The 69616-nt window shown below is 41.0% G+C and overlaps 4 protein-coding genes and 16 non-coding genes across 20 annotated transcripts in view; 18 read left to right on the top strand and 2 right to left on the bottom strand.

Annotated features, from left to right (window-relative positions):
• The first annotated feature begins 3177 nt into the window (after positions 1-3177).
• trnaq-uug (transfer RNA glutamine (anticodon UUG)) lies at positions 3178-3249 on the top strand. Its single transcript has one exon. It is a non-coding gene; the product is annotated as a tRNA-Gln (tRNA).
• Positions 3250-4825: 1576 nt separating this feature from the next.
• trnaf-gaa (transfer RNA phenylalanine (anticodon GAA)) lies at positions 4826-4898 on the top strand. Its single transcript has one exon. It is a non-coding gene; the product is annotated as a tRNA-Phe (tRNA).
• A 138-nt stretch (positions 4899-5036) lies between these two features.
• On the top strand, positions 5037-5108 carry trnaq-uug (transfer RNA glutamine (anticodon UUG)). Its single transcript has one exon. It is a non-coding gene; the product is annotated as a tRNA-Gln (tRNA).
• Positions 5109-6028: 920 nt separating this feature from the next.
• On the top strand, positions 6029-6101 carry trnaf-gaa (transfer RNA phenylalanine (anticodon GAA)). Its single transcript has one exon. It is a non-coding gene; the product is annotated as a tRNA-Phe (tRNA).
• A 137-nt stretch (positions 6102-6238) lies between these two features.
• trnaq-uug (transfer RNA glutamine (anticodon UUG)) lies at positions 6239-6310 on the top strand. The gene has a single exon. It is a non-coding gene; the product is annotated as a tRNA-Gln (tRNA).
• A 1248-nt stretch (positions 6311-7558) lies between these two features.
• trnaf-gaa (transfer RNA phenylalanine (anticodon GAA)) lies at positions 7559-7631 on the top strand. Its single transcript has one exon. It is a non-coding gene; the product is annotated as a tRNA-Phe (tRNA).
• A 137-nt stretch (positions 7632-7768) lies between these two features.
• trnaq-uug (transfer RNA glutamine (anticodon UUG)) lies at positions 7769-7840 on the top strand. The gene has a single exon. It is a non-coding gene; the product is annotated as a tRNA-Gln (tRNA).
• Positions 7841-9088: 1248 nt separating this feature from the next.
• On the top strand, positions 9089-9161 carry trnaf-gaa (transfer RNA phenylalanine (anticodon GAA)). The gene has a single exon. It is a non-coding gene; the product is annotated as a tRNA-Phe (tRNA).
• A 137-nt stretch (positions 9162-9298) lies between these two features.
• trnaq-uug (transfer RNA glutamine (anticodon UUG)) lies at positions 9299-9370 on the top strand. The gene has a single exon. It is a non-coding gene; the product is annotated as a tRNA-Gln (tRNA).
• A 920-nt stretch (positions 9371-10290) lies between these two features.
• trnaf-gaa (transfer RNA phenylalanine (anticodon GAA)) lies at positions 10291-10363 on the top strand. Its single transcript has one exon. It is a non-coding gene; the product is annotated as a tRNA-Phe (tRNA).
• A 137-nt stretch (positions 10364-10500) lies between these two features.
• On the top strand, positions 10501-10572 carry trnaq-uug (transfer RNA glutamine (anticodon UUG)). Its single transcript has one exon. It is a non-coding gene; the product is annotated as a tRNA-Gln (tRNA).
• Positions 10573-11492: 920 nt separating this feature from the next.
• Positions 11493-11565, top strand: trnaf-gaa (transfer RNA phenylalanine (anticodon GAA)). Its single transcript has one exon. It is a non-coding gene; the product is annotated as a tRNA-Phe (tRNA).
• A 137-nt stretch (positions 11566-11702) lies between these two features.
• On the top strand, positions 11703-11774 carry trnaq-uug (transfer RNA glutamine (anticodon UUG)). Its single transcript has one exon. It is a non-coding gene; the product is annotated as a tRNA-Gln (tRNA).
• A 1576-nt stretch (positions 11775-13350) lies between these two features.
• trnaf-gaa (transfer RNA phenylalanine (anticodon GAA)) lies at positions 13351-13423 on the top strand. The gene has a single exon. It is a non-coding gene; the product is annotated as a tRNA-Phe (tRNA).
• A 137-nt stretch (positions 13424-13560) lies between these two features.
• On the top strand, positions 13561-13632 carry trnaq-uug (transfer RNA glutamine (anticodon UUG)). Its single transcript has one exon. It is a non-coding gene; the product is annotated as a tRNA-Gln (tRNA).
• A 920-nt stretch (positions 13633-14552) lies between these two features.
• On the top strand, positions 14553-14625 carry trnaf-gaa (transfer RNA phenylalanine (anticodon GAA)). The gene has a single exon. It is a non-coding gene; the product is annotated as a tRNA-Phe (tRNA).
• A 4149-nt stretch (positions 14626-18774) lies between these two features.
• Positions 18775-34405, bottom strand: tmem59l (transmembrane protein 59-like). The gene is made up of 8 exons (XM_053634434.1): positions 33913-34405; positions 26687-26792; positions 26416-26510; positions 26160-26312; positions 20845-20953; positions 20559-20673; positions 20302-20419; positions 18775-19597 (listed from the first exon to the last, which is right to left on the bottom strand). Exons 1-8 carry the CDS (start codon positions 34306-34308, stop codon positions 19439-19441), a joined length of 1251 nt encoding a protein of 416 aa, XP_053490409.1. The 5' UTR covers positions 34309-34405; the 3' UTR covers positions 18775-19438.
• A 2053-nt stretch (positions 34406-36458) lies between these two features.
• rrp36 (ribosomal RNA processing 36) lies at positions 36459-41171 on the bottom strand. Its single transcript, XM_053634436.1, has 8 exons — positions 41086-41171; positions 40341-40720; positions 38480-38615; positions 38329-38395; positions 38124-38228; positions 37963-38037; positions 37711-37828; positions 36459-37338 (listed from the first exon to the last, which is right to left on the bottom strand). Exons 1-8 carry the CDS (start codon positions 41127-41129, stop codon positions 37214-37216), a joined length of 1050 nt encoding a protein of 349 aa, XP_053490411.1. The 5' UTR covers positions 41130-41171; the 3' UTR covers positions 36459-37213.
• Positions 41172-41773: 602 nt separating this feature from the next.
• On the top strand, positions 41774-55479 carry fkbp8 (FKBP prolyl isomerase 8). The gene is made up of 9 exons (XM_053634435.1): positions 41774-41985; positions 44196-44448; positions 44566-44732; positions 44878-44966; positions 46786-47009; positions 48044-48216; positions 48432-48509; positions 50471-50608; positions 54639-55479. The coding sequence occupies exons 2-9, from the start codon at positions 44196-44198 to the stop codon at positions 54723-54725; spliced, it is 1209 nt and encodes a 402-aa protein (XP_053490410.1). The 5' UTR covers positions 41774-41985; the 3' UTR covers positions 54726-55479.
• Positions 55480-57594: 2115 nt separating this feature from the next.
• ell (elongation factor RNA polymerase II) overlaps positions 57595-69616 on the top strand; it is a 33659-nt gene continuing 21637 nt past the window's right edge. Inside the window, exons 1-2 of the mRNA XM_053634433.1 lie at positions 57595-57774; positions 68339-68383. Coding sequence (XP_053490408.1) covers positions 57640-57774; positions 68339-68383 — 180 coding nt within the window. The 5' untranslated portion in view covers positions 57595-57639. The remainder of the gene's footprint in view (positions 57775-68338; positions 68384-69616) is intronic.

The following is a 69616-nucleotide window of genomic DNA, read 5'->3' on the forward strand; positions in this document are numbered from 1 at the left end:
AACCACCCCAGACGACGGTGGGTGGTAGGGAATATGAAATTTCCAGTCTATAGCCAAATAGTCACATAGACAAAGGTACTGCTTTTACTTCACAAGTCACACAACATATGAGTCAATTTGCAAAAGCACACCGAAACGTGGGATGATTTCTTTTGCTAAGACGCGTACAACCATTTTTCTCGTTCTCAGTAGCATATGGAAACACTTCTACCCATTTAGAGAAACGATCAACAACAACTAACAACATTTTATGTGGACCTACTTGAGGTGTGAAGTCAATTTGCAGACTTTCAAAGGGCACCTGTGGGGGCGGAAGAGCATCATAACGCACGGGCAAATCTTGCACATTGTTTTGCAGACAGATTTAAACAGCAAGAGAGATGTAGTTTAATCTGATGTCTCAAATCTTTAATACAAAATTTAGATGTCATGTCAGACATTACGCCAGTGAAACCTCGATGCGAAACACTATGAAACTCACGGATTAAAAATGGGGCGCTGGCTTTTGGAACGCATAGGCAATCTACTTGATCAAACCAGATGACATCAGAGTCTGGGACCGCTCCTTGAGCCTGCCAGAAGTCAGCATCTTCTGGGGATGAATGTGATTGCATCAATGAAAAATCTACCCCGGGTAAAAGAGTGCTAGTGTAAAAATGTATAGCAGACACTAAAAAAGAGCAAGAGTTTTATGATTTAGCAACTAGTTTCGCATGTCGGTCAGCTAAAGCATTCTGTTAATTTCTACAGTGCTACCTACAAGATGCGCCTTGGTTTTGACAATGGCGAGGAAATGAGGAAGTGAACAGGCAGCAATAAGATTCTCCACTAATGTGGAATGTGAAATGTGTTTCCCATCTGCAGACCTGAAAACCACGTTGTTGCCAAATCCATCCAAAACCATGTGCTACACCAAAAGCATAACGAGAATCAGTGAAAATTTTCACTCTCTGTCCTTTATGTAAAATGCAGGCACGGGTTGAGAGCGAATATCAGATAAATCACTTCTTATACTACACGAAGATACGATTTCTTTTAAACAATCATTATTATTTTTTACAGGCTCAGTGTTATCCTGTAAATTTAGAACCAATAAAGAGCATGCATGATGGTATCCTGTACTGTTGAACACTTTATAGTTAAATTTGTAGTAGAACAAAGAATTGTTTCATAACCACTTCTACGTTGAGCAGTCATGTGTTGTGTTTCAATATTTGAGAGAACTTGTTTTATCTGATGTGTAGTATGTAAAACCAAAGGATGAGACAATACCAATCGTTCGGCATCCATGACGAGAAGAGCGCTGGCAGCCACTGCACGCAGACACGCAGGGAGTCCAGCAGCTACGGTGTCCAATGTTTAGGCCACACCTGAGTGTTCATGGGTGTAGAGACAGAAATGTTTGTTGTAATCAGGCAGCCCCAATGCGGGAGCAGAAAACAATGCTGTTTTGAGATGTTCGAAGGCCGCCACAGTCTCGGGTGTGTATGACAGGTGACAACAGAGAATCAGAATGTTCCACCACGGCCTTCAGCTGCTTGTCATAATAAGAGCAATCAGGAGCTAGAACTGCTTGTTTGGTTGCAGGTAGCTGAGATGTTTTGACCACAGTTATACGATCATCAGAGAGCCGTCGTTGTCCTTTAGAAAGAAGGAAGTCTAGATACTTGACTTCAGTTTTACCGAGCTGTAGTTTGGTTCTGGACACCTTGAAACCCTTCACAGCCAACTGCTGTAAGAGATGACAGGTTACAGTTCATCAGCCCTCTTCTGTTTCCAAGATGAGTAGATCGTCTGCATACTGCAGGACACAGGAGTCATCCGCTATCTTTAGATCTTGTAATGAGTCTCTGACCACTTGTGAGAAGACAGCTAGTGAGTCGATGTAGCTGGCATCCCCGATGTGTGAAAGCAAGCAGCTACTGCGTCTCTTCTGCCATGGAACAAATAAAAAAATGCAGAACTCCACCACGCTGAACCATGCATGGTGTGATTGAATTAGAGTGATAGTAGATACATCAGGTGAAACAAAGATGACAATCTCATTAATCCTAAATAAGTCCTGCGTGAATCTCCAAGTTCCATCTGGTTTTGGAACAGGATGAACAGGTATACACCTGTAAGGACTGACACAGGGTTTTAATACGCCTTGTTGGAATAATGAATTTACAATAACATCAATACCATAGGCTTTAGATTCAGAGAGTGGATATTGTTTTACATAAACAGGATTAGAATGTTTCAATTTAGCCTGATATGGAATACAAAGCACAGATAGACCAGGTCCTTGTGGTCAGCCCAAAGAGAATCTGGCAGGCAACTCAGCCTCGGACCTGGTGACTTATAATGAGAAAACAAAGAGAGTGAAACACATTATACAGATGATTTTGGGTGGTTAACTGCGGTTTCAGAAAGCAGAGATGTAGAAACCACTAATTTAGAGCCAGAGAAAGCGAGAGTGAGATGCAACTTACTCATAAGGTCTCTGCCTAAGAGATTGAAAGGACACTCTGGCATGTTAACAAATTGATGTTGAAAAACTAATTCCGGATCCAAACATGGATGTACAAACTACGGTGGTGTTACATACTGCTCAGTCACTATCCCTCAATACCCACAGAGCTCACAAAAGACAGGGTTAAAGGCCCAGTGTAGTCTTTTCCAATTGATAACATAGTAGCACCAGTATCCAGCAAAATGGCATAAACAACATTTGACACGTTTAATTCAATCATAGGTAATTTCTTTATTTGTGGCAATTTAAAGGCTATACTCACTATTACTAGACGAAACAGAGTCAAAGTCCGTGTTCTCACGAGAGCATATAGTGGCAGCAGCGAGAACAGGAAGAGAGATAAATTTTTCTTCCTGGTTGTGGGTTTGTCTTTTAAAGTGCGAGGCTATGTGTGTGTGCGCATCTCTACTCGCACAGGTGCGGAAGTGCGCCGAAGGAACATAGAGAGGGGGCTTTCAGTTTTTCGTGTAAGTGCGCGCAGAGTTTTTCATTAACAATAAATGAACCCAATCTCGGGTTTCGGCATTCGAGTTGATATCTTGATGACACCGGCCTACTCTCTGACCTTTCGGGGTAGTTTCTTAATGCCAGAGGCTGTAATTGCTGGTCGGCCAATACATGGCAGTAATTGGCTGGGAAAATCACAGCAGTTAAGATTGTATGGTTCCATGGTGTAATGGTTAGCACTTTGGACTTTGAATCCAGTGATCCGAGTTCAAATATCGGTGGAACCTGCTCTGAGTTTGTGGAGGTTTCTGTAATAAAACAGGCAAGTTGCCCCATCTGAAATCTAAGTTTGCACCAAGTTAATTTTAACATCCCAGACAACTCAAAATGTGCAGATGGTATAATTACTTTGCAAGAAGAATATTGGCTGAAATATCAATTGTGGGGCAACATTAGACTAAGGTTTGTGCTTCCCTGCTTGTTCTATGCAGGATGTAGTCCACCAAAATGATAACGTACATTGATCGTTTCATTTTGTTGTTTTACAGTACTGCGTTTGTGTGCACTGGCCAAAATAACTTTGGGGATTCCAACTTTGGAGACTTTGAATTCAGTGATCGCATTTCAGATCTCTTGTAAAGATGACTCTGGGGCCAATTCTGTTGAATATAAACATGGGCCAAGGCTGAATTCTTTGGTCCATGTAGTTGAGACCATGTGCACTTTTCCTGAAGTAACATGGCTGCGGGAACGTTAGACTGGAACACTGATGGTGACAGGTTCCTGCTTGCTCTAAGTACAAAATTCCAGTCCAGATGTACATGGACCGTTTCCGATTTTTGTTTGATACAGTGCTGATTTTGTGTGCCTTGCCCAAAACAACTCAGCTGGGAGACACGGAATCCATCGATCCGATTTCAAATCTCGGTGGAACCTGCAAAGACTTTCAGGTTCCGAACAATTGTAAAACCGACGAGGGAACCAATTCTTTAGAAGATGAATGCCGGCCAAGGCTGAAACTTGTGCTTCATGCAGTTAAGCCCATGTGCTCACTGGCTGAAATATCGTGGCTGGGGTAAGGTTAGACTGGAACACTGATGGTGACAGGTTCCTGCTTGCTCTAAGTACAAAATTCCAGTCCAGATGTACATGGACCGTTTCCGATTTTTGTTTGATACAGTGCTGATTTTGTGTGCCTTGCCCAAAACAACTCAGCTGGGAGACACGGAATCCATCGATCCGATTTCAAATCTCGGTGGAACCTGCAAAGACTTTCAGGTTCCGAACAATTGTAAAACCGACGAGGGAACCAATTCTTTAGAAGATGAATGCCGGCCAAGGCTGAAACTTGTGCTTCATGCAGTTAAGCCCATGTGCTCACTGGCTGAAATATCGTGGCTGGGGTAAGGTTAGACTGGAACACTGATGGTGACAGGTTCCTGCTTGCTCTAAGTACAAAATTCCAGTCCAGATGTACATGGACCGTTTCCGATTTTTGTTTGATACAGTGCTGATTTTGTGTGCCTTGCCCAAAACAACTCAGCTGGGAGACACGGAATCCATCGATCCGATTTCAAATCTCGGTGGAACCTGCAAAGACTTTCAGGTTCCGAACAATTGTAAAACCGACGAGGGAACCAATTCTTTAGAAGATGAATGCCGGCCAAGGCTGAAACTTGTGCTTCATGCAGTTAAGCCCATGTGCTCACTGGCTGAAATATCGTGGCTGGGGTAAGGTTAGACCTGAGTTCTGATTGTGGCGGCTTCCTGCTTGCTCTATGTAGGATGTAGCCGAGAAAAACCTCATCAAGAGAGATTTATCCAAATTTGTGCATGAAAACGTAAGCTCCTTCAGAAGAGCCAGCCGAAGTAGCTCAGTTGGGAGAGCGTTAGACTGAAGATCTAAAGGTCCCTGGTTCAATCCCGGGTTTCGGCATTCGAGTTGAAACTTTTGATGACAACGGCCTACTCTCTGACCTGTCGGGGTAGTTTCTTAATGCCAGAGGCTGTAATTGCTGGTCGGCCAATACATGGCAGTAATTGGCTGGGAAAATCACAGCAGCTAAGCTCGTCTGGTTCCATGGTGTAATGGTTAGCACTTTGGACTTTGAATCCAGTGATCCGAGTTCAAATCTCGGTGGAACCTGCTCTGAGTTTGTGGAGGTTTCCGTAATAAAACAGGCAAGTTGCCCCATCTGAAATCTAAGTTTGCACCAAGTTAATTTTAACATCCCAGACAACTCAAAATGTGCAGATGGTATAATTACTTTGCAAGAAGAATATTGGCTGAAATATCAATTGTGGGGCAACATTAGACTAAGGTTTGTGCTTCCCTGCTTGTTCTATGCAGGATGTAGTCCACCAAAATGATAACGTACATTGATCGTTTCATTTTGTTGTTTTACAGTACTGCGTTTGTGTGCACTGGCCAAAATAACTTTGGAGATTCCAACTTTGGAGACTTTGAATCCAGTGATCGCATTTCAGATCTCTTGTAAAGATGACTCTGGGGCCAATTCTGTTGAATATAAACATGGGCCAAGGCTGAATTCTTTGGTCCATGTAGTTGAGACCATGTGCACTTTTCCTGAAGTAACATGGCTGCGGGAACGTTAGACTGGAACACTGATGGTGACAGGTTCCTGCTTGCTCTAAGTACAAAATTCCAGTCCAGATGTACATGGACCGTTTCCGATTTTTGTTTGATACAGTGCTGATTTTGTGTGCCTTGCCCAAAACAACTCAGCTGGGAGACACTGAATCCATCGATCCGATTTCAAATCTCGGTGGAACCTGCAAAGACTTTAAGGTTCCGATCAATTGTAAAACCGACGAGGGAACCAATTCTTTAGAAGATGAATGCCGGCCAAGGCTGAAACTTGTGCTTCATGCAGTTAAGCCCATGTGCTCACTGGCTGAAATATCGTGGCTGGGGTAAGGTTAGACCTGAGTTCTGATTGTGGCGGCTTCCTGCTTGCTCTATGTAGGATGTAGCCGAGAAAAACCTCATCAAGAGAGATTTATCCAAATTTGTGCATGAAAACGTAAGCTCCTTCAGAAGGGCCAGCCGAAGTAGCTCAGTTGGGAGAGCGTTAGACTGAAGATCTAAAGGTCCCTGGTTCAATCCCGGGTTTCGGCATTCGAGTTGATATTTTGATGACAACGGCCTACTCTCTGACCTTTCGGGGTAGTTTCTTAATGCCAGAGGCTGTAATTGCTGGTCGGCCAATACATGGCAGTAATTGGCTGGGAAAATCACAGCAGCTAAGATCGTCTGGTTCCATGGTGTAATGGTTAGCACTTTGGACTTTGAATCCAGTGATCCGAGTTCAAATCTCGGTGGAACCTGCTCTGAGTTTGTGGAGGTTTCCGTAATAAAACAGGCAAGTTGCCCCATCTGAAATCTAAGTTTGCACCAAGTTAATTTTAACATCCCAGACAACTCAAAATGTGCAGATGGTATAATTACTTTGCAAGAAGAATATTGGCTGAAATATCAATTGTGGGGCAACATTAGACTAAGGTTTGTGCTTCCCTGCTTGTTCTATGCAGGATGTAGTCCACCAAAATGATAACGTACATTGATCGTTTCATTTTGTTGTTTTACAGCACTGCGTTTGTGTGCACTGGCCAAAATAACTTTGGGGATTCCAACTTTGGAGACTTTGAATCCAGTGATCGCATTTCAGATCTCTTGTAAAGATGACTCTGGGGCCAATTCTGTTGAATATAAACATGGGCCAAGGCTGAATTCTTTGGTCCATGTAGTTGAGACCATGTGCACTTTTCCTGGAGTAACATGGCTGCGGGAACGTTAGACTGGAACACTGATGGTGACAGGTTCCTGCTTGCTCTAAGTACAAAATTCCAGTCCAGATGTACATGGACCGTTTCCGATTTTTGTTTGATACAGTGCTGATTTTGTGTGCCTTGCCCAAAACAACTCAGCTGGGAGACACGGAATCCATCGATCCGATTTCAAATCTCGGTGGAACCTGCAAAGACTTTCAGGTTCCGATCAATTGTAAAACCGACGAGGGAACCAATTCTTTAGAAGATGAATGCCGGCCAAGGCTGAAACTTGTGCTTCATGCAGTTAAGCCCATGTGCTCACTGGCTGAAATATCGTGGCTGGGGTAAGGTTAAACTGGAACACTGATGGTGACAGGTTCCTGCTTGCTCTAAGTACAAAATTCCAGTCCAGATGTACATGGACCGTTTCCGATTTTTGTTTGATACAGTGCTGATTTTGTGTGCCTTGCCCAAAACAACTCAGCTGGGAGACACTGAATCCATCGATCCGATTTCAAATCTCGGTGGAACCTGCAAAGACTTTCAGGTTCCGATCAATTGTAAAACCGACGAGGGAACCAATTCTTTAGAAGATGAATGCCGGCCAAGGCTGAAACTTGTGCTTCATGCAGTTAAGCCCATGTGCTCACTGGCTGAAATATCGTGGCTGGGGTAAGGTTAGACCTGAGTTCTGATTGTGGCGGCTTCCTGCTTGCTCTATGTAGGATGTAGCCGAGAAAAACCTCATCAAGAGAGATTTATCCAAATTTGTGCATGAAAACGTAAGCTCCTTCAGAAGGGCCAGCCGAAGTAGCTCAGTTGGGAGAGCGTTAGACTGAAGATCTAAAGGTCCCTGGTTCAATCCCGGGTTTCGGCATTCGAGTTGATATTTTGATGACAACGGCCTACTCTCTGACCTTTCGGGGTAGTTTCTTAATGCCAGAGGCTGTAATTGCTGGTCGGCCAATACATGGCAGTAATTGGCTGGGAAAATCACAGCAGCTAAGATCGTCTGGTTCCATGGTGTAATGGTTAGCACTTTGGACTTTGAATCCAGTGATCCGAGTTCAAATCTCGGTGGAACCTGCTCTGAGTTTGTGGAGGTTTCCGTAATAAAACAGGCAAGTTGCCCCATCTGAAATCTAAGTTTGCACCAAGTTAATTTTAACATCCCAGACAACTCAAAATGTGCAGATGGTATAATTACTTTGCAAGAAGAATATTGGCTGAAATATCAATTGTGGGGCAACATTAGACTAAGGTTTGTGCTTCCCTGCTTGTTCTATGCAGGATGTAGTCCACCAAAATGATAACGTACATTGATCGTTTCATTTTGTTGTTTTACAGCACTGCGTTTGTGTGCACTGGCCAAAATAACTTTGGGGATTCCAACTTTGGAGACTTTGAATCCAGTGATCGCATTTCAGATCTCTTGTAAAGATGACTCTGGGGCCAATTCTGTTGAATATAAACATGGGCCAAGGCTGAATTCTTTGGTCCATGTAGTTGAGACCATGTGCACTTTTCCTGGAGTAACATGGCTGCGGGAACGTTAGACTGGAACACTGATGGTGACAGGTTCCTGCTTGCTCTAAGTACAAAATTCCAGTCCAGATGTACATGGACCGTTTCTGATTTTTGTTTGATACAGTGCTGATTTTGTGTGCCTTGCCCAAAACAACTCAGCTGGGAGACACTGAATCCATCGATCCGATTTCAAATCTCGGTGGAACCTGCAAAGACTTTAAGGTTCCGATCAATTGTAAAACCGATGAGGGAACCAATTCTTTAGAAGATGAATGCCGGCCAAGGCTGAAACTTGTGCTTCATGCAGTTAAGCCCATGTGCTCACTGGCTGAAATATCGTGGCTGGGGTAAGGTTAAACTGGAACACTGATGGTGACAGGTTCCTGCTTGCTCTAAGTACAAAATTCCAGTCCAGATGTACATGGACCGTTTCCGATTTTTGTTTGATACAGTGCTGATTTTGTGTGCCTTGCCCAAAACAACTCAGCTGGGAGACACTGAATCCATCGATCCGATTTCAAATCTCGGTGGAACCTGCAAAGACTTTCAGGTTCCGATCAATTGTAAAACCGACGAGGGAACCAATTCTTTAGAAGATGAATGCCGGCCAAGGCTGAAACTTGTGCTTCATGCAGTTAAGCCCATGTGCTCACTGGCTGAAATATCGTGGCTGGGGTAAGGTTAGACCTGAGTTCTGATTGTGGCGGCTTCCTGCTTGCTCTATGTAGGATGTAGCCGAGAAAAACCTCATCAAGAGAGATTTATCCAAATTTGTGCATGAAAACGTAAGCTCCTTCAGAAGGGCCAGCCGAAGTAGCTCAGTTGGGAGAGCGTTAGACTGAAGATCTAAAGGTCCCTGGTTCAATCCCGGGTTTCGGCATTCGAGTTGATATTTTGATGACAACGGCCTACTCTCTGACCTTTCGGGGTAGTTTCTTAATGCCAGAGGCTGTAATTGCTGGTCGGCCAATACATGGCAGTAATTGGCTGGGAAAATCACAGCAGCTAAGATCGTCTGGTTCCATGGTGTAATGGTTAGCACTTTGGACTTTGAATCCAGTGATCCGAGTTCAAATCTCGGTGGAACCTGCTCTGAGTTTGTAGAGGTTTCCGTAATAAAACAGGCAAGTTGCCCCATCTGAAATCTAAGTTTGCACCAAGTTAATTTTAACATCCCAGACAACTCAAAATGTGCAGATGGTATAATTACTTTGCAAGAAGAATATTGGCTGAAATATCAATTGTGGGGCAACATTAGACTAAGGTTTGTGCTTCCCTGCTTGTTCTATGCAGGATGTAGTCCACCAAAATGATAACGTACATTGATCGTTTCATTTTGTTGTTTTACAGTACTGCGTTTGTGTGCACTGGCCAAAATAACTTTGGGGATTCCAACTTTGGAGACTTTGAATTCAGTGATCGCATTTCAGATCTCTTGTAAAGATGACTCTGGGGCCAATTCTGTTGAATATAAACATGGGCCAAGGCTGAATTCTTTGGTCCATGTAGTTGAGACCATGTGCACTTTTCCTGGAGTAACATGGCTGCGGGAACGTTAGACTGGAACACTGATGGTGACAGGTTCCTGCTTGCTCTAAGTACAAAATTCCAGTCCAGATGTACATGGACCGTTTCTGATTTTTGTTTGATACAGTGCTGATTTTGTGTGCCTTGCCCAAAACAACTCAGCTGGGAGACACTGAATCCATCGATCCGATTTCAAATCTCGGTGGAACCTGCAAAGACTTTAAGGTTCCGATCAATTGTAAAACCGACGAGGGAACCAATTCTTTAGAAGATGAATGCCGGCCAAGGCTGAAACTTGTGCTTCATGCAGTTAAGCCCATGTGCTCACTGGCTGAAATATCGTGGCTGGGGTAAGGTTAGACCTGAGTTCTGATTGTGGCAGCTTCCTGCTTGCTCTATGTAGGATGTAGCCGAGAAAAACCTCATCAAGAGAGATTTATCCAAATTTGTGCATGAAAACTTAAGCTCCTTCAGAAGGGCCAGCCGAAGTAGCTCAGTTGGGAGAGCGTTAGACTGAAGATCTAAAGGTCCCTGGTTCAATCCCGGGTTTCGGCATTCGAGTTGATATTTTGATGACAACGGCCTACTCTCTGACCTTTCGGGGTAGTTTCTTAATGCCGGAGGCTGTAATTGCTGGTCGGCCAATACATGGCAGTAATTGGCTGGGAAAATCACAGCAGCTATGATCGTCTGGTTCCATGGTGTAATGGTTAGCACTTTGGACTTTGAATCCAGTGATCCGAGTTCAAATCTCGGTGGAACCTGCTCTGAGTTTGTGGAGGTTTCCGTAATAAAACAGGCAAGTTGCCCCATCTGAAATCTAAGTTTGCACCAAGTTAATTTTAACATCCCAGACAACTCAAAATGTGCAGATGGTATAATTACTTTGCAAGAAGAATATTGGCTGAAATATCAATTGTGGGGCAACATTAGACTAAGGTTTGTGCTTCCCTGCTTGTTCTATGCAGGATGTAGTCCACCAAAATGATAACGTACATTGATCGTTTCATTTTGTTGTTTTACAGTACTGCGTTTGTGTGCACTGGCCAAAATAACTTTGGGGATTCCAACTTTGGAGACTTTGAATTCGGTGATCGCATTTCAGATCTCTTGTAAAGATGACTCTGGGGCCAATTCTGTTGAATATAAACATGGGCCAAGGCTGAATTCTTTGGTCCATGTAGTTGAGACCATGTGCACTTTTCCTGGAGTAACATGGCTGCGGGAACGTTAGACTGGAACACTGATGGTGACAGGTTCCTGCTTGCTCTAAGTACAAAATTCCAGTCCAGATGTAGATGGACCGTTTCTGATTTTTGTTTGATACAGTGCTGATTTTGTGTGCCTTGCCCAAAACAACTCAGCTGGGAGACACTGAATCCATCGATCCGATTTCAAATCTCGGTGGAACCTGCAAAGACTTTAAGGTTCCGATCAATTGTAAAACCGACGAGGGAACCAATTCTTTAGAAGATGAATGCCGGCCAAGGCTGAAACTTGTGCTTCATGCAGTTAAGCCCATGTGCTCACTGGCTGAAATATCGTGGCTGGGGTAAGGTTAGACCTGAGTTCTGATTGTGGCAGCTTCCTGCTTGCTCTATGTAGGATGTAGCCGAGAAAAACCTCATCAAGAGAGATTTATCCAAATTTGTGCATGAAAACGTAAGCTCCTTCAGAAGGGCCAGCCGAAGTAGCTCAGTTGGGAGAGCGTTAGACTGAAGATCTAAAGGTCCCTGGTTCAATCCCGGGTTTCGGCATTCGAGTTGATATTTTGATGACAACGGCCTACTCTCTGACCTTTCGGGGTAGTTTCTTAATGCCAGAGGCTGTAATTGCTGGTCGGCCAATACATGGCAGTAATTGGCTGGGAAAATCACAGCAGCTAAGATCGTCTGGTTCCATGGTGTAATGGTTAGCACTTTGGACTTTGAATCCAGTGATCCGAGTTCAAATCTCGGTGGAACCTGCTCTGAGTTTGTGGAGGTTTCCGTAATAAAACAGGCAAGTTGCCCCATCTGAAATCTAAGTTTGCACCAAGTTAATTTTAACATCCCAGACAACTCAAAATGTGCAGATGGTATAATTACTTTGCAAGAAGAATATTGGCTGAAATATCAATTGTGGGGCAACATTAGACTAAGGTTTGTGCTTCCCTGCTTGTTCTATGCAGGATGTAGTCCACCAAAATGATAACGTACATTGATCGTTTCATTTTGTTGTTTTACAGCACTGCGTTTGTGTGCACTGGCCAAAATAACTTTGGGGATTCCAACTTTGGAGACTTTGAATCCAGTGATCGCATTTCAGATCTCTTGTAAAGATGACTCTGGGGCCAATTCTGTTGAATATAAACATGGGCCAAGGCTGAATTCTTTGGTCCATGTAGTTGAGACCATGTGCACTTTTCCTGGAGTAACATGGCTGCGGGAACGTTAGACTGGAACACTGATGGTGACAGGTTCCTGCTTGCTCTAAGTACAAAATTCCAGTCCAGATGTACATGGACCGTTTCCGATTTTTGTTTGATACAGTGCTGATTTTGTGTGCCTTGCCCAAAACAACTCAGCTGGGAGACACTGAATCCATCGATCCGATTTCAAATCTCGGTGGAACCTGCAAAGACTTTCAGGTTCCGATCAATTGTAAAACCGACGAGGGAACCAATTCTTTAGAAGATGAATGCCGGCCAAGGCTGAAACTTGTGCTTCATGCAGTTAAGCCCATGTGCTCACTGGCTGAAATATCGTGGCTGGGGTAAGGTTAAACTGGAACACTGATGGTGACAGGTTCCTGCTTGCTCTAAGTACAAAATTCCAGTCCAGATGTACATGGACCGTTTCCGATTTTTGTTTGATACAGTGCTGATTTTGTGTGCCTTGCCCAAAACAACTCAGCTGGGAGACACTGAATCCATCGATCCGATTTCAAATCTCGGTGGAACCTGCAAAGACTTTCAGGTTCCGATCAATTGTAAAACCGACGAGGGAACCAATTCTTTAGAAGATGAATGCCGGCCAAGGCTGAAACTTGTGCTTCATGCAGTTAAGCCCATGTGCTCACTGGCTGAAATATCGTGGCTGGGGTAAGGTTAAACTGGAACACTGATGGTGACAGGTTCCTGCTTGCTCTAAGTACAAAATTCCAGTCCAGATGTACATGGACCGTTTCCGATTTTTGTTTGATACAGTGCTGATTTTGTGTGCCTTGCCCAAAACAACTCAGCTGGGAGACACGGAATCCATCGATCCGATTTCAAATCTCGGTGGAACCTGCAAAGACTTTCAGGTTCCGATCAATTGTAAAACCGACGAGGGAACCAATTCTTTAGAAGATGAATGCCGGCCAAGGCTGAAACTTGTGCTTCATGCAGTTAAGCCCATGTGCTCACTGGCTGAAATATCGTGGCTGGGGTAAGGTTAGACCTGAGTTCTGATTGTGGCGGCTTCCTGCTTGCTCTATGTAGGATGTAGCCGAGAAAAACCTCATCAAGAGAGATTTATCCAAATTTGTGCATGAAAACGTAAGCTCCTTCAGAAGGGCCAGCCGAAGTAGCTCAGTTGGGAGAGCGTTAGACTGAAGATCTAAAGGTCCCTGGTTCAAGCCCGGGTTTCGGCATTCGAGTTGATATTTTGATGACAACGGCCTACTCTCTGACCTTTCGGGGTAGTTTCTTAATGCCAGAGGCTGTAATTGCTGGTCGGCCAATACATGGCAGTAATTGGTTGGGAAAATCACAGCAGCTAAGATCGTCTGGTTCCATGGTGTAATGGTTAGCACTTTGGACTTTGAATCCAGTGATCCGAGTTCAAATCTCGGTGGAACCTGCTCTGAGTTTGTGGAGGTTTCCGTAATAAAACAGGCAAGTTGCCTCATCTGAAATCTAAGTTTGCACCAAGTTAATTTTAACATCCCAGACAACTCAAAATGTGCAGATGGTATAATTACTTTGCAAGAAGAATATTGGCTGAAATATCAATTGTGGGGCAACATTAGACTAAGGTTTGTGCTTCCCTGCTTGTTCTATGCAGGATGTAGTCCACCAAAATGATAACGTACATTGATCGTTTCATTTTGTTGTTTTACAGTACTGCGTTTGTGTGCACTGGCCAAAATAACTTTGGAGATTCCAACTTTGGAGACTTTGAATCCAGTGATCGCATTTCAGATCTCTTGTAAAGATGACTCTGGGGCCAATTCTGTTGAATATAAACATGGGCCAAGGCTGAATTCTTTGGTCCATGTAGTTGAGACCATGTGCACTTTTCCTGGAGTAACATGGCTGCGGGAACGTTAGACTGGAACACTGATGGTGACAGGTTCCTGCTTGCTCTAAGTACAAAATTCCAGTCCAGATGTACATGGACCGTTTCCGATTTTTGTTTGATACAGTGCTGATTTTGTGTGCCTTGCCCAAAACAACTCAGCTGGGAGACACGGAATCCATCGATCCGATTTCAAATCTCGGTGGAACCTGCAAAGACTTTCAGGTTCCGAACAATTGTAAAACCGACGAGGGAACCAATTCTTTAGAAGATGAATGCCGGCCAAGGCTGAAACTTGTGCTTCATGCAGTTAAGCCCATGTGCTCACTGGCTGAAATATCGTGGCTGGGGTAAGGTTAGACCTGAGTTCTGATTGTGGCGGCTTCCTGCTTGCTCTATGTAGGATGTAGCCGAGAAAAACCTCATCAAGAGAGATTTATCCAAATTTGTGCATGAAAACGTAAGCTCCTTCAGAAGGGCCAGCCGAAGTAGCTCAGTTGGGAGAGCGTTAGACTGAAGCTCTAAAGGTCCCTGGTTCAATCCCGGGTTTCGGCATTCGAGTTGATATTTTGATGACAACGGCCTACTCTCTGACCTTTCGGGGTAGTTTCTTAATGCCAGAGGCTGTAATTGCTGGTCGGCCAATACATGGCAGTAATTGGCTGGGAAAATCACAGCAGTTAAGACTGTTTGGTTCCATAGTGTAACGGTTAGCACTTTGGACTTTAAAGCCAGTGATCTGAGTTCAAATCTTGGTGGAACCTGCTCTGAGTTTGTGGAGGTTTCTGTAATAATACTCTGGCTCTCACACCTCTACTTTGCTTCTTTTGGAACTCAATTAATGGATCTTGTATGGTAGCACTACTTGTATTGTCCTCTGCTTGATATCGCTTTGCTTGTATTTTCTCATTTGTAAGTCGCTTTGGATAAAAGCGACTGCTAAATGAATAAATGTAAATGAATAACTGTAAATGTATTTTAAGCTTAAAAACATGTTCACTGTTTGAATTTGTTTTAATAAAATAAATAAATAAATAAAAGATCACTGTACCTGATGCGGGTAACATTACATCACAAAAGTTAGGGTGACCATATTCTGAGAACACCTTTTTTGGTGTTTTCTGCCATCATTTACACATTTGAATGGCCAAGTAATACAAAGCAATGTGATAACATGAAATTAAAAATGACCTTATATGGCCATGGGCATTGTTTTGACTCAGGACAAACAAACAGTCATTTGCTGCTATTGTCAAGCAAGTGATTGATGCCGTTCACAACAGCGCTTCACCTTTGTGCATTCGCTGAGAGCAGGCTAATGGTTGGGAGGCAGGAATTTGGCCAATAGTTGGTGAGCAAGAAGGTTGGAATTACAGAGATTGTTAAAGCTTGCAAACATGCGCACACATGATGCAGTATTAGACCATAAGCACATCATGATGAAACTAAAGTCGAATCCGGGACTTTTTCTAAAAAATTTTAAGGTCCAAAAAAGAGGACATGTCCAGGAAAAAGAGGACTTTTTCCTCTTTTTTCTTTTATTTATTTGCCCGTGTAGCAAGAAGTTGCTCATTTGAGCCACGGCTGGCAAGAGAAAACCAGAACTATAATCAATCAGTTGTCTATACTGTATATCATGTTAAAAGATTAATTTATGTGGTTTTAAATGAAAAAAAAGTGTAATCCTGATAGTATTTCCTTTTTTTTTTTTTTTACAAAACATACCTGTAATCTGATTACTTTGTTTTTTGACGCAACTGTTAAGGATTACAACCCTTAACCCTCTCTGCTCCAGGGGCGCTGTATCATGGCTGACCCTGCATACTGACCCCAGCTTCCTGACATGCTGGGGTATGTGAAGAAAAGAATTTCGCTGTGCATATGTATATGTGGCCAATAAAGACTCATTATCATTATCATTACTACCCAAGCCTGGTGATGGATTCTAGTGAACTCCCTCTAGATGTGAAAACAGCTGAGTCACTGGCAGTCTTCCAATGTCGGCTAAATACCTTCCTTTTCATTCTTGTGTTTTCTGTGTGTTTTTCATTTTATTTTACCTTTAAAGACTCTGGAAACCAATAAACCAGGAGTTGTTTACTTAGGTAAACAACGGGAGAACATGTGAAACTCGGCACAGACAGAAGCCCAAGCTAAGGATTGAACCAGAGACACTGGAGCTGCAACAAAAGAAACTTAATATATACAAAATATTCCAACAGCTATAAACAGGGTGTCCCATAATTAGGGGAAATTAACACTTTTTAATAAAAATATCTTCCAAAACTTTTAATACTTTATATGGTTTATATTATATATTTTTTCAGATAGCCTTTAAGAATGCCTTTGATAAAAGAACATGTTGAAATCCTTGGCTGGATCGGGAAGCTATTGCAAGGTTGTGATGGACATGAAATTACATGCATAGCACCAGATATATTAACACAAGTTCAACACTAGTGGGTTTACAAAGAAATGGCAATCATGGAGAGGATGGTCTGTAAATGAAGTTACATTTTGCTCAAAAGTGTTAATTTCCCCTATGCATGGAGGCTTTGGACATTGAACTCCTAATAAACTAAGCCTAAGGGAAAGAACACAAACCAGAGTCAAGAAATTAGCATGCACAAAGAAGTTCACAAGCAAGTCAAACAATCAGTAAAGTAAAACAAAGTCAACAGGCAGCAAGTTATCAGAGTGAGTGTGAGTCCATTCTGCCAATGCCTTAAGTAGCTATGCAATGATGGGGAGTAATAAGCCACAGGGAACACTGGAAGTGGTGGACTGGAGCACAGGCATGGACCAGAAATGGACTGCAACTTGAAAACCTGAAATGGCATGAACACACAATAAACAGAGAAAGAAGAAACACAAAAATTACAAAGAGGGGGCCAAAACAACCTGCTGCACCACCATACTACCCACGGGCAATTGTTATCTCTATATGTTTATCATTGCAGAAGTTGCAACCACCACGATTTTATAACAATTTTGGCACTTCCTTAGAAATGTGCTCTGCACCAAAAAGTCCCAACCACAGCATTTGATGATGGTTTTTGTTAATTGTATTTAATAGTTGTTATGCACTATTGGAAATTTAACATTGATCTTTATTATTGATAATAAATGTATTGTTCTGAAACACATTAATTCATGTAAGTCTTTGACAATATACTTTTGTAATGACTGCAGTCATTTTAGTGGAGAAGAGGAAGATATGTACACTGCACAGTTTTAATGGGCAATGATGGGCCCATGGGTAAAGACAGCCTACATAAAGTTTGAGCTTCTTGCAGGTTGTGAACAGGCAGTCCAGAGTTGGTGAAGGGCCAAGACTAAGTAGCAAACCATCTGCCAAAGAAGAAATTCTCATGGGCCCATGTGAGCTAAGGGCAAGTCCTTATCTCCACTGATGCTGGATTATACTGTATGCTTGCATGTATAGTCACAGCTTATTGCCAAGTTGACAGTTTATTACATTTATAAATAACTATCAAACATTTTACTTCCTCTTCTCAGTGAATTTGCTGTTTGTGCAGAGGTGTCAACATTGCTAATAAGAAAATCCTAGCAGGTAAAACAAAATTTTGCAACAAAACCCACTAGTGTATGTTGGTAGATGGGGTGGCTCCATGCTACAGGCATAAATGAAAAAAAAAAAAAAATCTTGACTGATATTAAATAATTAGCATAAATGCTTGGATTTATTAATAGCCAATAGCCAATTGATATATAAGCTAAGTTTTTACAAATGTTATAAAATTCACACAAATGCATGCCAGCATACTTGCATGTACATAAATGTGTTCACTAGGGGGCACGGTCACATGTAACAAACCAGAATGTATGAAAAAATAAGAAAAATAATAGAAGAAAGGACGTGATTAGAGTCGTTTATAATTCGCGGCAATATTACCCTGAAACATAGCACGCATTGCCTTAAATTAATCGCTTAAATATCATACTTGAGGCAGTTAGTATTAAAGATTGTGACACAAAGAGAGAGATGTGGCACTATATAGCTACTTGATTAATGAATTGACTTTTATCCATGCAAATGTTATTCATGTTCAGTCTGGCTGCTGATTTAGCTGAAAAACCAGAAAAGTCAAAATACATAAATGCTATGGTTAAACTGTAAGAGATAGCACTCTCTTTGTGGCTGCCTTTGAAAATGGCAAAGGAAAACTGAGCATTTCAATAAACTAGTATATTCTCTCTCTTTTCTTATACTGTTTTGTTTACTTCATGACATGCGGACACAGAGAAAATCTGTATTAATAATAAATGACTAATGAGTTCTGAAGCAAATCCTGTAGATCAAACAACAAATTTCTAACACCCAGATAATTATGTGGAAAAAATATGTTCATTATGTATTATGGATTTGGTCATGCAACAATCGTGTACCTAAAAAGCAGTTAACATTTTAGTGATATTTATTTACTTAACTCATCTGTATTTTATAATTGCATTGCCTCTTCAACATTAAGCTATGAACACAAATATTAACAGCATATATTAGTCTATTGCCATAAGTGGGTAGGCAGATAGGTCTCAAAACATACTAGCATGCACTGCAATTAGGACCACATGGGCAAAAGAAACACAATCAGCACTAGAAGAGCCATTAGGCTAGTGAGCTCTACGGCTGGTAACATATGATCTATTTGTCAAACCCTAGCACTAAGCAGAAGTAGGAGAATCATCCCATTCGACAATCTTAAGAATAAAAGAGATATTTACATTCTTACTTTACCTAGGTATCACTCAATCCTTATTAGAAGCTTTCTGTAAATACTACTTAATCACAGCATCTTATCTATTAGCATCTAAATGAGAGATAAAGTACAATAAGATCTTATACATAAGTGATATACATTAGTGATGGAAATAAATAAATAACTACATGTATGTACACATGATTATTCCATGAGTAGGGCCTGTCTCCTGTTGTGGCAAAATCAAGTGTCAAAATCTCTATTCAAACATAACTAATCAAATTGAAAATGATGCTGTCAATGTTTGTCTTTTGCTCACTGTAGTTAGGAGTACCTTGGCTGCGTTACAGACATTCTAGTTCAAAGAACATCCTAGCATCCCAAATCCCTTAAGTGCTACAATCAAAGCTTGGTTAATCATGTTCTTAATGTTTTTGAAAGCAGCACTGTCTAGTGAACACAATAAACATCTATATCAATATTACTTATTACTCAATGGCTTCACTGTGTGTAACCTGTTCCTATATATAGGAATATCAATAAGAATAAATAAACCATGCATTTTTATTAAAAAAACTTAAATGTGATGATTTCTTCCTCTAATTGAGGGACAGAAATACTAACAGATTACACACGTTATAATGATTTTATAGTGAGGTTTTGTTCAGGTCAACTTTGACTGGCAGAGGCCCTGCCTCTTTTTCTTCATCATGATGACCAACTGCTACAGCAATCACTGAAGTCAGATGGTAGGGGTTGACTTTTGGCATGTAGTCTAGGAACTCCTTATCTCCATTGATGCTCAACTGCAAAAGAAAACAGACCAATGAAAATAGACTTCATAGTGTAATTCCAAGCAAGGCAAACACTAAAAAAAAGATGTAGGTCTCGATGCACGTCTCAGATATGTGCTCTTTGGATGAGGCCATGTTACACGTAGTTTAATGTCAAGTTGGCCATGCCAAAAAAAAAAGTCAGTTAAGTGACCAGTAACACACCAACACTTCCTGTTAAATGTTTTCTTTTATCGGAATTTATCTGAAAGGTACAGTCTGAATGCATAAAACAAATTAAACATATATCATCTTCAAAAAACAGTAATAACAACAACACAATAGTTTTACACAGTGGCTTTCATAAGTATTCACATTCATAAGATTATTAACCTAGACATTTAAAGGCACTTTGTGCATATTTCAAAAAAAAAGAAAAGAAAAAAAAAAGAAAGAAAGTGACAATGATTTGAAATTCTCCACACACTCCTAACCACAATTTTCACAATGAGCAGTAAAATAGTTGCAGGTAAGATACAAGATTACATGTTCTGGTCTCTATCAGGTCTTTGTGTCAGCATAAACATTGCTTGATTATCAGTATATTAAAGTATCAAAAAGCATTTGGGGACTTTAGAAGTATGCACATAAAATCATACTGTGCAAGACAAAAAAATGTGTTCCAATTAGGATTAGGATCTTGCCAGAATAATAGGTTTGTTCCTATGAATAGGTACCTGAGTCTTTACGTGTTGCTCAGGTGCTGTTACCAGGCTGGCACAGCTCAGCCACAGCATCACCATGATTGACAACAGGAGACATGTAGCCAAGATCCAACGTGGCAGACCTGAACGCCTGCAAGAGGGAAAGAGCAAAATCACCACTGCCATATTTAAACTAATTAAAATCTAAACATTTCAAAAAAAAATCTTCATAAGATTAACCATCAAACTGTTTATAATATCTTAATGTGACTGAATCTGGGCCCTCTAACCTTGACATGCAGCCCAGGAAGTCGTGCTCTGCAACCGTGTCCTCAACATGCTGACTGCTGTGTTTTCCCTTGCTCTCAGCTTTAAGCTCATTTCCCTCTCCATGCAGTCGCTCTCCTAGAAGGCAGTGGGTGGCCATTGTTTTAAATAAACAACAGAATCCATGGTCTCTTTCAAATTACAGTCATGCCAGAAGACAGAGTCAGTTATGTGTATGTAGAAGCATTGATCTTATAGAGGAAAATACAGTTTTTGATAGCTCTCTAAACTAAAGGTGCTCCATCTCACCAGATTGTAGCCTCTGTGTCTGAGGATTTCCTTCAGTCCAAGGTTTGTTTGCAACACTGGAGTGTGGGGCTTGCAACTCAGGTAAATAATACTCAATCTCTGGCTCGCTCTGAAACATTTGACAATTTAGGACAAATAGGTGTCAGTTAGGAAGCTGGACATGTGCTAACAAGAGATATATACATGGTGTCCCAAAAGTCTGCACACATAAGGGTAATTAACACTTTTTAGCAAAATGTCTTCCAGATTTTTCATACTATATATATATATATATATGTGTGTATATATTAGATTTTTTTCAGACAGTTTATAAGAATGCCTTTGACAAAAGATGAACATATTGAAATCATTCTCATGGCTGGATCAGGAAGCTGTCGCAAGGTTGTGATGGACTGTTACAGGACACATGACAAGCACATCATACACGACACTGTTACCTATTCAAAAAGACTGGAAGTGTTGCAGACCAACCGAGAAGGCGACGTCCACGAAAATCCACTTACGAAGGCACAACTGGCATGCTGCTGGCCTACATAGTCCCCTATGTATGGAGATTTTTGGGACACCCAGTATACATACACACACACGCGCGCACACACGCACAGTTGGGTCCATAGGTATTTGGAGTCAGAGGAATTTGAGGCCGTCATACACAGACTCACAGGAGTGGAACCTGATGTGACCTGCTACCTGCTAGCTCATCCACCTCAAGGTTCAAATGTTTTGTGCATGCCGAGATGCTTTTCTGCTCAACATGGTTGTAAAGAGTGATTATATGAGGAAATACGTATTGGACCAATCGGAAAGAGCTCCAGAAACACTTGGAGGCAGCACGTACTATCGTCACAGAGAAAACAATAGGTAATGCACTGCACTGCTCACGCTCACTCCACAAGACTCCATTACTAAAGAAAAGGCATGTCGAGGCTCGTTTAGAGTTTGCTACAACTGGCCTGGTCAGAGGAGAGCAAAATTTAACTTTTTGGCTGTCATACTACACACCATGTTTGGAGAAGAAATGGCAGTGCACATTAAAACATTATACTAACAGTGAAGTTTGTAGGTGGAAGCATCATGGTGTGGGCTGTTTTTCATCACATGGTACTGGCAGACTGCATATAATTGAAGGAACGATGAATGGAGCCCTTTACCGGGAGATTCTTGAGAAGAATCTGCTGCCATCCACCAGGGTGATGAAGATGAGACGTGGGTGGACCTTACAGCAGGACAACGATCCAAAGCATACAGCAAAGGAAACTCTCAATTGGTTTCAGAGAAAAAAAAATCAAGGTGTTAGAATGGCCCAGTCAATCACCTGACTCGAATCCAACTGAACAAGATTTAAAGACAATATGTTTAGAAGAATGGGCCAAAATCACACCTGAATACTGCGGAAAATTAATTTCTTCATACAGGAAGTGTCTTGAAGCTGTCATTACAAACAAAGGCTTCTCCACTAAGTATTAAATAAATTTCAGTTAGCGTGTTCAATACTTTTTTCTGTGTCATTCCTCTTCATTTATGGACTTTAATGTTGTGAATTCTTTATATGTGTGAATTTCTTGAGTTAATACTGATGTCTGGTGAAAATTTAATGTGAATAGCCTCATTGGAAATATATTTACTGAAAACAATGTTGACGCATTCAATTCTTATTTCCCCACTGTAGTATTTGATTGCATATCCCTTGCTTGCAATAACTGCATCAATCCTGTCTGAAATGTTCCAGTTTTTTTCCATTAATGAAATCCTTTGTTATGTTGCCAGAATGTTTGTGTCATTGTCTTGCTGCATGATAAAATTCCTCCCAATTAGATTGGATGCATTTCTCTGTAAATGGAAGACTGATTGTTTCTATAGACTTCTGAATTCATTCTGTTGCTATCATCATGAGTTACATTATCAATAAAGATTTGTGAGCCTGTTTCAGGTGTAGCCATAAGACTACCTCCACCATGCTCCACCATGCTTACATGTTTTGGTTCATGAGCAGATCCATTCTTTCTCCACACTTTTCCATCACTTTGGTTTAGGTTGTGAATCCTTGTAGAGGTCCTGAAACTTTTGGGGCTCATCTCTGTATTGCTCTGCAAATTCCAATCTGGCCTCCTGATTCTTACTGCTGATGAGTGGTTTACAACTTGTGGTGTGGCCCCTATATTTCTGCTCTTCAAACGGTGGATTGTGGTACCTTCACTCCTGCCCTGTGGATGTTGTTGGTGATGTCACTGACTGTTTTTTATTTATTTTTGTTTATTTTTTATCACAGCTCTCACAATGTTTGTCATCAATTGCTGTTGGTGTCCTTGGTTGACCTGCTCCATGTCTTGCTGTTAGTACACCAGTGGGTTCTTTCTTTTTCAGAACACTCCCAATTGCTGTATTGGCTATGTGCTCATGCACAGGCATCCTAAGACCTTTAATAAGTCAATATGGTCATATGATGATCAGAGTATTTGAAATATATTTTTTTTCCTTCTCTTTTTCTTAGATTATCTTTTTTTTTCATTTTGGAGCAATCCATCAAACAACTATGGTATGAGCTGAAGCTAACCTGTTCTTTAAAGCTGGATATAGACTCCTGTCATCTTCTCTATATCTCACAAGCCAGTTGAGTCATCCCTCTGTGGGGTTTTCACACTGTCTGCAACCTGTGGGCCTGTTAATATGTGCCATTAGCATGGTTGAGTGGTTCTCGCCATACCATGCTCTCCACCACTTATCTTAGCTGGATTCTTTCCCTCCATTTTGCAGTTTCTCCTCCCTGTGGAATTCCCTCTGTGCTTTGGCTCATTTCCGTAGCATCCTGACTAGTGGCCAAGTGATGTGTGATCATTCATGACACCAAGTTTTCTCTGCTAACCCCTCTTTCTTTGCTCCAAGTCATTTGTCCCTCCCTTGGCAATGATTCACTCCTCAGTCTCCACATCCTCCACATTCACTACACTCCACAAATCTCCCAATATCTGGAGTATACTGGGCTTGCAATTCATAATGCTCGCATATTGAGTGTTTTTTCCCGCCATAATGCATTCTCCTTTGTGGTTAGCCACAAAGCTAGCTGGTTCTTATATGCAACTTCAGTTGAAAGTGGGTAGCAAGCCATCCTGTAGGATTCATGCTCATGCAACCAATGCCTAAGCTCTCTGGCAGACTAAAACCTGTTTCACACTGAGAACATGTTGATTGTGGAATTGAAGCTGCCCACAGGAAAAGCCAGTGCCCTTCAGCAGAGTCCTCCACATATCGAGAGTTATAATTCTCTCTCCCGCTTCTCATTGAATGAGCCCCGGGATGCTTCATCTGTGGCTACATCTAGGAGACATTTGCAGTCTGACAGTGAATCTGTCAGTGAGCCTTTGTTGGTGTCCTGATATGAATTAGCCTCTACCAGCTCAAATGCAACGCAGTCAGGCTACAAACAGGCAAGAAAAGTCACTTTCAAAATGGACTGTATGCTGACATGCAGCTCATAGCACCAAAAACCCTCTTTCATGCGATGCTAGTCATGACAGATTTCACTACACCACAGTGTAAAGACTATATTGAAAGTGTTACAATACGTTTTAGACAATCTGCTATTCAACTTAGCAGCACACATTTAAGAGCATGTTGAACTAGGCCACATGCCTGCATTGCATTATTGGTGGTTTCACCAGACAAAGTGCTGAATGCAGAAACACTTATGCCATTCTGGTGAGGTCTTATGACACTGCGCCACATATGGTGTGATTGGGCAGTTCATTTTTTGCTGGTTGCATTTGAATGGTCACTCCAATCTGATGCTATCGATGCCTCTGTGATGGAGCTGATTGAAACCTCTTTCCTGGCAGGGAAACCTAGACCAGGACACAGGGCAGCTCTCACTACCACTGATGGTTATTCATTATTCATAAAACTTCAGTTACATATGTAACAAGCATTTTTCTGCCTATAACATACTTTGATAATGAAATGAAATGAAAATTTGATAATGAAAATCTATATAAACAAATCTACTGTATATATTTCTCCTAAATGGCATCGAAATGTTTTTATTTTATTTTTAACCTTGCCTGCAATTATCATGTTAGGCAAGGAGTCAGTTCAACAAACACTGTGGTAGTTAGTTTGCCTAAACTTTAATACATTTGTAGCTATACAGTGTGGGAAATAAGTATTGGACGCGTCCACATTTTTCAGTAAATATATTTCCAATGAGGCTATTCACATGAAATTTTCACAAGACATCAGTATTACCTCAAGAAATCTGGAAATATAAAGAATTCACAACATTAAAGTAAACACATAACTAAATAACTAAATAAAGTTATGCGTAATAAAGTGGAATGACACAGGAAAAAAGTATTGAACACGCCAACTGAAATATATTTAATACTTAGTGGAGAAGCCTTTGTTGGTAATGACAGCTTCAAGATGCTTCCTGTATGAAGAAATTAATGGGCCGCAGTATTCAGGTGTGATTTTGTCCCATTCTTCTAAACATATTGTCTTTAAATCTTATTCAATTGGATTCGAGTCAGGTGATTGACGGCCATTCTACCGCCTTCATATTTTTTCTGAAACCAATTGAGAGATTCCTTTGCTGTATGTTTGGATCGTTGTCCTGCTGGAAGATCCACCCACGTCTCATCTTCATCATCCTGGTGGATGGCAGCAGATTCTTCTCAAGAATCTCCCAGTAAAGGGCTCCATTCATCGTTCCTTCAATTATATGAAGTCTGCCAGTACCATGTGATGAAAAACAGCCCCACACCATGATGCTTCCACCTCCACACTTCACTGTTGGTGTAGTGCTTTTAGGGAGATGTGCAGTGGTATAATTACTTATGGATTTCAGCTGGTTCCTTGCCTTGCCTAAAGTGTCATTCCACTTTATTACACATAACTTTATGTATGGACTTTAATGTTGTGAATTCTTTATATTTCCACATTTCTTGACTTAATATTGATGTCTGGTGAAAATTTCATTTGAATAACTTCATTGGAAACAGATTTACTAAAAAAAATGTTGACACGTCCAATACGTATTTCCCCCACTGTATATGATTTCCTCACAAACTGAATGGCAGGCTTTGCTCAATTCTTAGTCATACTGGCTTTTGGCTGTAACCAGATTTTAAAATGCCAGAACTTCACTTTTGGCTGATAGACAGTACATGCAAAAGAGAGGAAAGACCTATATAAACAGTAGAAAATGTCAGAATTTCACCATGTGAAGGAGAATTCCCAGGCCACGTCACATTTACAATCTACACTGTATCATGAACAACAATAATCCATTTTGATCATGTTTCATCTGAGAAAAAACTCACCTGGAACACAACCACCTTGCCATCATCAGCCTGCAGGTAGAAAGTCCAGGTGGAGGACATGAAGCTTTGAGCAGAGCTGACAACATCGTTACACCAACCAAACAAAGCATCCATTACTGAAACTGGTTTGGGGCGGTTGGTCAGGGCCTTGAGCTGCAGAGGGAGCAGGCTGGTTTGATAGATGTCTGATTGTAGGCTAAGAAGATATCAGAAACTATGAATCCAAAAGGTGTTGACTGAATACTTAGAGCCTTACCTTCCTCCGTTTGATTTCAGGCTCAGCTGGTTGGCTGGTACAGCCTGTGCTACAAGCCTCCTGCTCCAGTAATTTACTGTATGCTTCCTGGCATGCTGCATACATAAAGACATACACCCGGAAAGTGTCAGACTGTTTCACCCCACTGTTCAACGGTATGCTTATCAAAAATACTGTATATAAGCATCTGCCACTCACAACAATGCTTGGCAGCTCCAATAGATAGTTGCAAAGTTAAATATCTATGCTACATTGGTTCACTGGGCCTCACCTCCCTGGCATTCCTCCTTGCTGTTGTTGAAGCCTGTGTTCCCATTCACAAACTGGCAAATTGAATAGAGCCGGCAGCCCCGGTAGCATGCATTCATTATGGAGTCCTGCAAGCACATGAGCTTTGTAAGATAGACAACAACAACACCACCACCAACGTCCAGTTTAAAACTACTGTTAGTAAAGAAAAATTCATTTAAAGTATGTATTAAACCAAAAACTGTAAAGTAGTTAAAATAATTGTAACAATTATTAAAATTTTAAAAAAGGTGTTAATAAGTGGTAAAGCAGCAATTTTACTTATAGTTTATCATCTCTTATATAATAACATGATTATTCTGTATCTCTATTATGTCTTTACATTTCATTTCTGTTTGTACTTGTTGGTCATGTGCACACACATTTACCTCATGACATCTCTGTATTATATTTTTATGGTTGCAATGACTCAATATGTAATGCGATGTTTTCCTTTTAACACATCCTCAAAGGTTTTAGTTTAGGATTTTTAGGCACCGTAGAAGAAAATCAGTTTGAGGCAGTTTTAGAGTGCACCTACAGTGCAGTAACCTTATATAATCCTGTCTTTGCGCTTCCTTTGTTAGATCAATATGATCATTTGTTGGTAAAAGATCCTCCTTGTCTTCATAACTACTCATGTGCTAGGATTATGAAGTATATGAAGTGATGTATCTGTGATTTAAGTCAGTCTGTTACTTGAATTGCTCTTGTATCAAATTCACTGAGAGTATACTTTCTCTCTTTTCTATGGAATAATAAACACTTTTTAAAAAACTTTTTTTGAGCTTCTGGACTCTCTTCTGACCTGATTCACTCCACTGTTCTTCAGGGTTGAAATTTCTCCACCAAAAAGTAAACAATTAAACTAATTACATACATACACTCTTGGTTCACTACAATACCATCTCTTGGTTCCCTACAATACCATGCAGTACAATACATTACAATCCCTACAACAATTGGGCCCTCTCTTCCTTGGTTTGAGTGTCCTGAGTCACTTGATACAACCTATCCATAATAACAAAAAAATTACGTGTTGGACAGTCCAACATTAGGCTGGATTTGCTGACCGTCAATTTATTCTAACTTGGTTGAAGGCATGTCTCAGGGACTTGTTGCACGACTGCTCCAAAGGGCAATCCCTGAGGGGGATTGTCAGAGATTTCTCAGAGTGAGCAGTGCGCTCAGCAGCCCGTAGCGTGACAGTGCGCACGTAGTATTGCCTTAGTGTTTCACCGCCTGTGCATTACAGTGCCATTGTTTCCATGTTTGCTTCCTTGTGTTTTGATCTTGTTTTTGGTTTCTTGACTTGTGTTTCTGGATTTCCCCTGTTGTTTCTGTTTGTACATCACATGACCCTTGCCTGTTCCGTGAATTACATTTTGGATCACGATTTTGATTTGTCTGCCTGCCTCTCTTTAAATAAAGCCTTTTACTGGATTTGCATGCGCCTGCTTGCCCATCTCCACCTTGTTTACGTGACAGAATACTAAGCCACCCCCATGGATGCAGCAGGAAGGCGAGAGGGAAACTATGCTGGGATAACAATGCCAGCATTGGATTCTGTGCATTTCCCCCAGTGGCTGTTCATGGACACCCCGGCTCCATTTCATGGTTTTGAAAGCCCCATGGTGTGGTGGCTTCACCTGCAGAGCACCCTCCAGAGGCTCACGTGGTGGCCTCATCTCTACAGCTTCAGCCTGAGACACATGAGGTGGTCTCACCTGCAGAGCTCCAGCTGGAGGTTAACGTGGCAATCTAGTTTCCAGAGCTCCAGCCTGAGACCCACGAAGTGGTCTCACCTGCAGAGCTCCAGCCAGAGGTCAACGTGGCGACCTCATCTACTGAGCCCCAGTGTAAGACCCACGAGCCATGTTACTGCCTAAGGTCGGTGGCACGGCCCACCAAGTCATTTTCCAGTAAGAAACTGACGAGACGGCCCACCAAGCCATGTTTCTGCCTGAAGCTGACTACATGGCCTATCAAGCGTTATGTGATAGGGATCCTTGCAAAGGGTGGAGCCCTCCCCATCCTCCATGTCCCCTTTATGTGCCTACCCAGCCAATGCTGCACATATTCCACATAATGCCTTGCTTGCAGGACCCATCCAAAAACATTTCTCTTACTGTTTCTTCCTGCCTTGTGCCCCAAGTAACCTGGGATAAGCTCCAGGCTCCCCGTGACACAATGTAGGATAAGCAGTACAGAAAATGGATGGATGGATGCTTGAAACTTGTTTGTCCTGAGAATTAGTGGATGAGTCATGTGAGGATTAACCGCCACATCTAGTCAATGCTTTTGCCATTTATTGACGATTAGAACCAGTGGATACTCATGAACATCCCCATGCTTACACCTCATCTTCACCAATCGTGCATTTCCCAATGCCCCGCATTGAAACAGGTGTTGATGGATGGTGGTCTGATTACATCCTGAGTCCAGCAAAGACTGATGTGTACTTCCTTTATACTCACTGACACACAGCACATTCTTGCTTGATCCGGGGAAGCCTGTGGCGTGTCAGGGATCCGGATCAGTGTTCCCGGTTCCATGAGGGAATGCTGATCCTGGAAATGCCCAGTTTTCCTGCTGTACCTGCAAACCTGCCCCAGTCCTGGTGGGTGTGGAAGGTTCTACCTGTGTAGAGAGAGAGGGAGCTGGGGATATCAGAGGAGAAATAGAAGGTTGTTTTTGAACCCCAGTACCTCGCTGCCAAGGGATCCTGAACAGCTGAACGGCTTTGTCCATGGACGCAAGCTGATGGCACTGGACCCACTAAACCATTCCTGCCGGGAGTCGAGCAACAAATTGCTGCAGTACCACCAGCTCAATAACCTGTTCTGTGTCCTGCTCCTCTGCCATCAACCACTAGCGACAGGAGTCCTTCAGCTGTTGCAAGTAGGCAAAGGAGTGGCTGACCTCAGGGAGCTGCAGTGACCAGAAGAGCTAGCGGTGCTCCTCAGGTCGATGTGCTACAAGACTAGCTTCTTGATGCTGGAACACTCCAGGTGCATACATGACAGCACCGGCTGGGCAGCGATCTAGGCTTCCCCTGATAGCAAGGGGAGGAGTCAAAAAGCCAATTCTCCTCTGGTCATTCCCACGCGGTTGAAGCATTCTCAAAAGGTTGCAAGAAGGCCTCTGGATTTTCCATGGAGGCCATCTTGGTGAGCGTCATGTGTAGACCGGTGACAGGGAATGCAGCTGGAGATATGGTGGGCTGCTCGTGCCACAGGTTGAGGATCACTTGGTGTTAGGTTTGGTGGAGGCTGGTGAAGGCGTAAAGTCCTTGATTTGGGAGGCTTCCATGGTGATGTCTTTCCAGTTTCGGCAGCACTGTAGAAACCCAGTGTGGATGTGTGTGGAGGGAGACTCGGGAGGTAGGTGGTATGTCAGCAGAGCTCCGGTCTCACGTATATTTTCACCGCACTTTTCAGGGCACTTTCCAGGGCACTTTCCAAAACTCAATCAGAAAAATGCAAACCAACAGAAAAGGGGGCTGTCACTAGCTCACGGCTTTCACCCTGTTCAAGCTCAAGGTTCACTTTCATACGCACATGTATGGGTGTGGGTGTGTGGGTGCATGTGTGTGCATGCTTGTCTTGCAAGCTGCACCAGCTAAGCCACTCTCTATGTCTTGTGATACTGAAAGCACAAAGACACACACAAAAGTAGACTGGCGGTAATCAGACACAATTGGGAATCATCACACGTTAACTTCTGGTTCAACCTGCCTCCTCTACATCCACAACAGACACTCAACTATGTCCCTGCTGCCACACTGGCCAAAATGTGTTAATGGAAATGCTGACACCTTGTCAACAGCAATTACATCTAAGACCTGGTGTGACAGTGAGACAGTGATTTGAACAAAAGGAAGGTGCCTTATATCATTTAATTTATTCACCACAGAGTGAGATCTTGCAGCTGATTCTTTCTCAGGAACTGTGAAGAGAGCTATTCCATAGTGTCCATGATGCCCAGGCCACCAGAGAATAAAGCAAAACCTCAAGCTCATGAAAGCAATGTTACTGTGACTAGAAACTATTTGAACTGTGATGCAAGCAGTGCAAACAATTTATTTTGTCTAAAGCAGGTCAACCTAACATTTGTTACTTTATGGGAAACTTGCTGGCATCGAAACCCCAAGAGATTGTGGCAATAGATTTACTGTTATGGAATGAGCAAGTAACAGCAGGGAGAATGTTCTAAAACTCACTGATATATTCTTTAAGTACACCCAAACAATATCACAAAAATCAGTGTGCTTTGACAGTAGCTGATATCTTAGTGAAGAACTGGTTCTATCAGTTTGGTGTGTCAACAAACATCCATTCTGAACAAGGCTGCAAATTTGAGATATTATGTTTGGTATTTGGAGAAAACACAGCATGAACCCAATTGAGCATTACAGACTTGAAACACTCAACAATTATAAAGCACTAATGCTTGGGATGCTCCGATCGATAGGCCGCCAATCAGTATCGGCCGATAGTCACATTCTATGACTCAATCGGTAGTCTCTAAATTTGGCCAATCTCATGAACTGATTACAATTTGAGGATGTAAAACATGCGAGGACATTAAACTTTAGTGCTGCAGTCATGTCATCACCAGTATGGAAGTATTACGAGGTCTCAAGAAACAATGAAAAAATTCGCCATTTTCGGTGTATTTTTAAAAGCCTATTAAAATGTTCATTGTAAAATGAATATCTGTTGTGCTTATTTATTTGGTTCTCATTTAAAACAATAATCTACAACATAACTATAAATAATATAACCAAGGCAACATCTGTGGTATTACTTTATTTGAAAAAAGGTTAAGAGTGACGGTCAACAGAAAGCTTACATATCAGTTATATAAAGCTTTAATGATCGGGATTGGCCGATCATGATCACAAAAATTCAGTAATCTGTATCAGCTGCAAAAATCCTAAGCGGAGCATCCCTAACTAATGCAGATCTCTATCTGCCTTTAGGTGTGTGTAATACTTTATTACTGGAGTGGCTTGTATCACTGGACTAGCAAGTTTTAAAAATCAGTGTAAAAGTGTTCATTTCTGGCACCTACATCATTTTATTTGAGGATAACAAATGTTTCAAAAAGGATTATTTTGAGGTTTTTTGTGTGAAACTGAGTGTAACAGCACCAACAGCAGTTGTAAGACAAACACAGAGAATGAAATGAAGCGAGGCTGTGGGCTAGGTGTAATGAGCACTGTGCTGTACAGTCATTCTGGAGGGGACTGTTCATGTCTGAACTGGTATAATTATTCAGAATTGTCCTTAAAACAAGCATTCAAAGTAAATAAAAAAGGGACACGTGGATCAAGTTGTGGAGCGCATGGTGGCTTAGTGGTTAGCATGTTTACTTCACACCTCCAGGGCCGGGGGTTTGATTCCTTCCGCGGCCCTAAGTGTGCGGAGTTTGCATGTTCTCCCCGTGCTGCCAGGGTTTCCTCCCCAAGTCCAAAGACATGCATGGCTGGCTGATTGGCATGTCCAAATTGTAGTGTATGAATGTGTGTGTGTGTGTGTGTGATTGTGCCCTGCGATGGATTGACACCCCATCCAGGGTGTTCCCCGTCTCATGCTCCCTGGGATAGGCTCCAGGTTCCCCATGACCAAGCAACATAAGAGGTATAGAAAAAGGATGGATGGATGGATGGAACAAGTTGTTAAAATACCAGTTAAACCATAAACTCCTGAACAAGCAGAACATAAAAGACCACACCATGTTATATGATTAGATTGGCATTTACCAAATAATATTATTATTACAATCATTTTGAGATTATTTAGTTGCAGACTCCTCTCAGGGTTTTCTGTACTAATGACAGCAGGAACAATAAATATTTAAGGCCTTAATTAATGAAAAACAACATGATACACAATAAAGTGCATGTCCAATTTAAACTTAAAGAAAAGTCAACTAAACACAACCTAGCTTTGCTAGTCTAGCTACAAGAGCAAGGTAATATGGGACACGTTTTGTATCAAAACACAATAAACTTACTATCTCTATATTGCTGAAAGGATCTTAATGGTCTTAACCGCTGCAGCACAGTGGCAGGTCATATTATTATTATTTAAACAGACAGACAGCACACAGGGTCTTCTGTCAATAGGAAAATTATTGCTAATTGAAACTTCATTTCTTGATAAGGGTCTTTGTCATGCCTTTCCAAAAAACAATAATAATAATAAAAAAGCCACTGTGGACACCTCGACACATCTGTGGACAACAAGGACTGTTCGCTGTCCATAAGCACCGACTGTGCATTAAGAATGATCTGGATAGAGGCCTGTTCTCTTTTGTCTCTCTGGCCTAAATCACTTTCCAAGAAAACAGACAACATATTCTGCTTTATCATGTCAGCATTTTAATATGGAAAACAGCGCCGACCTAAGGACGAAAGGAAAGTAACAGGAGTATGACAATTCAATCAGCTTTTCCAATTTAAACCCTTTCTGTCAGTAATGATTGTTTAAAGCAAATAAGCTGCATTTCGGTGCGTATTCCAGCTCTTCCTGTTCCTAACAGCCTAACAACCGGACACACTAAACATCACACTTTTCCATTAGGCTACTATAAATATGTGTGTAGCTGGTGTTATGAATAACATGCGCATTCACAGTTTTCCCAAAGCTATATATGATATGAGCTCATGATGATGGTCCCTTTTCGTAATGGAGATAGAAATGCGACATAGCAAGTACCAAGTGGTCATGATTCAATGATTACTGAATGACTGAGTGCACATCAGCTATGACCGCTCCTTTGTAGCCTAAATCCAATGCCCCAGCAACTGCCCCATGCGCTCATGCGTCGCAGGCCACCATCACGGCTCGTGCGCAATTAAAGCGCCCTGCACTGTCGATGCGGGATGCACATTAGAACACGAGACAGCTAATATGCGCAAATCCTCAGATTATACTGAATACTAGATAACAACTAGCTTGAGAAAGGCCCTCGGAAGAATTTTGCGCAGTGTCGTCATTGACAATCCGGAGTCAAAACTGCTGATGACAGGGATGTGCTCTGGTTTCGGAGGCAGCCCTGTGAGGAGCTTGTTCCTCTCACTGCAGCTGTTTAACATTTCTGCAGGAAATACCTGCACTGGGCACAACAGTGGGCAAGACTTTCCTAAATCTCGATTGTTGTCACATGATGCAGTTTATGCAGTCTGTATAAATCACTTACTTTGGCAGCTTTTTTGTTTTTGATGGTGATCTGACACTGGTTTTTGCAGTAGCTGATGTCTCCCAGTTGGTTGTCAAACAGATCGGATGCTGCCATCGCCATTGCCACGAAGAGCAGAGGAAAGACAGCGGGAACGCCGCACACTGCGCTACCGACCCGTACCATCTTCTTGCCCTGTTCACTCGGAGCGCACTGGCCTCGTCCCTGATTCCCTACACGACCTGGATCCCCTCCACCCACAACGCATCGGGCACGCGCTATGGCGTCACGCACAGCATCATCACGCACAGCATCACCACGCACAGCATCACACACGCGTCGCCGCGCGTCCCCGCTTGATTCAGGACTTTTATAACCGCACAACAAAGCGCTTTTTATAAAGAAAAGAACGTACATTCTTCCTAGTTAATGTTGTGTTGTGCACACAATCATATTTATAAAGTAGGAAACGAGAAACAACCCAGTAATTAATATTGGGCCTACACACCACACAAAACCCCTGACGTTTACTGGGCTATACATTTATTATTATACACAATATGCATCCATACAGGTCACAAAAGTTAGGCAAAGATGCTGAATATGGAGCTTGAATATGAATTCTGTATCTGAATGATATAGCAGTGTAGCCAGGAATTAATTTCAGGGGAGAAATAGTAACCACTTGATCTCTACTAGGCCTGTTTTATTGATTAGTGCGACTGGCTCATATTTTGCATGGATGTCAGACTCCTCCTGCAGTCCGGACCTGCCCGATCCATCTCGATGGACCTACTCCTGCTTGGAGCCTCAATCACCTGAAAATCACTCACTGCTGCTAAGGACGGGTCCGGATGGATAGCCTAAAGATAACCATGAGATTATTGTGGATGGTTCCACACAGATACCCTAAAGATGGCTGTGGATAATATTCTTTAGATAGTCTAAAGACAGCCACTGCCACGCATAGTTTACACTTGAGTCTCCATCACTGAACAATTGATAAATTAAAACTCTAATGATGGTCACACTCAATTTCCTGTTAACACAATTAGCATGGTATGATTCTATAGTATAAAGTTATGTGTAATGAACACTTAGGTGTCACCCAGATGAGGTGGGTTCGCTTTTGATTCTACGTCCTCTCCACGTTTCTTCGTGTTATCAACTCAGGGAATTTTTCTTTGCAACCAATTAAAAATGTTTAATTTAAATGTAATATCTGGATTTCTGTAAAGCTGCTTTGTGACAATGTCCATTCTTAAAAGCGCTACCTGAAATTTTATTGAGTTATTTCAATTCTAATCATCCTGTTTCCCCCAAAATGCATTCGGAGGAGAAATTGAAAGACTGAAGGTCTTTGAACAGAAGGGTAAAGTGTGTCTATGTACGGTATTCAAAGGAAATGCAACACTAAGCTGGTAGAGAATTACAGGCTCAAAAGACTAAACACATTATGCTCTGCCCAAGCTATTTTAGATTGTTTCCTCCGTCCAATATCATCACCTGCTATGCAGGCTATTTATTTGTGCACATTTATTTGTCTATTTTATTTGGTGTGCTGTTGCTTTGGCCTGAGTGTGTGAGCACAATGTAAAACAGACCACCATATTTACTGTTATTTTGCAATAATGTGTGTATAGAAAAATTATTTTTCACAACACAGACTACTAATGCATGCACTGAAATGCTGGAAATCTCCAGTAACCAAATAAGCCTGAGTGGGACTCACAGGATTCACTAACCCGCTGAATGAGAAAGGACCGATACTCTCATTATAAAAAAATGTGCTGATTTAAACCCTGACCCACTGAACATGAGAGGTGTCAATCTCAGTCATGACTGAGTGATTTGCTGACTTAAATACTGACTGCTGAACAAGAGAGGAGCACATTTCCAGGGCAGACTGGCCCTTGGGGAACTTAGAAAATTTTCCTCCATTATGTGGGTGGGGCAATTGTTTTATTTTTATTTTTTGCATTCCCTTGACTCAAACAGCTCTCTCTCTCTCACTGTAGCAGGCCACCACTTGGAAGCTATCACTCAAGAGACCCTGCCTGACAAGTTTCGATTGTCAATTTTCTGCATACAGCTTAGACAAACGATGGACATATAAAGTAAGTGTAAAGGTTGTGTGAAGAAAGAGCAAAAAATAAAACAAAAGCTTTGCTGCATTAAAGTGTTCAAAAATAACTAAACTTTCATTCATCGTCAGCAAGTGCTTTACCTTGGTCAGGGTCACAGTGAATCCATTGTTTAATCTATCCCTTGAATACTAAGAACAAGGCACCCAGATCCACATGGACATGAAATTTAGTGAAGCCAGTCCACCTACTTGCATGTTTTTTGGATAGTGGGAGAAAACCAGGAGGAAATCCAAATAAACACTGAAAGTAACCTGAGCTCAGGATCGAACCCAAGAGCTACGAAGTGGCATTGTTACCCTCTGTGCCACCCAGAATGACATATTCCAGTTCAAATTGGCTGCTGGTAACTGTTAGGCTATGAAGAGCAGTGTTGAGAAAACAGGTCCTCAGTGGCATAGCCTAGCTCACTAAATAAAGCTAAGGAGTAAGGTGTTCTTTAATATCAGCCTTTATTTAGAACTAGCTGGTGTTGCAGAATTACAATATGATCTCACAGAAAACAGTCACTTTCTATGCATCTCTGAGTGGAAAAACAAGGTGAATTAAAATTTACTAGAATTTCTCAATATAAAGCTTCATGATATTATCATTAGATTGATAACCAAGCCTGATTGTTTTTGTACTGCAGTCCTTGGGGGGGGGGACCAAACATCAACAAAAAAAAAAAAACAAAACAGCTAAATAACCCAAAATAAGGATGAAAATAGCCTGCATGTGTATTTAAGTATTTTTAATATCAAATGAGTGCTTTAAATGGTTGGATTAAGTATGATCTGGATCAAATTATATGGTTGACATTCAAGCAAAGATGACCAAACTTTACTACTGGGTTAAAGTCACTGCACATGGGCCATATAAAATGTTCCATAGTTGAGGTTTTGGAAGAAAATGTATACAGAAGACCAACTGCTCCATCTACTGCTGGCTTCAAAATAGCACACGTATCTTAAATTACTCCAGTTTATCAAAATACTCCTCATTTTTTCACAAGCAAAGAATGTATCTGAAAATGTAAAATTTTTCGGTACAATAAATCAAACAGAAACTGTCACCAGAAAAGTCCTTTGAAAACACTATTACTCAGTCCAATGCCTAACTCTGCATCGTCACATACAAAGGCTGTCCAATAAACCGTGTACAAGTTGATTTGACCGGACTGATCCATGTTCTGTTTTTCAGGGCAGTTTCCTGCGGTCCTTAACAGCATTTCGTTTCCGCTTCTTGCTCAAGAAATTCTCCAGCTTCCCACTCTTTTTCAGCTCGTTGTACTTCTCGGCCAATTGCAGTTTCTTCTGATCAGCTAAGGAAATGCAAAGTAGGCAAGAATTTAGATTTACACTGTCCAACGTTTACATCACGATATAAGCAAATATTTCTGTCAGAGTGCCCGAGCCGGTTTGAGTATTTCATAAACTGCTGATCTTCAGGGATTTTCATGCACAAGAGTTTACACAGAATGATGCGAAAAACAAAATATCATCCAGCGAGCATCAGTTCTGTGGGTGGAAACACCTTGTTGATAAAACAGGTCAGAGGAGAATGGCCAGACTGGTCCGAGCTGACTGGTTATTTGAGGTACTGTAGCCTTCCTCTCTTTACAGAGACACACATACATATACATACAGAGGGTTAACAGCAGTAAGTACTGAAAAAGAGAATTTACTGAGCTTACATTTCTTGAGATAGAAAGGTCTATGCCCATCTCCCACCAATGCTCTCTGCTTCCTCTTATAACAAAGCTCCTTCTCTCTTTGCTGTTCTTGTCTTTGATGGTTACGTTTTTGGTTCTCCTGCAAATACAGACCAAATTGTCAAAGACACAGTATAAAGCAAAAAATTACCTTTACCGTCTGTTTATAATATTACGCTAACAAAATTCAGGACATAAAGTGAAGTTGCTAATATGTATTCAGTGATAACTTGCCATTCTCTTTAGAAATGATTTCAATTCTTCCTTTTTTGCATTTGATTTTACTTTCTTCAGCTTTTTTTTCAGCATCTGCAATATAAATGGTAAGAAGTAACAAGCAGGATAGATATACTAGACTAAACAAATCTGCAAGTCTCTTGTAAATCTAAGCAAACCTCTGCTTCTCTTTGTTTGACGTCATTGATAAATTTGTATGTCTGGCGGAACACTTCTGGTTTAAATTCACCTGAAAGATCGTCAAAACGAGGATCCCGTAAAATCTGGTAAATACAAAATCCGCAGAATATAAAATGAGCTATTTAGTGACAGGATTCATATATGCAAACGTGTGTACAAGGTTAATTACTTTAGGAGACTTACAGGTTCCTTAAAAGATCCTACTTTTCTAAGAAAAGAAACTGGTTTCTTGGCTGAAATCTCTTGGGGTCTGCAGTAGAAAGGAGGTTATAAGGAGGTAGAGGAGGAATAATATTGTTAAACATGATGTTGATGTTGATGAGTAGTTCATTACCTGCCCCTGGTCCCTTGTTTAACAGGTTCTGAATTCCGCTTTCCCTTTTTTGCCTCACGAGTAAGCTTATTACATGCCTTAGTTCCAATTTTGCTTTGTAACCTTATAATCTCTTCAAATGACAATGTTGACAGATCTGTTCAGAAATACACAGAGAAGAGGCAAAACTGTAAAAATGTTGATGTACAGTGCCCTCCATTAATATTGGCATTCTTGGTAAATATGAGCAAAGAAGGCTGTGAAAAATTGTCTTTATTGTTTAACCTTTTGATTAAAAAGAAATCATAAAAAATACTCTGCTCTCATGGATATCAAACAATTGCAAACAATACAAGTTTATCAAAAAAAATAAATTGTTGTTAAATATAAGTGTGCAACAATTATTGGCACCCATTTAGTCAATATTTTGTGCTACATCTCTTTACCAAGATAACAGCTCTGAGTCTTCTCCTATAATGCCTGATGAGGTTGGAGAATACATGGCGAGGGATCTGAGACCGTTCCTCCATACAGAATCTCTCCGGTCCTTCAAATTTCCAGGTCCACGCTGGTGGAGTCTCCTCTTCAGTTCACCCCACAGGTTTTCTATGGGGTTCATGTCAGGGGACTGGGATGGCCATGGCAGGACCTTGATTTTGTGGTCAGTAATTCATTTTTGTGTTGATTTTGATGTATGTTTTGGATCATTGTCCTGCTGGAAGATCCAACCACGGCCCATTTCCATTTTAGGTTTTCATTAAATATCTGTTGATATTTGATAGAGTCCATGATGCCATGTATCCTAAAAAATGTCCAGGTCCTCTGGCAGAAAAACAGCCCCAAAACATTAAAGAGCCACCATCATATTAAATCATGGGCATGAGGTACTTTTCCATATGGCTACCTCCCTGTGTGCACCAAAACCACCTCTGGTGTTTATTACCAAAAAGCTCCATTTTGTTTTCATCTGACATAGAACACGATCCCATTTGAAGTTCCAGTAGTGTCTGGCAAGCTGAAGACGCTCGAGTTTGTTTTTGGATGAGAGTAGAGGCTTTTTTCTTGAAACCCTTCCAAACAACTTGTGGTGATGTAGGTGACTTCAGATTGTAGTTTTGGAGACTTTCTGATCCCAAGACATAACAAACTTCTCCAGCTGTGATCCTTGGAGATTTTTTGGCCACTCGAACCGTCCTCTTCACAGTGCGTTGAGACGATATAGACACACGTCCAATTCCAGGTTGATTCATAACATTTCCAGTTGACTGGAACTTCTTTAGTAATTATTGCCCTGATGGTGGAAATGGGCATTTTCAATGCTTGTGCTATTTCCCCATTTCCAATGCACATCCCATTTTGTGAAGCTCAACAACCTTTTGCTGCATATCACCGCTATATTCCTTGGTCTTACCCATTGTTATGAATGACAGGGAATTTGGCTTGCATGTTACCTCATATTTATACCCCTGTGAAACAGGAAGTCATGGTTGAAAAGTGTCCTGTTCCTAGTCACCCAGGTGTATTAAAGAAAATGTAAATATCAGTGGGAATATACCTCAAATATATTTTTCTCATATGAATTCATAGGGATGCCAATAATTGTTGCACACCTATATTTAAGAACGGTTTATACATATTTAAAAAAAACCTGTGTTGTGTTTGCAATTGTTTGATATCCATGAGAGCAGAGTATTTTTATGAATTTTTTAACAAAAGGTTAAACAATTTTTTCACAGCCTTCTTTGTTCACATTCACCAAGGGTGCCAATATTAATGGAGGGCACTGTACACAAAAATTAATTACTGTACAACTGTTTAACTGCTGCAGAAGCCAAATCTTTTTCATTATTAATTAGTGTGGCATCAGCTGAAATCTCCTCACCTTGTTTAAACTCAGTCTTGGTGTTGTTTCGTCGAAAGTCTATTTGGTTATGTGAATCCACTGACCCGGTCATGTCAGTACTCTCAGCTTGCCCGTGCTCTTTCTCAGAATCCTCACAGTAATTATTTTCTTCATCTGTATTTTCAGCATCCTCAACTGCTTCATTAGATTCCTCACCACTCATGTCCTCCTCATCCTTCTCTGATAGTTGAACAGGACCGGGTTGATTGAACAAAGCAAAGTTTCTTTCCATCTCTAAATCATCCTCGTTCTCATCAAACGATGCAATGCCCTGTGCTTGATTAGGCCTTTTCATTTGAACATGACTTGCAAACTCTCTTTGTTTAAGAGCCATGTGTCTTTTCTTGGGCGCCATGGTGCTGGAAATGGGCAAAGAGAAAAAACAACAAAAAAAAACAGACTGACATTCTGCTACAACACATCCTAACAAAGGAACAGGTTCAGAAGTGTTGTGACTGCTAGAGAATAAAATGTATTGGAAAATTTATATGCTGTTAAAAATGTTGTGTTTTCATTCGCAAACTCGTCATTACTAGACAATCTAATAAGAGGGTTTTGAACCTTACACACAGGCCGAGACAAGTGCGGTAACGATAACTACCAAACTACACAGCTTGTCCTCAAGATGTTTACAGCCGATTTAATTACTTCATTACACGTCTACAGACTTTTATTCACATGTACGGTCACATACAAATGGTCAGAGAAGGTTAGGTAAACTCACATTGTAATTCTGGCAATAATAATCAACACGGAGCCATGCAGCATTCAGTCCGCAGTAAACACTTCCGGGTAGGGAGGTAGTGAATGGTAGGGGAGGAGTGGGTCATTAATATTCATAAGAGAAACGCTACCTGATTGGCCGGGGAAACGCTGTGACGTTTCAAGCTGCGCTGCAACCATGGCAACCCCTATCCCCTGAAGCACTGCAAGAAAAAAGTGGGGGAAAAACATGGACGCCTCCATGTTCTGTTTTTTATTTTATTTTATTCAAACTGCACATGAAATTACAATAAAGTTGTCTATTCAGTAATTAAAAAAAAAAAGCAAAAAAGCAAAAATGACCCAATCTCAATGTCTATTAATAAGAAAGCGTTAAAAACATCAAGAATTTGCGCCATGTTTAGCATTCTGTCTTAATATGCTTTCATCATAATTTATGCGCCCCCCCTTTTTTTCTTTTTTTTTTTCTTCTTCTGTTTTTCTCTTGTCTCTCTCTTCAGAAATGTCTTCCTTAGTAAGATCATTACTTTTGTAAATTTCCCCTTGTCAACTATTATGCCGCAACTTGTTTATGGTTTGGAAGACTGTTTGTAAGTTACTGTTTCCATTCGTAGGCTGAAATTGCAATAAAATAAACAAACAAACAAACAAATAAATAAATAAGGCATAATACGATGCGCGCATGCGCGGTGCAAATCAGGCAGGAAACGCGAGTCGCCTCAAACGCACGCGCATGCGCGATATCCCTGGGAAAGCTGCGCGTGCCTAGTCTCGCGCCTGAGAGCGCGGCGTCTCTGAAGCTGCAGTGAGAGAGTATATCCTGCTCGTCTGTGTTGCAGTCAGAGTTGTAGCTGTCAGGTAGATCAGGGTCTCTGTTTACTTCAGAGCGTGTTAGACTAAGGTAAGTTCGTTGTTTTTGTATATTCTGCGCCTCTTGTGAAAAATTCAGGTTCAAGTTGGCCCGTTAAGAACGCCACCTAGCTGGTGCGTTAAGCTAGCAACAAAGTTTACAGAAAGTTCTCGAAGGACTCGCCTTTATTTAACAAAATGTCACTCTCTGTAAGATCTGTAACTGTATTACAGGACAAACACGCAGAGTTTACTCTACAGGAAACTCCATAATTCCTGGTCATGTCTTTTATTTATCTTGATTTTGCTTGTCAGGGTTTAGCTAACGCAGTCAGAACACCGAGAGCTGATGTTTACTGACAGTGTGTGTAATGAGGTTCATGATTCAGAGGCACTTTATCCTCACGCCCTTTTATCCTCATCTGGGGATTAATAAAGTCTTATCTTACGTCCTTCATCCTCATGTATGGATAACGGGAGCAGAGGAGAGAGTTTTCTAAGTGGTCAGCTAAAGCCAGCGGGTTCAGGATTTAAGGCTTTTTATTAAACAATTTGAACGACGTGTTTTGCTTCTGTCTTTTTATACCCCCCATTTTACACTGCTGTGAAATTATTGTTATTATTATTATTATTATTATTATTATACAACAGAGAATATAGACACCAGCTGCACCCTCAGTGACATTAACTATTTGTGTGTAAACCAAAGAGTTCCCCACCTTTCCCATCTGAATAAAATGCATTTCTTTACCCAGTTTCATCAGTGCACACGCGTCTGTTGTCCTCTGAGGGGCTTGACTTTCTCTATGAAGTTCCTGTTAATGATGGACACAGATCCCATCACTTTTCCCACACTTTATTGTGTTAATTTGTGTTTGAGTTCATTTAAAATGGATTGAATTGAGATTTTTTTGGTCAGTAATGTCCACACAGTAATCCTAAAGGACAATGCAAAAGCATTTAAATTTATTTCTACAGATTTATTAAAAATAATAAAATAATAATAATATATAATAATTCTCATTTATTATTCAGACGCTCGGTTAACCCTTGATTGAGGTGCATCCTGTTTGCTTTGATTATCTTGAGATGTGTCTAGAACCTGATTGGAGTCCAGTTGTGGCAAGTGCAGCTGATTTGACATGATTTATATTGATTTGACCTGTGTGTGCGCCTCAATTCACAGTGCAATTCAGAACAAAAACTAAACAGTGAAGTCTAAGGAACTCTCCATATACCTCCATGATCTAATTGTGTAAAGACATAGAACTGGATAAGGGTATAAACCCACTTCTAAAGCTCTGACTGTTCTCAGGAGCACTTTGATCTTTCGCCAGTGTGACATGGAAGAATGGCCACGATAACAGAGCTTCAGTCCTCTGAAGAGAAAGGAGAACCTACTGGAAGGGCAAGCTTCTCATAAACCCTCCATTAATCAGACCTTTATAGTAGAGTGGCTAGACGGAAGACACTACTGAGTAAAACGCATATTGCGATCACTTAAAGGACTCTGAGAATGAGGAAAAATATTCTCTGGTCCGATGAGACAAAAATTGAAGACTTTGGGCTGAACTCCAAGTGCTACATCTGGCAAAAAAAAAAACCAGGTCCTGCTCATAAACTGGTTAATATCATCCCTACAGTGAAGCATGGTGATGGCGGCATCCTGTTATAGTGCTGCTTCTCAGTAGCAGGGTTGGGAAGACTGGATAGAGCAGCGGGAAGGATGAATGCAGCCAAAAGGTTCTTGAAGAAAACCTGCTTCAGAATGCACACAATGTCTGATGGAGGTTCAACTTTCAGCACAGCAATGACCTAAAGCATACAGCCAAGACATCGCTCGAGTGGCTTTGGGACAAGTCTCCGAATGTCCCTGAGTGGCCTAGCCAAAGCCCAGGCTTGAACCCCATAAAAACATCCATGGAGAGACCTGAAGATGGAGTTTCAGACACTCACAATCCAGTCTGATTGAACTTGAGGATCTAAATGAATTCAATTCAATCTATAACAAGTGTGTAGAAAGTGAAGGTGTTTGAATATGTTTTCCGAGATCACTGTATAATAATAGTTTATAAAACTTATTTTAACAAATTAATGTGCACATATTGCAAGTCCTCTCTGCTACCCCCAACACACACACACACACAATAAATGTATGTCTGCATCAGTAAATATGACTATTGTCTATAATTGACTATATCTTAAATATGAATAAGATATAAATATGTCTTATAGCCTGATTATTTTTATTGACTTTTCCAGATGGAAAATGAAGATGGGACAATGGTGAAAAGCCAGGACTCAGTAGAGAAAAGGTTGGGGCGAACGACTTTGTTGGACAGTGGGGAAGATTTTGAGATGCTAGAAGAGGTTGATGATGGAGTGGATGATGATCTGCCCCCTTTAGAAGATGCAGGTGGTGGAAAGAAAGAAAGCCTTCAGGCAAATAAAATGGTGGAAGAAATCACAGACCCCAGTCAGCGTCCACCCCAAGAGGAATGGCTGGATGTCTTAGGTATGCGAGGTTACACTTGCATATAAAAAGGCTTCCTTCACAGTGAGAAATTACAGTAATAAAAACATCATGTCCTATAATACATGGTTTTATGATGCAATAATAATGTGTTTATAGGAAATGGGCAGCTGAGAAAGAAAGTTTTAGAAGCTGGGTCTGGTCCTGACAGTAAACCTCAGAGGGGCCAAAACGTCGCCATTAATCTCAAAACCACTCTGAGTGACGGAACTACAGTAGAGGAGTCCAACATCTCTTTCACTCTTGGTGATGGTGATGTCATTCAGGTATGTGCTTTTGGAGTCAAGGGATTTTGGGTCTCAAGCTTGTTTGTGAGGCTCAACAATGTTCCTCAGGTTTTGTTTACTGTATCCACTATCTTTATTTATTTATTTATTTATTTTTAAATAAATATTTTATTGCCTTTCCCAGGCATTGGATCTCACTGTGCAGCTAATGGAGATGGGTGAAAAGGCTCTGATAGAAGCAAGTGCCAAATACGCATACGGTGCACTGGGGAGGTGAGATCATTGACTGATGCATCAGTTCAGTGATTATGCAGACCTGCCATCCTTTACACATTTTGTGTAGGAACTCCATGTTTTAATGTTGGACTATCCTGCTTTATTGAGTTATTGCTCAAAAATATGCAATAACAATCTTTTTGCCACCAAAAAAAAAAACTTTGTATGAACACTTTGGATGTCAAAAAGTTTCCACTAAAATGATAATTTTACACCCCTACGCCCTAAACCCTCACCCCACTGGGACTACACGTTTTTCTTCTTGAAGCATAATCTACACACTTCAAATTATTGTCATTAGCCTGCATTTTGAGCAGCACTTACATGCATCAGAGTTGGATCAGAGCCGTCAGCCACACAGATTTCAGCAGGCATTTAACAGGGTTAACATTTGAGGTATTGGCAATAAATAGTTCACCTGTTAACATCACTTAAATTGGCCATTGTGGAGCACTATTCGTTATTTTTATTTATTTATTTATTTTAAAAATATATATATAAAATTTATAGAATTTTTGCAACAATAATGCAACAGTGGTACTGGTATCTCAAGACATCATGTACAGCCATTTGTTAGCTTACAATCCTTAGACATATCGTGTAAAAACAAAATAAATAAAAAAACCCCACATACAACAGGGTGTATCTGAGAAAGGAAAGAATATAAAACTCAACACATAAAAATGTGAAATAAGATGTATGCATATTCTGATTTCTCCTGACTCTTTAGTAGAAACTGTAAATGTAAACGGTCCTTTTGGATCATGCTCATGCAAACTTGAAGTAATTTGCATAATATTCAAAACATAATTTTGCATACTAGTCCTAGGCTTTCTGGCAGAACATTGGTGTCAAATTACTAAGCAGAATCAATAATGATCAAAATCATTTTGATTTATAACAACGTTGGTGCTGATTTCATAACAGCCGCTTCACCCTGAGCATCCGAATGCTCAAGTGCATGTCAGAAGTCCTTGGAGGTCCAACCATGGCTGCGTCTTGATAATCCTAAAAAAACAAAATCAGAACAAGATGATTGAGTCCAACACCAATAATGTGGATTTGTGTAAACGTTATTTAATGTAGTATAGTGTTATTTGAAACGGTATTGTTTTTAACAATTTAACATTTTATTGTTAGTGTTTTAATCAGGGCTCTAAACCAGTTTAGGATTGCTTTCATTCACTTTCTGATTTAGGCCTGATTGTTCATGATATTTGACTTTTTTCTCCATGTGCACAAACAGAAATTAAGATTATCTTTGATCATGGGTTAAACAATATCAGTCTTTCAGATGAGACCTTAAACTGAGGTCCTGACTCTCTGTGGTCATTAAAAATCCCAGGACACTTCTTGTAAAGAGTAATGGTATAACCCCGGTGTCCTGGAGAAATTCCCCCGTTGGCCCTTATCCATGATGGAGATTATTAGGGGACCATCCCTGAATTGGCTACATCACTCTCTCTTCTCCATCAATATCTGGTGTGTGGTGGGCGTTCTGGCGCAATATGGCTGCCGTCGCATCATCCAGGTAGATGCTACACACTGGTGGTGGTTGAGGAGACCCCCCCCCCCCCCATACAATGTAAAGCACTTTGAGTGCCAAGAAAAGCACTATATAAATCTAATAAATTATTATTATTATTATTATTATTATTATTATTATTATTGTGAATGTGAACAGCCCCTCTGGTGGTGATTTAGATTTAAGACTTGACTCAGACTTGCAGCTCAGAGACATGTGATTTGTCTTGAGTAAGTGGCTCATGAACGTCTCTAAAGTATACGTTTCCCATGTTTATCTTTTGATCATTAGCAATTCTACTCCTGTTGTGCCTCCCAATGCTGACTTGATTCTGGAGGTGCATCTCCTGTCTGCTGTTGATGCTCCTGACCTGGAGCTTCTGCCTCCCTCTGAGAGGATCAGTTTGGCGAGCAAGAAACGAGAGCAGGGCAATGTTCACTACCAGCGTGGAGATTACGCTTTTGCTGTTAACTCCTACGGGATTGCCCTGCAGATAACGGAAGCAAGTTCGAAAGGTAAAAAGACTGGCCATTCACGCTAGTCTGCAGCTGTAGTTACAGTACACTGTGGGAAAGAGGGATTGATAGGTTTAGGATTCATTTGTTGTCAAACTTCGACTATAAAATGTGTTAAACTTTGTGGAGTGTTTCTGCCATTACTTAATTTGTTTGAACAATATACAGTACACATGAGTGGGATGTAATTTACCTTTACATTTAGTCATTTGGCATATGCAAAGCTCAAGAATGCAAAAAAAAGTACAGCCAATTCCAGAACTATTGGCACCCTTCAAGAGAATGAGCAAAAATGCTTCCATAAATTTTCCAACTTGAGAAACCCCATACCGTTCCTTTAACATTTGCATGTATTTCTTTTTCTCTTGATAAAATTATTGGATATTAAGAATATTTTAAATAAATGCAAACAAACTGCTTTATATAAGCACTGGAACTTTATGCAAAACTTAAAATTAGAAAAAATAAGCTAAGAGTCGGGGGAGTGCTTCTGTATCATTAGTCTACTTGGAAATCCACAGGGAAAGACAACTTTAATTACACTGATTTTTTTCATGTCAAGCTTTTGCCTTCATAAGAAGTTTTTCTATATAAAGAGGGCCTGATATTTTTGGAGTGTTTCCTCAAGATGTCATGAAGTTTGTGTTATAATCAAACCACAATACAGCGCGTATATCCACTGTTTTATCATATAAATGTTTTGATCTGAAGCCCAAATGTCTTCAGTGTGTAGCAAAAACAACAGAATTGGCCTTGCCGTTCCAATACTTTCAGTGTGGACTGTATATTAAATCTTCAGCATTTCGGCAATAATGTCGGCCTTGATCCCGAAACTCCTCATCGGATTGGTACATCCACAAAAGTTATAACATTTTAAGAATTATTTCGATTTTGGTGCACTTGAAGGTTCGTGTAATGCATGTAACGCTATGGGCTTGCAATAGATGTACTTACTATAACATATTTGATACATATAAATACCTAATAGCAGTAAAATACCTTATTGTCATGACCTGATACAATTGTTGTTTCAGTGGACATCAGCCCTCAGGAAGAAGAGGAGCTGCTGGATGTAAAGTTGAAATGCCTAAACAACATGGCTGCCGCTCAGCTCAAGCTGGACCACTATGAAGCTGCACTGCGCTCCTGTGTCTCGGTTTTAGCTTATCAGCCAGACAATATCAAAGCTCTGTTTCGTCAGGGCAAGGTACCCAACTTTCAGGCACCTGTCCTTCCACTTATCGTTACGTGGTCATATCCTGAAGGTTCAGATTGTCAGTGCTGCTCGCACTCATTGGTTATTTGTTCTATTTTGGTTGCTCAGTGAAAGAATAGCAGTCTTGTAGCCATTTAGCAGAACAGTCCAGAATAGTTAAATCTATTGAAAATCTTTAGATTTGCTATTTTGCTTTGTGTCTCCAGGTACTGGCACTACAAGGAGAGTACGCTGATGCAATTAGAAGTTTGAAAAGAGCTTTAAAGTTGGATCCAAGTAACAAGGTAACGCATAGCCTTTACCAAATAAACTGCAATAAACCATGCAGAACTCGATGCACAGGGATGCCTCTGCTGCCAACAGGTCTAGTCCTTCTTCTTACTAACTTGTATGCCAAAAATACCCTTAAACATTATACTTCAAACAGGAAGGGAGCACTTGAAGAAAAACGATTTGATATTTAACTTTGGTGAAAATCTGATCAGATCATCTGTTGATTACGGTGATAATTTCATATAAACCAGAGGTCGTGAACCTTCTCAACCGGCAGAGCCATAAAAGCCAAAAAAAAAGTTTTGATTTTTTTCTTTAAAGAGCCAGAGAAGGCTTAAGATATTTTTGTATGTCGTCTTCTTATTCTAGTTATTATCTTCACTATTGCATCAAATATAAAAAGTGGTAATGTATTAAAGACCATTTGGCAGTTTGCATGTCCTTGACCTAACAGCCTGCACTTCATCTAATAGGCTGTAGGTGGCACTTGGAGGTCATTTAACCAACTAGGATAGTTTCATCAAATGGTAAATCAATACAAGATGCAGTAGGAGAGCAAACTAAACACTACTTACCATTAATGCTATTAACTTCCAAATTTCTCTGTCTGTTCGGACTGGTTAAGAACGATACTCGTCTTTTTTTTTTCTTTTTTTAGCCATTTCACCTTTCTTTAAAAAAAAATGAAAACAGACCGGTTGTGTAGTTTTCAACCGATTTATGAAATAGACCGGGAAATTACCGCTCTGCTTCACATTGTCCAGTGAAATCTGAGCTTGTTGTGCCACAGGTTGGTGTATACATGATAAACTGGCATTAATTATGAATTATGTAATATTTTAAAATATGTAAAGTTTTAATTGAATTGACACAGTAGCTTTCGTGAGTCCTATTTTTTTTCCCCCTGCCGTCGAGCCATAGTCAGTCACTGAACGAGACGTATATGGTTCCCGACCCCTGATATAAATCCTACAAGCACTTAAACACCCATAAAAAAACAGACGGGAAAGGTTTCCCTCAGACAGAACATAAACCATTAAAGGGTTGCTAACTGTTTAACATGGAGGTTAATGTATTATCAAAGAATGACTGATTTAACCATCCTTTAACCACCAGGAGGTAGTGCTGTAATCCTCCACACTGACCCAGTGTTGGAGCAGAGATGCACACTGTCCTGTCGCCTCCTACGATCTTATTTCTCTCTAAAAATAGCAGGATCTCTTGCCCTACTCTGCTTACACAGGCAGAGAAAGAGATGTGCACTGCCATGCAGCACATACTTATGAATAGATTGACAACATTTCCCTACCTGTGCCTATTCTATCCACCATCTCATGTGTCTGACCTTTTTACAGGTTATTACCTCTGGCTATTACGAATATGTTGGGATCAAGTTTTTGCGCTCTGCTCTTTAATTAGTTTTTAAGTGCTGTTGAGTTTGTTCTGTTTAACTGTTGAGCTTTTGAATAGTCCAGGCAAAGCAAGTACAAAAAAGTAAGTTGGAATAATAATATTGCAAAATTATTTGAATAGGTGTACAGTGAGGGTCTGGTAATTGCAAGCTTGAAGTGGGAAAGTTCACGTAGCACCTTAGAAACCTTACACTGGACACAAGGCTCATGTTAATGGATGTAGCAGCTGTAGAGGAGAGCCTGATGGAACATTCTCTACTTTTACACTCGAAGTTCTGTTCCTCTAAACACTTTGTATTAACGTAATGTCAGCGCTGTGACATTTTATATGCAGGGAACATGCTGTCTAAGTGGTACTTCCTGTGTGTTTAGTGATCTTGCACGTTTTAGGCAGAATAAATGTATTGGCAGTACAGCTGATTTATTGGTAAGTTATGAGATGTTCTGAATAGCTGGTGTGTCAGGGTGTGAGCTGCAGATATATCAGCTGTCTTTTCACACTCGCACAAAAGAGAAACACACACACACACACACACACACTGACTTTTTCTCCTGTACAGACCATCCATGCAGAGCTGTCGAAGCTGGTGAAGAAACACTCGGAACAGAAGGGTGCTGAGCAGGCTATGTACAAGAAGATGCTTGGAAACCCACCTGACATCAACACTGTACAGAAACCCCTGGCCAAGTCCTCATGGGTGTGTATGGCATCATCTGCACTCATAAATAACAATATCAGCAAGGTTTAAATTGGGATTTAGCAGGAACGGAAGCTCACTTTCTTTCGTGGATGCCAGCACCATGTCAAATAGGTTATTGCACGGAGGTCTTAACATTGATATGAATTGTTCTTAAAACAGGTTTTGATGTACGTGTTTCTGTCTTAATGATTTAACTAATGTTAAAGTAGCTACAATTCGGTGACCCAACTTCTTGTTTGGCATTAAAATAATATCAAAATATATTCTGATTAATTTCTGGAAAGGACACAGTGTTACAGAAAAAGCATTAAATGAGCAAAATGAAAACAGTGCTTTAATGGATGAATGTACGCTCTTTAAAAAAAAAAAAAGTGGTTCTATAGGTTGCCTGGCAACAATAGCAGAAACCTTTTTGGTGCCATATACAAGTGTTTATACTATTACTAATAGTAATAATAATCTCTATTGATTTGACATGAAAGTGGAGAAAATAAATACTGCAGCCAAGTGATTGTTGATCGTAAGCGCCTCACGCATGGAGACTGGTATTTAAAAATTTTTTTGAAGCAGAGTGTCCCTGTGACTGTTGCCTAGAAATTTCTCACGCACCAGTGCACCTTCCCTGATGCCGTGTGGGGGCAAAAGCAGGAGGGTACAGTGCCCTCCATTAATATTGGCACTTTTGGTAAATATGAGCAAAGAAGGCTGTGAAAATTTATCTTTATTGTTTAACCTTTTGATAAAAAAAAATCACAAAATACTCTGCTCTCATGGATATCAAACAATTGCAAACAAACCACATGTTTGTTTATTATTGGCACCCTTTTAGTATAACAGCTCTGAGTCTTCTCCTATAATGCCTGATGAGGTTGGAGAATGCATGGCGAGGGATCTGAGACTGTTCCTCCATACAGAATCTCTCCAGATCCTTCACATCTCGAGGTCCACACTGGTGGAGTCTCCTCTTCAGTTCACCCCACAGGTTTTCTATGGGGTTCAGGTTAGGGGACTAGGATGGTCATGGCAGGACCTTGATTTTGTGGTCAGTAAACCATTTTTGTGTTGATTTTGATGTATGTTTTGGATCATTGTCCTGCTGGAACATCCAACCACAGCCCATGTTAAGCTTTCTGGCAGAGGTTCAGGATTTCATTTAATATCTGGCAGAAAAAAAGCCCCAAAACATTAAACCACCATATTTAACCGTGGGCATGAGGTACTTTTCCATATGGCTACCTCCCTGTGTGCACCAAAACCACCTCTGGTGTTTATTACCAAAAAGCTCTATTTTGGTTTCATCTGACCATAGAACCCGATCCCATTTGAAGTTCCAGTAGTGTCTGGCAAACTGAAGACGCTCGAGTTTGTTTTTGGATGAGAGTAGAGGCTTTTTTCTTGAAACCCTTCCAAACAACTTGTGGTGATGTAGGTGACTTCAAATTGTAGTTTTGGAGACTTTCTGACCCCAAGATGCAACTAACTTCTGCAATTCTCCAGCTGTGATCCTTGGAGATTTTTTGGCCACTTGAACCGTCCTCTTCACAGTGCGTTGAGACGATATAGACACACGTCCAATTCCAGGTTTATTCATAACATTTCCAGTTGACTGGAACTTCTTAATTATTGCCCTGATGGTGGAAATGTGCATTTTCAATGCTTGTGCTTTTCTCTTATAGCCACGTCCCATTTTGTGAAGCTCAACAACCTTTTGCTGCACATCACAGCTATATTCCTCGCTCTAACCCATTGTTATGAATGACTAAGGGAATTGGGCCTGTGTGTTACCTCATATTTATACCCCTGTGAAACAGGAATTCATGGTTGAACAATTTCCTGTTCCTAGTCACCTGAGTGTACTAAAATGTTTTAAATATCAATGGAAATATAGTGCAAATATATTTTTCTTGTATGAATTCATAGGGGTGCTAATAATTGTTGCACACGTATGTAACAAAGATATTTTTTTGATAAAAATCTGTTTGCAATTGTTAGATATCCATGAGAGTATTTTTGTGAATTTTTTAACAAAAGATAAAAAGGTTAAACAATAAAAACCATTTTTCACACCCTTCTTTGCTCTTTTTTTACCAAGGGTTCCAATATTAGTGGAAGGAACTGTATATATATCGTAGGAAATCAACTTTGGCATGCAGGACACTATGGCACACTGCAGCTTGAGACACGGTCACTTATTGAGCACTTAGTCCTGGCTGTTATGAAGTGTTTCAGAGTATTAAAATTGGAGTAATTAAAATTGTCGTGGCAAACGGACCAGACTTGCACACCGCTTGAGCCCGTCCTCCTTTTACACACCGGCGTTCTTTAATCTTTCTTTAATCCTTCCTTCTTTAAGTCTTATTAATCTTTATGGATCATGTTGCCTTGCTGTCTTTTTTTTCCATATTGAATATTTCTTTAGTAAATGCCATTAATATAAAATAACTGGGTTTTTCAAAAGTCTTATTAAATTTGTGTGCAAATGAAGTACACTCCAAAAGTATTGGAACAGCAAGGCTGATTCTTTTGTTTTTGCTATGCACTGTAGACATTTGAGTTTCAGATCGAGAAATAGATATGAGACAATAGATCAGAATTTTAGCTTTTATTTGGTGATATTTACATCTAAATGTGTTAAAAAAAAAAAAACACCTTAGAACATGGCACCTTTGGCAAGCCCCCCCAGCTTTTAGCTGAACAAAAGTATAGGAACAGATGGTCTTAAAGTACATAACACTTGACATTTGGTTGAATCTCACTTTTTTTGCAATAAACAGCATCAAGTTGGTGACCCATATGCAAACTCTTTCACTTGTTTGTTTTGGGAGGGTTTCTGCCTTCAGTCTCCTCTTCAGGAGATGAAATGCTGCTCAACTGGGTTAAGGTCTGCTGATTGATTTGACCAGTCTAAAACCTTCCACTTTTCCCCCCTTATGAAGTCCCTTGTTGAGTTGGCAGTGATTTTTGTGTCATTGTCTTGCTGCATGATGAAGTTCCTCCCAATTAGATTGGACGCATATCTCTGTAAATGGGCAGACAGTTTGAACCCAATGGCTGGGTTCAAACAAAAGTTGTTTAACACATCTAGATGTATATACAGTGGGGGAAATAAGTATTGAACGCGTCAACATTTTTTTTTTTTTTTCAGTAAATATATTTCCAATGAGGCTGTTCACATGAAATTTTCACCAGACTTTGGTATTAATTCAATAAATCCACACATATAAAGAAATCCAAACATTAAAGGAAGCGTCTTGAAGCGGTCATTACAAACAAAGGCTTCTCCACTAAGTATTAAATACATTTCAGTTAGTGTGTTCAATACTTTTTTCCCGTGTCATTCCCCTTTATTACACATAACTTTATTTACGGACTTTAATGTTGTGAATTCTTTATATTTCCGGATTTCTTGAGTTAATGCTGATGTCCGGTGAAAATTTCATGTGAATAACCTCATTGGAAATATATTTACTGAAAAAAATGTGGACACGTACAATAGTTATTTCCCACACTGTATCAGGAAATGAAAGCTGAAATCCTGATCTATCGTCCCATATTCAACCCACATCTCATCTTTTGATCTCAAATCCAAATGTCTTCAGTGTATAGCGAAAACAAAAGACTTGGCCTTGCCTTGTATTTAGACCTAAGCATAATCTGTATATAAAAGTGCACTAACTCCTCAAATTGTATGATTTGAAATTAATCAGTTGAGGTTTAATGTTGAGACTTCTTATGTATCAGTTTACTCACTCAGGAGAATGAGTAGGATGCAAACGCTTTTCTGAACTTAAAGGATTTTCATGAATGCCAAATTTCTTGTGTAAATGCTTCTACGAATGATTTACGAACAAATCTGTTCCTGTCCTTTTCTTAAGAGTGTATACAGACAGTAACTAACATCATTATTACAGTGTAGTAAGTGCATAACATCAGGAGACAGTGTTCATTGGTTGGTGTACGGTGTCGATGGTCATGTCAAATTACAAACCTAATAATAATTTTCCCCTTTTGTCTTTGTTTCTCACAGAGTATAAGCTGGAAGTGGTTGTTCGGTGCTACTGCTGTTGCTATTGGAGGTGTAGCCTTGTCAGTGGTCATTGCTGCTAGGAATTAATTTAGTTCAGGATACTAGCGTAACCTCGATTTTCGGTACACTATCGTCCATTTATAGTACTTTCTGTTTGCTGTCAGAATGTAACTTTATAAATTATTAACAAAGTTTGTTTAAATGCATGAAAGGTGACTTGAGAATGTTGATGTATGAAGTGATAAATTATTACATCTATAAAATGAGTAAATTTGCCATTTTGTTGAGGAAATGATCTAGTTTATCTAAATGTTGGAACTGTTTAAAGCTTCCAGTGCAAAATGTATATTCTACATCTAATCACCTCCTTAGCCTTCCTATGTTATGTTTCTGAATCAGCAAGACTGTTTCTAATGTAGCCAATATGTATGCTGCTAGCTTTGTATTCCTACATGGCTCAATTCAATTCAATGTTTGCTTGTTGCAGTTGTTTCTTCTGTGTTTTAACAAACCAGTCCACTGACTAATGTTTGGCCTCCTTTGCATTCAGGAGGGTGTACCTCACCTTTTTAAAAACTCTGACCAAACACTGTAAGGATTTTACAAAAAGACCAAATTAATTGATTTAGACTTTTATTGATTTGACTTAGACTTATTTTGTGTCTAAATATGTAAATGGTATTTATTTTAAATATTTCACTATGTCTAATTTTCTGATTATTGATTTTATAAATGGTTTGGTTACTCATTTGGTATTGAAAGTAACAACATTCCTGATAACTAATTAATATATATTATATAATTTTTTTTTTTTTAAATAAACTTTTACACTTTCAGTTCATACACCTCATGAGAAGAAGTGGTTAGTCAAAGTCAAACACGTACAATCACCTAAACGAGTTTCACTTTAAATTCTATAATAAACTTTCCATATGTCCCTGCCAGTACATCTTAATGAGCACTGATGTATTTTAATGTAATTCATGACTGTTTCCACACAGTTCCTCCTTTGTCATAACTCATGGATAATGATCAGATTTATCTGTGACCCTCTCTGGACATAAGCATGTAAATCATTAATCAAAATGGCATGATCTAGACATGGTTTTCAAAATGAGGTCCGCATGTCCCTAAGTGCATTCTCAAACTTTTGCATCCAGGGACCCCTGTAACTAAAATAAAAACATAGACCCCCTCATGAACATGGATGGATGACTCCAAATGGACATTATGATTTTTTGTGACCCCCCCCCCCCCCCAATCTTGGCATTTAGGCTTCTCCTGATTGTTTCCTGTCACACTTGTAAATCCATATTGAATAAATGTTTTGGCATATTTTTATGTTTGCTTTCTTGCGTTCTGCTGCACCCCTCGGTCAGAGTCACTCAATGTTGTTGAAGAACTAGCAGAGGTAGATGAATGGAGAAATTTGTCCATTTCTATTGCTGCGCTCCTACACTAGAGCAGCGTGTCAGGATCTCAATATGGACTGAAATACGTTCTCTTCATTTAAATGTTGAATGAGAGGGAGCATTTCAAGATAGTAGCTCACAATATCTGCTTTCATAGTTAGAACAGTATTTGTAATATTAATTTGTAAAAAAAAAAAAAGATTGTGAATTTCTCTTTTATGGCCCCATTTTTAAACTCAGCAGCTCCAAGTGGGGTTGTGACCCTTGTCTGTGAACCAGGAGATGGGGCCAAGATGACATAAAGTGACGTTTTTGAGTTATTGAGGTTTGGATTAAACTCATGAGATTGAAAACGTATACGTGATTAACTGGAATAGAGTCGGTTGGATGTTCAATATTCGCACATATGCGGAAATTAAGGGACCGTCTCTAAAGTTACATACGACATTGTTATACATGTTTCTAACAGTCATATAACCAACTGTAAAGTGTTCATCTAGGTGTCAGCTATAATGCACACCTCTTAGATTTTTGATATTTATTAAAATAAGCTATTAAATCATATAGAAATTAGATATAAATTTCACTACCGAATGGGCTAATACACAAAATATACCATAAATTAAAGCTTAATAGCATTTGAAGGAAATGATGTACAGTCACACAACCAACTGTAAAGTGTTCATCTATATATATATAACTTTAGAGACGGTCCCTTAATTTCCTCATATCTCCAAATATCGAAAGTCACACCGACTTCATATATGTATATACATATAAATTATTTCATTAATAGGACATCTATTTTTTGAAGAAAATCATTCAATCCAGTACGTGTCCTTTTGACCCCCTTTATACATTCGTGAAGGCTTTTTTTTGTAAGGTTAAATATCAAAAGGTGTGCGTCACACCTGACACCTAGTCGAACACTTTACAGTTGGTTGTGTGACTGTATGTCATTCCCTTCAAACACTATTGAGCTTTAAATTATGGTATATTTTGTGTATGAGCCCATGCAGTAATAAAATACACGGCAATATTTATATATGACTTAATAGTTTATTTTGTTAAATATAAAAAAAATCTAACAGGTGTGCGTTATACCTGACCCCTAGATGAACACTGTACAGTTGGTTATATGACTGTAAGTCATTCCCTTCAAATGCTATTGAAGTTAGAATCGTGTTTAACAATGTGGTATGTAACTTTATAGACGGTCCCTTCATTTCCTCATATCCCCAGTATCGAACGTCACACTGACTTTATTCCAGTACTGGATGAGTGGAAAGCTGAGGAATAAAAGAAAAAGAAAACATCTCGATGAAAATGATACATATCTGCTATATTGTCATATTGTTCTTAAAATGACACCCGTGCTGTGAATAGATCATACGGGGACATCTTTAACTCCAGAAAGCGTTCCTGGGTGCATGAAGTTCTCGACAGGAATTTCCCATCACCCTGAATGGGAGAGCCTCCAACCGAAGCCACGCCTACCGCGTAACGGCAGCGTTATGAATATTCATTAGAAACGCACGAGAGGTCTGTCGCGTTTCCGAGAAGTGCGTGAGCGTGGAAATGGTAGCAAGATGGCGGCGTTGAAGGAGGAGCAGTGTTACGGACTGTCTTGTGGAAGAGTGAGCAATGGCAGCAATATCTCAGTCTTTCACGTTAAACTTACTGACAGTGCTTTGAGAGCGCTGGAAGACTATCAGAGCAGTAAGGTAACGGCTGCCCTTCTGTTTCTGACCGTCATCTCTGCCTGCTTTTCTTTCTCTCTTTCTGTGAGCGGAGTAAATATTGTTTCCTGCTGCAGTACCTTCCAGCTTTTTATTAGAGCTAACGTTAGCCTAGCTAGACAGGGTAGCTCTGATGATCCGTCAGCCAGCTCCAGGCTGTTAGCAAGCGACAGGTATGTGCTGACAGAAGACTCATTAACCACAACACCTCGCTAGCTAACCAGCTTTACTCAGTAGCACCATGGTGCTGGGGGTTTAACCGACCACTCAAGTTATTTCCAAGAAAATGACCATGAGGGAATAGCAGGACAGAAAGAAAGAGAGGCTCACATTCAGCACAAACCAAACTGTACATGCTAATAAACATGTAAGCTTGTTTAGCAAGCTAACGCCTCAAGTTTGTAAATTGAGCTCACTGCTAATCTTTCTTCTAATGGTGTCTGAGCTTTAGTTTTTAAACCCTGACCCAAACTGTTTACCTCAGCTCAAGAAACTTCCCTGATGGATGGATTTATAGCTTTGGCCTGCTTCTTTCTGTTTCTGTGTGAAAGTGTTTTTACCTTCTACATGTTTATTACACGACTTCAGTTCTTCTAACACAAACTAAATCAAGACTGTTATTCAGGAATGTGTCTAATCAATTACAGTGTTTCAATGCCACCATTTTAAAACCACAGTAAGAAGCAAGGGATGGAAAGCAAACAAAATATCTAGCCACTAGAGAGAGAGAGAGAGAGAGATTAGTTGTTTTTATTTCTGGCAGAAGTCCTAATGAACAGCAGTGTAGCCGTGGTTCATATGGAGTTTTGTTCAAATCAGAGCTTTCCCAATGAGCTATAGGTATGTTCTGTGTCTCCGCTGGATTGAGTCACGCCTGCTAATGTCATATCGAGTGAACAGTTTATGTCAAGGGTGGATGAAGCACATGACATCATGAGATATCGACGTGGATGAGTAAGTGAACATGTTTTCCAGGTTTACACAAATCCCCGTGTTCACAGATCGGCGTGGTAATAAATCCATCCAATAATGATGACAATAACAACAACCAGAAGATTATAATCCGGATTAATCTGTCTACTCTTTGTAGATTATTCATCGCAGTTATTCGAAACCGTATTGTTCGTGTCATCAATTCGTTTTTTTACTTTATAAACCTTTCAAATGTTTGGGTCCGAGCTCCGCGCCGGGTGCTGTGACGTGTAATAATTTGGGTCTGAGCGTCGCGCCGTGTGCTGTGACATGTAATAATTTGGGTCTGAGCGTCGCGCCGTGTGCTGTGACATGTAATAATTTGGGTCTGAGCGTCACGCCGTGTGCTGTGACGTGTAATCATGAGCTCCGCACCGTGCCGTGTGCTGTGACGTGTAATAATTTGGGTCCGAGCGCCACGCCGTGTGCTGTGACGTGTAATAATTTGGGTCCGAGCGCCACGCCGTGTGCTGTGACGTGTAATAATTTGGGTCCGAGCGCCACGCCGTGTGCTGTGACGTGTAATCATTTGGGTCCGAGCGCCACGCCGTGTGCTGTGACGTGTAATAATTTGGGTCCGAGCGCCACGCCGTGTGCTGTGACGTGTAATAATTTGGGTCCGAGCGCCACGCCGTGTGCTGTGACGTGTAATCATTTGGGTCCGAGCGCCACGCCGTGTGCTGTGACGTGTAATCATTTGGGTCCGAGCGCCACGCCGTGTGCTGTGACGTGTAATAATTTGGGTCCGAGCGCCACGCCGTGTGCTGTGACGTGTAATAATTTGGGTCCGAGCGCCACGCCGTGTGCTGTGACGTGTAATAATTTGGGTCCGAGCGCCACGCCGTGTGCTGTGACGTGTAATAATTTGGGTCCGAGCGCCACGCCGTGTGCTGTGACGTGTAATCATTTGGGTCCGAGCGCCACGCCGTGTGCTGTGACGTGTAATCATTTGGGTCCGAGCGCCACGCCGTGTGCTGTGACGTGTAATCATTTGGGTCCGAGCGCCGCGCCGTGTGCTGTGACGTGTAATAATTTGGGTTTGAGTGTCGCGCCGTGTGCTGTGACGTGTAATAATTTGGGTTTGAGTGTCGCGCCGTGTGCTGTGACGTGTAATCATTTGGGTCCGAGCGCCGCGCCGTGTGCTGTGACGTGTAATAATTTGGGTTTGAGTGTCGCGCCGTGTGCTGTGACGTGTAATCATGAGCTCCGCGCCGTGCCGTGTGCTGTGACGTGTAATCATTTGGGTCCGAGCGCCGCGCCGTGTGCTGTGACGTGTAATAATTTGGGTTTGAGTGTCGCGCCGTGTGCTGTGACGTGTAATCATGAGCTCCGCGCCGTGCCGTGTGCTGTGACGTGTAATCATTTGGGTCCGAGCGTCACGCCGTGTGCTGTGACGTGTAATTAAACAGCAGGGCTGGGCGATGTGACACAAATATCATGTCACGATACTTGAGGACGTTTCTACGATATGCGATGCGTCTCACGATATATAATTTATATAAACAAAAAAAAGTTAAACTGAGTAATGCCTACGAAGACAAAAGATTATTAGTATTTTTTTTTTAATCCATCAAATCGACAGCATCCGTTCAATACCATTTAATTTGTAATTATCAAAAACGTTAAAAACAACAAATCACCGTACCAACAATATCTTAGAAAAGTGTATCGCATAATCATTATCACAATATTGCTGTTATAACGATATATCGCCCAGCCCTACAAAACGGTAGGATAATGTGTAAAATGAGCATGTTACAAGTATCCGTTATACCTGTTTAATGTACGGATGGGCGATATGGACTGAAAACTATATCACAATATTTTCTGGTGTTCATTGCGCTAACGATTTCAGTGATGATATAAATATATTGCCATGCTCCACTGTTTTCAGCTAGAAGTGATAGCTGTGATCTTGAGAGCATCAGAAACACAAACACTGATCTAAAAATAAAACTGATTTCCTGTAACCAAACCAGTTCCAGATTGTAGAGGTCGTTCCTCGTTTAGTGATGAACTCCTCCTCGGCTTCGCGTCCGCCTTCCGCTATACTTGTTTTCGCTCTGCACGTGAGCTGAGAACGGGTGGTAGGCTGTCGCACACAAACACGTCATCAACTAGGCTTCGTTGTTATTATCGCGGGAAGACTGGTTCTTGTCATGGGGAGAATTTCCACCGGTATGTCGCAAACCATGAGATCTCGCCCATCCCTCGTTTAAAGGAATGGTTTAATCCAACAAAACCTGCCAGTTATTCTCTTTATAGTCCCAAAGTAGTCGATCGTCTGGGATGTTCGCTTCTTTAGTTTTGTAGTTTGAGTGTAATACCTGGTGGCTGATTAAAAAAAACACTGAATGATGTTACAGAAATCATAGAAAACGTGCGTTCTGCATTTTTTTTTTCTTTTTAAATTAGAGCCATTCCAGCAAAACTGCAGCTCCTGACTATTTTTGGATGAATGTTTCAACATCTCTGATAAATATAGTTAACTTGTTTAACGTTAGCCGAGTCTCGCGCGTGCGCGCGCACACACACACACACACACACTCACTCACTCACTCACTCATTCTGGTAGGTTTTATTTCGTATTCTTGAAACATTCTCTGTTTACCCTAACGGAGAGTCAGGACAACTTTTGTGAGCATGTGAGATAGGGGAAGTGGGCGGGGCTTACAGGCCGTGTCAGTTAATATCAGAGAGTTAAAAAAAAAACACCTGCACACGTCATTCCAGATTAATATACCGCTTTTATTGGGGAGAAAGACGGCTCTTTTCACTCGCAATGATGAAATGAAGACGTGAAATGGCGTGGTGTTTTGTCTTCAATGTACGAGCATTCAGGAAGTATCTCTGCTTCTGTTCACCACAGAGCAGTTTATATATAATTGTATTTAAAATTTATAATGAGCTAATAAATTGTTAGATTTATTTATAGTCCTGAATTCAGTTTCGCAGCATTTCTAATTTTACAAAACTTGACGAAATGCTAGTAGCAAGCAGCTGCAGCCGAATCGTAACCAGTTTCTGGTATTTTCTGCTGTAATGACGTCGCATACGTGTCGTGCTACGTGTGTCTGGCCACGCACAACCCCCCCCCCCCCCCCCTTTTTTTGCCATGTCCGATACAGCTTGTTGTTGTCTCTGTGTTGTTCAGTGGCTTGGTCTGGATCATAGGATAGGAGTGTGTGTCCTTCCATTTCCCAAAGCATGCGTGTGTCTGTGTGATACCGGTTAAATTCAATCCATCACTCATGGGATCATGGGACAGGTGCACATGTGTCCCTCCATTTCCCTCACACCCTCTGCAGTTATCAGCACAGGCTTGGAGAGTGTGTCCATGCATTGTATTTAGACCCCAGACTGCATCCTGACACAGCGTTGTTGGAACCTAACTATGGATTACGTTATAGGAGCTTGTGTACCCCTCCATTTACTTCACACCCACTGGAGCAACCAGTGCTTATAGGGCCAGAGGACCATCAGCTTCCCCACCAAGTCGTTCATTGGGTGCCGTAGTTGTGCTCCGGTTCCAAGGGCTTTACTCATCTGCCGCCACCCACACCCCAGTGAACCTACTTAATTGGTGTTAAGTTATTCTCAGTCTCCTCTGGTCTGGCAGGCCTGTGGCTACCTGGATGCGTGCTAGCTCAATGCAGTTGCCTTGAAGCCTTGCTAGCCTACTGGAGCCTAATGCACCATGGTGCTGCTGGCTTTCACAGAGCCGGAGCTTGTGTTCCCCTCCAAATCTCCTGGAGCCCAAGGATTGCCACCATGCGCCTACTGCCTCGGTATCAACCAAATCAGACCATTCAGTCCAGGAGATGTTTTTAGGTTCTCTTGGAGCATATGGATGTGTTGACATCAGACATAACTCTATCATTTTAGGGCTGAAGACAGACATTAAGGTTCAAGCCCTTCAACAGGGTGCTCACGATTGCTCAGGGTTCAAGCCTGTATGGTAAGTCTGTGGCTGCATCTATGTGACTCTTCCAAACAGACCATGAACCAACATTATTGCTCAGCTCCAGACTTGGTAGAGTTCACGGTAGTCTCCAGAACACTTTGACGGGCACCCTTAAAATGGTGGCAACCTGAATACAGTTACCAGTAACCCCGGACGTGCTTTTCTGCTCATGTGCCACCACATTGCCATGATGACAGACATGGCTTATTTTATAATTTATCACAATTGCTAATTATAGGGCTGAATATATACAAGGATTACGTTAGTATCTGTCTACGTCGCAGGTCTTGGTGGTCGTCGGTGTTACGCTCTTGAGGTACGCCACCACACTGCCAAGTGCAGACACACTAAAAACTTGCTAGCTAAAACGTTTGTTTTTTTTCCATGCTTCTGACATGCATGGATACTTGTTTCATTACTTTACTGTTAACAGTGGCTTGTTCCACATGGTATTGTGCCTTAAATAATTAAATAGCACATTCATGTCATCACAGCTCTTACTGCTGTGTGACATCCACCTGAAATGCACAGGCGTGCCACACTTACCAGTTTAATTGTCCTTATTCCTCTAATGTAAATAAATGTAACGAGTTTATTAGCTGTAATTTACGCTCATTATAAAATAGTTGAATAGGAAACTCACGTTACGAGATACGACACGGTGTCTGCAGCTTTAAGATTGACAAAAATAAACTGTGTTCGACACATATCTAAATAGTCTGACTCCTCAGTAATCCTCAGCCTAGAACTATTCCTTTGGATTTGAGCAGTGGCCAAGCCGTGTGTTGAATGCCCTGGTGCTGGGTCAGAGAACTGGCTTTTTGACTTCTGGCGTTGTTCACATACTGGCTTACATATCTTAATGTACATTTGGAGCATTAAAAGCAGTGTCTATTAGACGGAATGTCGGCGCCGAGACATCCCTGTCCGTCTGGATTCCAAGTCGATCTGTAACATGTTTAGCGATGTTAAACACACTGACGAGTTGTGTTTCTCTGTAAAACTTTTCGCTATCATTGTTGTATTCTAGAAAATCCAGAAGTCTGGTACTCAAAACAGACTCTTCCGTAGGTTTAAGGGCTTCGAGGTTTTTAAAATTCAAAACACTTTCCTAGGAAAGTAAGTATAATCGAGTCTTTAGGGGGCGTGGCTGGCCACCAGCTCGGTTCGTCTACTTAGCATCCTAGTAGATGACTAGCCCAGCCCCTAAACAAGTAAATTTAAAGGTTACAATCGGACTCATCATTCAAGAACAAGATCCAGTTGTTCCAGATGCTTGTACAGCGTGTTGTGGTGGTGTACTATAGTGCTAATAAACCATCTGATCGTCCTTTATAGATGAAAATGATCTTTTGGCATAAACGTGCTTGCATCGTGTCTGCTCTGCAGTGGGAATGGTGGAAGACTTTGCTGAATGAATGAGTTCCTGCTTTAGGAAGTCTCTTACTATATAGGTAATATAAATATCATATAAATAAAATATACATACCAGATGAAACGTACAATGTGTCATATCATTACAGCCTTAGGATTTATGTAAGTCTAAAATAAGTCAACTTTAGCAGCCCTTGACTCCCTCATTTGCACTGTCTTGAATTTGTTGCTCGGTGTAGTGCGCGAGTGTTTCATGTGTCCTGTTGTTAAAGAGGATTTGCCGGTGAATTTGAAGACCAATTTAACCCTATGAAGTGGAATCGCTTGTTGATCAACAATTTGGACTCCCCAGTTGTCACGCTAAGGCCGAAGTGCAGCCTGTAAGCTCACTCTGGCTGATTGGCGGGTTTTGAATCTTATTCCAGGGTTTGTCTGAGTTATACCCGTTTCCTTTTCTGTATGAAGCCCTGTGCAGTGAGCGCAGGTCAGAAGCCAGCCTCTGTCCCAAGGTTAGCACTCTGCCAGTGTGGTGTGGAACATTCTGGGCTCCAGGCCCAGATAATAGTGATATGTCAGCAACCCATTCAAATGACCAGGCTGAGTATTACATGTTGTCTAGGGTGAGATGAGCGGAGTTCGGTCCTCATTTTGTACACTGCTTGGATATCTGTGATGTCTCTAGTTTATAGTAAAACACTCGATAAATGAATGAACTTCTAGACCTTTTTACTCACAAGACAGGAATTACTAGTTACTTACGGAGCGTACAAGAGTGTCTGTGTTTCAACACCTAGACTCTCCTCGCCCACACCTCGAGGCCTTACCACAGAATCATGTGGTGCTGTTATAGTATTTAGTTATAACATGCCCTAATCAACGGCTTGTGTGTGATGGGGAACCCTGGCAGTTATTCAGTGTTTATAGAACCACAGTTCTACGATATGACTGAAAGTTTGTGGACACCTGAAAATCGCACTCATATGTGCTTGTTGAACATCTCAGTCCAGGTTTATTCCCCTCTTTGCTGTTATAATAACCTCCACTTTCCTGGGAAGGCTTTCCACTAGGATTTGGGGTGTGGCTGTGGGGATTTGTCCTTTCAGCCACAAGGGCGTTAGTGAGGTCAGGCACTGATGTAGGGTGCGGAGGTCTGGGGTTCAGTTTAATCCCGAAGGTGTTCAGTAGGGTTGAGGTCAGGATTCTTCCACTCCAACCTCGGACATCTTCATGGACCTCCCTGTGAACCCTGTGCTCAGGGGCGTCGTCATGCTGGAACATTTTTGGGCCCTTAGATCCAGTGAAGGGAATTCATTTTAATCGCATTAGAATGATCACGTTTATAATTGTTATAATGAAATGAAATTTGAATTTGAAGAAGTATATTTTAAATTTCGGGTAACTATTTATTAGGGATGCTACCGAAAATGGTCAAAACCATCTCTTTCAGTTTTTAGCTGAAAGAGGGGGGGGGGGGGAAAGACAAAGACCTGAAAGGTTAAATAAGCCTTCAACACACTGTCTAATCTAATGTCCTACAAATAAGGTCTTGAGAAGCAAAAAGGTTTTGTTTGCTGCTGCAACATCTCACGGGTTTTCCAGACTGCCACACAGTTTTGTTATTGTTTGCCATGTGTCCTTGTTACATCCCTGCTGAGACTGGGCTGTGGCCTACAGGGAGACCACAGGCTTAGTAACAAGCTGGATATCGGTGTTAAAAAAAGGGGCTGGTTAGGTGGAGCTGGAAGAGACTAAACAAGTTATTAATAGCGTTTGTTATTAACCATGTTAAAGATTATGTACATGTTTATAAATTTAAACACATACATGGACAGTACATCTAGTGTCTTGATTGTGAGTAGAGTTGAGGTCAAAAGTTTACATATACCTAGGCTAAATATATTCTGTCTCAGTTTTTACATATTCTCACACTTCTCTCGGAAAGTCGTTTAGGGTATCTACTTTATTCAGATCATCTGTAATAAAACCGTCCATTAGAGACGGATTTATTTCAGGTTTAATTCACCATATCGGAATTCCGGTGTGTCAAAAGTTTACATACACAACGTTGACCGTCTCTTTAAACAGTCTGGAAGACTCCAGCAATTGATGTAATGACTTTTGGAAGCTTCTGATTGGCCAATTATCATAATTAGGAGTTAATTGGGAGCACACCTGTGGCTGTAAAAGGGCAGACCCTTGTTACAATGGGAAAGTCCAAGCTACCCTCAGTAACAAAACTATGGACCTTCACAAGTCCGTCTCCTAATTAGGAGCAATTGTCAAACAAGTGATGGTCTCATGAGCATCTGTACAAACAATTGTATGCATGTAAGTACTTTGGGGCCACATGGGCACTGCATCGTTCAGGAAGGAGGCACAAATGAACTCCCAGTGATGAAAGTAAAGGTTCAACTCAACCCCAAGACAATAACGAAGGAACTGGTTGGAGTTGGAGGCCTCAGGTACAAAAATATGTACATCGCTATGGCCTGAAGGGCTGTCCCATAAGGAAGAAGCCCATACTCCAAGGCCAGCAACAACAACAACAACAATTTTTTAAATATCCCAGACTGCAGTTTGCAGGTGATCACCAGCCTTTTGCAGGAGTGTTCTCTGGTCAGACGAAACAAAAAGATGTAACTGTTTGGCCGTAACGATCAGCGCTACGTATGGAGGAAAAAGGGTGAGGCTTTTAATCATTCTGACTGTGAAGTTTGGTAGTGGCAGCATCATGTTGTTAGGGTGGTGGGGTTTTTTTTCTGGAAAGTTGACTGGTGTGCTTCAGAAAATAGATGTCACCATGAGGAAGGAGGATTATCTAGAAATACTGAAGCAAAACACTTGACGGCTAACTAAACCGACCTGGGTGGGAACACGCCTGGCAACAAAGAAAAGAATAAAAACTTCTAGAGCCGTAACAATACAGTGGATCGTACTGCTTCCTTCGATACGAAACAGTCAATTCAGTACATCAGCATATCGAACAATACGCTCAGTGCTACTTAATGGAGCAGGCTGTTAATCATGACGCACCACTTATATTACGTAAGGTATAATAAAGTTAATCAAACTCTCGCTCCCTCCTCTGAAAGATTTAACTTCCTCTTCATCTTGTATCAGAGAAGGCTACACCCTTCTCCTAACCCTGCTGCTTTCCCTTAGCACGTCTGCTAGCATAGTAGCATACTAGTATATCAAATCCTACGTCCAGCAGCAAGCAGAAGCCGGAAAATTCCTCCAAATCTTCGATTACTGCAAAGTTCTGGTGAAGTCCTTGAGGCACTTCAGGTTCCTGATAAATTACAACGCTTGCAGCCGGCGAGTCGTGGACCGAGACGTTCAAGTGTGCCAAAATCTGCAAACATGCTGGCGCTAATACCGCAAACATCCGGCTGTATGTATATGTCACCGCGGCTAACAGCGGGATAACTCGTGCTCCATGCTTCATTCATGACCCTTTTGAGAGAGATGCTGATGCAGATGGGAGTCCTCTCATCCTGGAGGCATCTCTGCATCTGATTGGCCCAAAGTAATCAGTAATGAAGACTAACGCTTTTTATTTTGCTTTAATGGACAGTTAACCCTTCATCATTTTTCATGGAGTGCATCGAGGTCCCGCTCTGCTGGTTTAGAGTTTGTTTATTTCTTTTCATAAGCTCCCCTGTAGACATCGCAGCCTCGACCCATCATTAAGATAGGATTTTCCAAGCAGTTTCCACCGTGGTGTGTTCTCAGTTAATCAGCGATTTCAGCTGCCAGCTTATCCACATGAGTGAATTTTAGGAACTGCTGCTTCCTTATAGTGTAACATGATATGCAAAATGATAAATATGTGCATTTTGTTGCACTGGTTTATTTACGTTCGTCGTGAACAGCGCAGCCGAATGTTATTTGCGTGGTTGTGTGCGGTTTGATGCATTCTCTTCTGTGCAAATAAAACAGCCTAAAAATAGCAACATCCTCCTTGTAACTGTGGAAAACATGACCAGTCCACTACGTTTATCGAAGCAAAGGTCGACTGTTTAGTATGTGTTGCTCGCCTAGCTTTGTCTTTCTAATCTAACGTGAAGTCAGTTTTGAGTTCGAGAGTTGAATGTGTCAGTGTAGATTTGATATCGGTTGAGTTTCCTCCGCTTTTCCAAGACCGTTTAATACCTTCTGACTGTCCCAAAAGCTTTTTTTTTTATCATGCTCCTAATGTAATGCACCTGGTTTATAATCTTTCATGTCTTTTCTCAGGGTCTTTCTGCTCAACCACTAATACGATTCACTGGAAATCAAGGGGTAAGTGTTTCACGTCTTCTCTTCAGAATTATTTACATTAGAAATGTCCCTGTGTTCGAAATGTGATCAAACCTGAAACCTTGCTTTGCTTTGGAAATAAGTCGGCCATTACGACGTTAAGTCACAGCCTCACTTTCACGATCAGGAATTCCCCTTACAGAAAGGTTCATCGAAGGTGAAAGGAAGCTTCGCAGAGTGTTGGCACATTTACCGTCGTATACAGACGTGTTTGTGGCGCGCGCCGTCACTGGACGACGGGATAAATATCACATGTAATGAATTACTCGTTTTCTCATCATGCTTCTATATCTGTCAAAATGACCTTTATAGTAAAGCACAAGCACGGGGCTGGACCAGATAAGGTATTACAGAGAGAAGAATAATGTGTGTGTTCGTTCAGCTTCTGTTCCTCCTACAGCAGTGACGCACTCACTCGAGAGCCGTTAGAATTCATTTTCTCTCGTTTTCTTCAACTTTAAAGTGCTGTGCAGAGACACTGGTTATGAAGTAGGGTGTCACCTCAATACTACATGACAGTCCCTAATATACCTGTACCTCAACCTGATCCAGTGCTCATGTTAATGCCACTGACACACAGTCCAGGAAACCTCAGTGTTGTCTGGAGAGAAGTTTTTTTTGGGGGTTGTTTTCTTTTCTTTTATGGTTTTAAGAAGTTAAAACATTTCCACTCCACATGTTCATCACTGCAGTTTCATCACTGTGTGTTTGCCCTGAGTCATCTCCTGTCTGATTAACTTGGCTCGTACTGGACCTGCTTCCGGTTGCTGAAGCTTGCTGTTACACACTTTGAAAAGCTTTTTTTAAAATTTATTCATTTGGTTCTTTCTTATTGGAATATTATAATCACATAGCGATTCTCTAAATATCTATTTCAATAAATCTCAAACTAAAATGTCCTCACCACTGTGCAGGCAGTTGTGGACATCACATTCGTATACGTGAGGATCTCCGTGGTCCTTCTCACACGGTTTCATTTCTGTTCTCCACTCTCAGTGCCATTCTGAGGAAGGCTAGGGGCTGAAATGTTCAGGTTAATCCGTAATTTTATGCAAGTGTTACACTTAGACTCTACGCTTATAGGGATGTTTTTGAAAATGGTTTAAAGAAAAAAGTTTTAGAGGGGTATAGGGTGCAGCGATGCTGAGGAAGGAATAGGAGGAGGCGTGGCCAGATGTATGTAATATATTGTTTTGTACATGTTACTCATTACAG

The sequence above is a fragment of the Ictalurus furcatus genome, chromosome 10 (genome assembly GCF_023375685.1).
Source record: "Ictalurus furcatus strain D&B chromosome 10, Billie_1.0, whole genome shotgun sequence".
Taxonomy (NCBI): Eukaryota; Metazoa; Chordata; class Actinopteri; order Siluriformes; family Ictaluridae; genus Ictalurus; species Ictalurus furcatus.

What these genes read in the sequence shown, in the direction of transcription:
- fkbp8 (XM_053634435.1), top strand. Translation starts at nt 44,196, where the DNA reads ATGGAAAATGAAGATGGGACAATGGTGAAAAGCCAGGACTCAGTAGAG. An exon ending in GGAATGGCTGGATGTCTTAG is followed by an intron (nt 44,449 to 44,565) that starts GTATGCGAGGTT and finishes ATGTGTTTATAG; the next exon opens with GAAATGGGCAGCTGAGAAAG. An exon ending in AACGGAAGCAAGTTCGAAAG is followed by an intron (nt 47,010 to 48,043) that starts GTAAAAAGACTG and finishes TTGTTGTTTCAG; the next exon opens with TGGACATCAGCCCTCAGGAA.
- tmem59l (XM_053634434.1), bottom strand. Translation starts at nt 34,308, where the DNA reads ATGTACGTTCTTTTCTTTATAAAAAGCGCTTTGTTGTGCGGTTATAAA. An exon ending in CTGAAATCAAACGGAGGAAG is followed by an intron (nt 26,313 to 26,415) that starts GTAAGGCTCTAA and finishes CTCCCTCTGCAG; the next exon opens with CTCAAGGCCCTGACCAACCG. An exon ending in TTCCTGGGCTGCATGTCAAG is followed by an intron (nt 20,420 to 20,558) that starts GTTAGAGGGCCC and finishes TCCCTCTTGCAG; the next exon opens with GCGTTCAGGTCTGCCACGTT.
- rrp36 (XM_053634436.1), bottom strand. Translation starts at nt 41,129, where the DNA reads ATGCTGCATGGCTCCGTGTTGATTATTATTGCCAGAATTACAAT. An exon ending in CAAGACTGAGTTTAAACAAG is followed by an intron (nt 38,616 to 40,340) that starts GTGAGGAGATTT and finishes ATTTCTGAACAG; the next exon opens with ATCTGTCAACATTGTCATTT. An exon ending in ACCTTTCTATCTCAAGAAAT is followed by an intron (nt 37,339 to 37,710) that starts GTAAGCTCAGTA and finishes GCATTTCCTTAG; the next exon opens with CTGATCAGAAGAAACTGCAA.